At 46.3% G+C, this 71,080-nt stretch overlaps 3 protein-coding genes across 3 annotated transcripts in view; 2 read left to right on the top strand and 1 right to left on the bottom strand.

Moving 5' to 3' along the window:
* Antxrl (ANTXR like) overlaps positions 1-5,038 on the top strand; it is a 22,165-nt gene extending 17,127 nt beyond the window's left edge. Inside the window, exons 16-17 of the mRNA XM_090346739.1 lie at positions 1,916-1,990; positions 4,395-5,038. Coding sequence (XP_090202865.1) covers positions 1,916-1,990; positions 4,395-4,802 — 483 coding nt within the window. The 3' untranslated portion in view covers positions 4,803-5,038. The remainder of the gene's footprint in view (positions 1-1,915; positions 1,991-4,394) is intronic.
* A 9,732-nt stretch (positions 5,039-14,770) lies between these two features.
* Positions 14,771-30,560, top strand: LOC150054386 (annexin A8). Its single transcript, XM_090346738.1, has 12 exons — positions 14,771-14,955; positions 17,395-17,485; positions 18,427-18,521; positions 20,616-20,729; positions 21,325-21,415; positions 22,830-22,909; positions 23,386-23,445; positions 23,981-24,074; positions 24,229-24,324; positions 26,275-26,333; positions 28,135-28,257; positions 29,655-30,560. The coding sequence occupies exons 1-12, from the start codon at positions 14,935-14,937 to the stop codon at positions 29,712-29,714; spliced, it is 984 nt and encodes a 327-aa protein (XP_090202864.1). The 5' UTR covers positions 14,771-14,934; the 3' UTR covers positions 29,715-30,560.
* A 34,433-nt stretch (positions 30,561-64,993) lies between these two features.
* LOC150054385 (neuropeptide Y receptor type 4-like) lies at positions 64,994-66,903 on the bottom strand. The gene has a single exon (XM_090347007.1). The coding sequence runs from the start codon at positions 66,901-66,903 to the stop codon at positions 65,794-65,796; it is 1,110 nt and encodes a 369-aa protein (XP_090203133.1). The 3' UTR covers positions 64,994-65,793.
* Positions 66,904-71,080: the final 4,177 nt, after the last annotated feature.

The following is a 71,080-nucleotide window of genomic DNA, read 5'->3' as shown; positions in this document are numbered from 1 at the left end:
CCCAGTGGTATGGCGGATCCCAGTCTTCGGCTCTTCATGCCCAGTGAAGAACAGGGCTGGCCCAGTGGTCCTGTTTGCTTGTGGAGATAAGACAGACAAGCTACAGAAAAGAGGAAATTCGGGGTTGGGAGTTTGGCTTAGCAGGAGAGTGCTTGCCTGGTTTGTATGAAGACATGGGTTTGATTCCTCAGTACCACATACCCAGAAAAAGCTGGAAGTAGTGTTGTGGCTCAAATGGTAGAGTCCTGGCCTTGAGGAAGCCCAAGAACAGTGCTCAGGCCCTGAGTTCAAGCCCCAGGACTGGAGAGAGAGGGGGGATAGGGGAGGGGAGGGAGAGGAGAGAGAGAGAGGCTGTGTAGAAGTGATTCTGAAAGGGATACAAGAGAAATTCAGCCCACAATCCCTTCCCTTCTTCTAGATCTACCTCGTGAAGGAGAAGCTGGCCAATCAGCAAACCTCAGACCCTAGACAGGGATGGACTAATCCCAAGAGGCCATGGATGAGAAAGAAAGGGCCTTCCCAGTTCTGTCCTCCTCCTTGGTCACAGCTTTGACTGTGACAGACCCATCGCTTCCTCCTGGGAGCTTCTGGTCCTTGGGCTGACACAGCCCTCCCATCACTGTAGGCCACAAAGAGCCAAACCCCAGACTCCAGAGAGGCAGGAAACCATTGTTTCTGGCCTGCTCTGACCACTTACTACCTCTTCTCATCCCCACCCCCCTTATTTTTTTTAGATTTCTTTTTAAAATTATTATTATCTTTAAGTAGTTGTACAAAGGACTTGTCATTTAACAGAGCAGTCTGAATACAATGTATCTTGATTATTGTCACCCATTTCAACATTCTCATCCATCCCTCCCTAACCTACCACTTCGCTCACTCTTCTTAATTTTTAAGATATATATTGAATTATTGTGTGCATGTCCCCTCTTCTCCTCCTCTTCATCTGTTCCCTTCCCCTTCACCCCACCCTACCCCTTTTAAGAAACTGCTTCCTAGTATGTTATTTTGCTGAACTTTGCCTAAGGAATTACACTATTTGAGATCTCCTTGAATCCATCGTAATTCAGTAAATGCATTTGTACACACTTGCATACCACCTAACGTATTTACTTAGGAGTTTGTAAACTAAATCTAGCTTCCACATATAAGGGAAAACATGGATCCTTTATCTCTCTGGGCCTGACTTACTTAACATAATTTTTCCAAGACTTTCCATTTTCTTTACAAATGGTACAATACCATTCCTTCTAATGGATGGGTAAAACCCCATTGTGTACATATATACTACATTTTCTTGATCCATTCATTCGTTGAAGAGCACCTGAGCTGATTCCATACCTTGGCTATGGCGAATAGTGCTGCAATGAACATGGTTGTATTGGTAGCTTTGCTGTATCCTGGCTATATCATCTTTTCCCACCCCTTCTCTGGTGACAGCTGACAGAGCCCATTACAGATGGAACTATAAGGCTGCAGACAAGGCATCACCCTACTAGGCCAGGGCCTTTTCTGTTTCCTCTCTCCCTCTTCTTCTCTCTGCCCTGGTCTCAGACACCTGTCCAAGTAAGACATGAGGCCTCTCACCTCCCTCTCTTAGTGTACCCCCCTCCAAGTGCAGGCCCCTCTGGATCCCTGCTCAGGCCCTGTGCTCAGCTCAGGTCCCTATGGAAGCCTCCACCTGCTGCTTCAGCCTTCTGAATTCTCTAAAGCAGGCCCCAAGCCTTTCCTCCTATCCCCAAAACACTGTGTCATTCCAGATTCCTTCCTTCTCTGAGTGCCGGACACCAGCCTGCCAGGCCCTCCTCTGGAGGTCACAGAGCCCTGGGGAGAAGTGGGTAACTTGGGTAGCCTTGTCTCCTGTGGAGGCTGTGGCCCTACCAGGCTGCTTCCTCATATCCTCTCTGGTTTTCAGGGCACTATGGCTCCCTGCTGCTACATTCCTCCAACCTGCCACCAGCCATTTCCATGTTGTTCACCGAGGATCCAGGTGAGCAGGACACAGGAATATTCCTGATCGGTAGAATGGTTGTTGCTTTGGCCCTTGCTGGGTACTCTGTGGGGCTGGAGCTCAGGGTGTATCCTCTATGAACTGCAAGGAGATGCCCCTGACATGGGGCTCCTGTGCTCAGGAGTCTCCCAGACAGTTGTATGGCACCATGCCCTTCCGTGGCACAACATGGGGGTCAGGAAGACTGGGGACAGGGTTTGAAGGTATTCACTGCCCAGCCCTCACCAGTTTAGCAGATAGTGAAGATCTCCAAGTCTGTGTCACTGCTTAGTGAGTGTGAGAAGAAACTACATTCTTGGAATTGTCATTGCCGGGGTGTCAATACTGATGGCAAATATTTGGTGAGTCCCCTTGTGGGCCAGCTGACAGCCCAAGAACTATCTTGTTTTTAATCCTGCCAGCAACTGCACAGTGGGTTTTATCCTCCTTCCACTTTACTTAGAGGTTGCTGAAGCCCAGAGAGTTTAAGTAATTTGTTCCCTGCCACAAAGCAGTCATTTGTCTTGCCCAGATATCAGCCGTCCATCTTTCACTGCACATCCCTCTTCCTGAGGTTCTTCTCAGGCAGGACTTCAGCCAGAACCAATTGCTGGGCATGGCAAGAAGCAGAAAAACAACAGGATTTACCTGAGAAAATCTCAGATCCTAACTTTGGGGTTGGGATAATAACTCATTACCACCCCCTCCCTGCCACGTACAAATCTCCATGAGATAATCAGGAAATCTAGAAGTGGAGGCAGAACTCCAAAGTCCTATCTGGACAGGCTGTGGATCAAATACCTGTCAATCACCTAGGAAATATCACTTTACTAGGGAATGTTTGAGCCAGTGTGAGAAACAATCAACTGTTGGCTTTGATAGCTGCAATCAGTGGGTGAGGCAGCCTTCAGACACCCCCAAACACATACCCCTTTACCTGGTACCTCCAAACACACACCACTTTACCCACAGACACCAGGTCTCTGCAGCCAGCTAGAGGCCTCTGTTTGTGAAGACCCCTCCCCTGCCTTGCACCCCTGCTCTGGAAGAAGTCTTCCCAAGCAGGTGGTAAACACCAGGCCTTGAGTGATTACATTCCAAAATAAATAGTCAAGAAAAAATAAGTTATAGATAAACATAAAGCATGCTATTCTATTCATAATAGCAACAAAACCTGAATAACAATGAAAAATCACAAAACTTTACTTGTTGCTTAAGGAAATGTTTGAAAATTTAAAAGCCTTAACCACAATCTCAATGGGGAGTGGTTGTGGGGTTGTGGGGATTTGAACTCAGGGCCTGAATGATGTCACTGAGCTTATTGGCTCAAGGCTAGGACTCTTCCACTTGAGTCACAGACCAATGTCATAGGGTGCCAAACTCTACCAAGAACATAAAGTTACTCTTATACCAGCAGATATCTGGTTATCCAGAAAAGACCCTCTGATATTTAAGCTGAAAACAAATTGATAAAAAGAAGTCAGTGAATCCTGGGCATAACCCACTCATGTCTGTAATCTTAGCTTCTCAAGAGGCTGAGATCTAAAGATCATGATTTGAAGCTAGCCCGGGCAGGAAAGCCTGTGAGACTCTTATCTCCAATTAGCCACCAAAAACCAGAAGTGGAGCTATGGTACAGCACTAATCATAAGCAAAAAAGCTAAGGAACAGCTAAGGCCCCGAGTTCAAGCCCTAGGACTGGAGTGAAAATTTGGAAGACTTCTTTATAGGTACAGAAAATGACTAGTGAAAGCATGTTGGGGCAACTTGAACAAGGAGAAGCAGAAAGCAGAAAAGCAAATACTGCCAAACATTGTGTGTGCACGCATGCACGCACATACACACACACAAACACACACACACACACACACACACACACACACACACACAAGAGGACCATATAATTTATTTTGAAACAATAACCCTTTCACACAAGGATTAGTAAGACAGTATCCAAGGATCAATGATAAAGGTAAAGGTAAACTCACTCCCAAGGTAAACAGTTAATGGATTGAAATTCTTGCAGAAGTGTTTGTAATGTAAGAGACCAGAACATGGATGCCTCTTGAGGAGTCTAAGTTGGTGTTATGAAGCTTTGATATTTGTAAAGTCATTCATTTTGGAAACCTTTGTAGTGTGCAAAGATCTTTTTGGATAGTTTCTCTCATCAGGCATATATCCTGAGACCACTTCCTTTGTAAGCACTCAGCTTTATCTATTTTCCTTTGTATTTTTATCAGGATTTGGTCCAAGTGACTCCATTTTGACTATGGTTTGATTTGATTTTCAGGCCATATCTGTCTGACCTGATGGGTCTTGACGCCATGACCCTCAGCCAGACCATGGCAGCCTCCATCTCGATTCCAATGGTATCTTAGTGAACCTCTCTCTCTTCACCCCACAGGGCAGAGGCACCAGCTTTGTCATGAACCCCAGCTGCACACAAGTCCCCTGCCCTACAAGGATCTGCCTCCCATCCAGTCAGGAGTGCTGTTCCATCCCTCAGGTTCCCTGTGCCCCCAGGATCTGTCTTCAATCTAACAGGGATTGTAGCCCCAGGCCAAAGGCAGCCTGCTCTGCAAGGACCTGCTGTCAACTAAGCAGGGAGTGTTTTCCTGTAGCACAGACAGTTTGTCCCCCAAAGATGTGTGCACAACTCAGGCCGTGCCCTCCCTTAAGCAACTACCAAACCAACCATACCAAAACTCCCTCCAAGACTCTGCCACTGCTCTCCCCCCAGGTCCGCAAATCCGGAGAAGTTCCCTATTGCCCCTACCCCTATCGTTCAACTTCTAAAGGATCAAAAACCTAAAATTAAGAAACTTTTTTTGTTTGCTAAATTGGACATATATACTGAATCTGAAGTGATTCTGAGCCCACAAAGTTGAGAGAATGGAAAGATCTACAAGTATGTGTAGAATGTTCCAGAAAATGATACAGAGTGAGGGAAGACACTACGAAAGAAAACGGTACTCATTACATGACTCGTGTGATTACAATCCCTCTGTATATCACCTTGATAATAACAATAAAACAAAATTTTTAAAAATGATACAGGCCAGATAAAGGTGGCTCGTACCTGAAATCCTCACTACTCAGAAGGCTGAGATCTGAAGATCATTATTCAAAGCAAGTCTGAGGTGGAAGGGGGGAAGTCTATGAGATTTTTATCTCCAATTTCCAAAAAGATGGAAATGGATATGACTCAATTAGCAGAACACCAGACTTGAGCAAATAAATAAAGCCAAGCAAAAGCATGAGGCCCTGAGTTCAAGTCTCAATACCAAAAAAAAAGGAGGGGAGTGGGCATATGGGGTAAAGCAAGAACAGTTAATTAAGGAAAAGACTGAGTTAAAAAAAGTTTTGAAAGTACATTCAATTGCATATGTAACATGACTAGACAGATGAGAAAAGTGGAATGGTGGGAAAAGTACATCTGTAATGTCCAGGGAATGTCCTGCATAGGTCATCGGGATAAATGGAGAAAGCCACTATGGATGCCCCAGAGGTGCCAAGGAGAAGATGAGAGGCTGAAGTGCATCACAACTTACTCCCTGCTCTGTGCTGTGGTCAGAGGTGGCAGGAATGCACATTTGCACACGCACACGCACATACACTGTAGATACTGCTTTCCCGAGTCAAAAGCAAACCTGCTGGAGAAATCCAGGAACATGTCCACCACTGAGTGAGAGATTCACATTCCAGAAGGCTGAATTGGGGGAGTCCTACAAGGCAGAGAAGTTGCTGTTTCCTGGGAAACGTCAAGTTCTGGATCTTGAAAGAAGTCCTATATTATGAGACCAGGAAAATCCCATTCAGATTCGGTACACTGGAGTTGATCTCTGACTAACAGTTGGACTGGCTACCTTCCATTTAAACCACATGATTGTGTCTAAACCTGCCAACAACCACCTTTACCACCTCACCCCTCTTCTGGCCTATCGTCTGCCTGATCTCCTGCGAAACTGACAAAACCAGCCCCAGACCTTACAGTCACACACAGTTTGACAGCACTATTCATACAGGCCCCGGGAAGATGTGGGAAGAACGCTCGCTGCTCACTGTCACCTCAAAGTGCTCAGGATAATCTCACCCCTTTGCCCACCTGAAAGCCTCCCCCAGAATCCCCACTTTACCTGCTGCTTTCTGTCCTGGCTGCAGCCAGTCTCCACTGCAGTGGGCCACGCCTTCCACACTGCATGCTTGTGCATGCTTCGCCTTGCTTCTGTCTGACATTTATGTAACTGAACAAATGCTGGGAGATGCAGGCTGGAAGCTGTGTGCAAGCTCCATCTCTGCACATCCATGGACACTGGTGTAAACACACACACACACGCACACACATACACACACACACACACACACACACACGGCACCCATGCTTTGTCTTTACATAAGCATCATGCTGAGGCCTCTCTCCTCTTCCCCTCCCTGGCTAGCTCCCAGGAGGATTGTACATGCCCAAATGGAAGATATCGTTCTCCATGCATAAGCCCTCTTATCACCCTTTGCTCAAATCCCATTCTGGACTCACCTTTCTAATCTCTCAGCCTGCAGGGTTTAGGAGAGAGGGGAGGCCATTCAGGCGAGGCAGAATGTGGGCATAAGTGTGGGGTAAGGGGTTCCCGGGTAAATACGCTAATGGCCCATGGTTTCCTATGTCTTAATAGATGACACTGAGATAAGATGGTCGGACTCATGGGCATCTACCGGAGTGTAGAAATTAGCAGGAAGAGATGCTCAGGGCTCTGATCTCTGGGCTGGGAGATTTGCAATGTGCCCAGATGACCACCCCCAAAGCAGCCAGGTACAAACCCATAGCTCTGGAAAGGGAGAAAGCCTGGGTCAGGAAGGAGTCCAGGAGGATCAGTGAAGCTGGCAGAAAAAAAAAGGTGAGAACAAATGGCCAAGGGTACTGGATATCCCAGAGCCAGGTAAGGAAGAAATCCTGGTGGCAAGTGCTGAAGTGAGCCAGGTCTAAGAAGAGAAGGCATAAAGAATCTGGGCCTCTCCTGTGGCTTCATTATTATACTACTGCTTCCTGGGGTCCCATTGCAGTCACCCATATAACAGAACTTTGGCCAGGCCTTTCTGGAGCAGCCTCAGAGTCACTGGGCCCAAATGTCCATGCTTGAGGCACCCAGGGAGTGGCTGAACTCCTGAGAATTACCATGATGGCTTCCCAGCTTTTGAGACAGCTCTAGGCAATGGCTGCTTGGGCTAGACAAGGTTGACCCCTAGCCTTGCTGGCCTAGCTCCTCACCCACCCAGCTCAGTCCACAGCACCACAAGAAGCAACCAGAAACATTGGGCCCTTGGTTGGAAAATTGGAGTATTTTCCATCACAGGACAATCTTTTTTTTTTTTTGTCAGTCCTGGGCTTGAGCTCAGGGCCTGAGCACTGTCCTTCGACTTTCTCAAGGCTAGAACTCTACCACTTGAGCCTCAGCACCACTTCCGGCTTTTTTCTATGTATGTGGTACCGAGGAATAGAACCCGGGTCTTCATGCATACTAGGCAAGCACTTTAACCACTAGGCCAAACTCCCGGCCCGACAATTCTTATCTATTGTTGTTGTACCCAAAGTTCCCAAGCCCCCGAAAGACCACCAGAGTCCACAACCAATGCAAGCAACAAAGAGCCATTTATTAGCAAGCTCGACCTTGGTCCTCCACGCCTTAGAAGCCAGGGATGCATGGAGTCCCCAAGTACAGAATTAGCACAGCTTTTATAGTACAGAATAAACAAGTTTTAGTTTTCATTCTCACAGCCTCATGTTTTAGTTAACTTTTACATAGAGACATTCCACAATTTCTTATGGTTTCCCACAGAAGTTTAGTCTTAGGTGTCCTTGCTAGCTGTGGGACACAGCTGCAGTCCTAGAGATTACTTTTGGATGTCCTTGCTAAGCTCTCTGAGTAAACATCTGATGGAGCATCTTACAGATCTCCTGAGAAGAAACAGGGGATTTCTCAGAATGGAGGCTGCTTAGAAATAACTTTTTACTGAAGTTCATCAAACTTCAAAATTAATTTGGGCCTCACATTCCTCCCTCTCATTAGTACATAAATGAGTCAATCATGACTCATTACTGATTGTCATTTTTACTGGTTGGTATTGTGATTAAGAACCCTTACCTGGACTCTATTGATCCTCTCCTTTACAAAAGTCACCAATCTGTTTAACACACAAGGCCTAATGGTCACCATGATTAGTAAGGCAATTAGAGGTCCCAGTAGAGTGGAAATTAATGCCAAAGTCCATTTCTCTGGGAATCTGAAAGTCCAAAGTTCTCACACACTGTCTCCACCTAGGAATGATGAATCCAGTAGCTCTTTCCCGCTACCTTCACAGTGGTTGGAGTGCTGGGTATCACAGTGCAAGTTCACTTGCATGCCAGGATGTTAGAAACCAGATGATGAACATGTTCCCAAATCAACTTGTAAGGTCTGTAAGGACTGCATTGAATCATGGTTAATACTGTCAGCTAGTTCAGCTTTCCCAAGTTTTCCTCCAGTGGCTTTCCTCCTGGGGCTGCCTTTACTAATCTTTCTCACTCTTTTCTACTTGATTATAGGCCTCTCACCTCTAGGCTGTTCAGCACTGGATGGAAAATTCCCTTTATCCATTCAGAGTCACCATGATGGCTGCAAAAAGTTACTTATGTGCAATCTCCTTACTTTATTTTTTTTTACTCACATGAAATCATACTATTGATTTCTCTGTAAGAGAGCTGATTTTCTGCCTAAACTTTTTTCTCCCATGACTTTGTTAGGGGACTTCGAACTTAGCACAGATAGAATGTCCCACCACCAAGGGTTTCCAGTCCTCTCAGGAAGCAGCTTCGGAGTGGTGGAATCGGGTGGATGTGTAGCAGCAGCCTTGTCTCTCAGAAGTTCCAGTAGAATGTCACACCTCCTGCTGGGTGGCCTGAAAACTTCTTCTGCACAAACTGGTTAGAGAAGCTTATCCTAAGGCCTGACTTTGGTGAAATCTCCCAATGATTTCCTGGTTGCTTTACTTGAGCACACTTGTTTTTGTTTGCATCCCATTGGTTTTCAAGACAGTATATGGCGAGACCCCAAAATAATTTACCAGGGTGACAACTTTTAGTAACCAGATTTCCTTTGAATGAGGCTAGGATTTTCTAGACAAGTGCAGTTTCCACTCTTGTACATTTATTACCACTGTTACCCATGCCTCTAATTTATCCTCTTTTTTCCAAAAATGACTCGCCCCTTTATCTTAAAAGGGTGAAGATCCATGTTCTGTAACTTCTTCAAGCTGACTCAGGGGCGTTGTTTCTAGGGACCCTAAAAGCTTAGCCTATTTTAACAGGGGTTGCCAGGACTAGATATCAGGAACAATACAACATTTAACAACTACACAAACCTTTTTTTTGGCTACAACAGTGTAGCTTACCCATTTGCAAAGGTATTTTCCTGATTGTCTGAGGAATCTTAGTTTCTGTGACCCTAACAATGCCTAAGTTACCTATATAAGCCTATTTACAGATCAATAGAGATACAGCCTCAGGTCCACAAACTTTTTTCCAGAATTTGTGGCTGGTGTCAATTCAGAATTTGCTCAGGTTGGACTTTGAGCAAACACAGGGGTTCAGGATTGTAAACTACATAATATTACAGATGACTGATAAGTTCCTGCCCAGTTATGGAGTAAATGGACATGGACAGTAGTAAGGCATGCTTACAAACTATTCTATGACCTCCCGGCTCTGATTAATTTTGAATGGCCAAGCACAAGTGACTCTAGGATCTGACACCATCTCTGCCATCCAAGCAGTGGCTTACTGCATCTGGATACTTCATTGCTTTTGTCCCAGGAGTGTCTCTTCACACAGGGATTGGCATTTCACTTGGTTGGTTGCTGGACTTGAACTCAGGGCCTGGACACTGTTCCTCAGCTCTCCAGCTCAAGGCTAGCTCTCTGCAACTTTGAGCTCCAAAGCAACTCTGCCTCACTAGCACTCCACTGCTAGATTAGACACCACAATCTCACAGGGACTTTGCTTTGCCAGGGCTGGCTAAGAACTGCAGTTTTCAGATCAATGAGTCCTACAAAAGGCCACTTTACTCCAATTAAAACAACAAGGTGGTCAACACAGAAATAGTCTCTAAGCATGATCTTACCTGGAACTTGGTAAGGGCCAAAATTACATCTGAGTAAGGATCTGCTGTTCTTCTCCATGGGCCAGCTGGAAATTGCTATAAAGAAACTTACTAGAGCAAACTGAAATAGCAGTTAAGCAATCATTTTGGTAGTCCTAATTTTCCTTTTGTCTCTTTCTTGAAACAAATATTTAGGACAACTTTACTTCCAAATCTCGTTTAGAAACCCATCTTTGTTTTTTTTTTTAATGATATTTGCTTAAACACTTAACACTTTAGCTTTTAATTGCATCTGAAGAACACTTATGGTCTCAAGACATTTCCTTTGCCCCTAGGCCTCCTTTTAGAAGAGGCATTTTTTCTGCAGTTTAGGTTACTGCCTAGCACTCCAATAACAGTTTAAACTCAAATAACACTTTTTCCTTAATGTAAGGATTGCAATCATCCCTGCACCTAAGGTCCAGACTTAGTTTCCTTCTTTCTCTAAAATATATTTAATTGTAAAGTAGCATGAAACCAAATCATAAGAAAATAAACGTTTAAACATTTCTTTTAAAACTTTTTTCCCCAACTTACTACACTTTAGGGGACAGTTTCAGAAATACTAATCACATCACCCATATTTTACTATCAGATTTCCAATGTCAGTCTGCAAGGAAAAAGGACAAAGATAGTCCACTCAGTCCATTTGACCAGGTTTAGATGAACAGCCTTTGGGCCAGCTTATTTTTTCCACCATGCATGGACCCTCCCTGAGGGTCTTTTCCACTGTGGGAACCCAGAGCTGCACCTTTGCCAGTTTACCTCTCACCCCCAAAGATGGCCACTCAGGACCATCCTAAGATTTCCAGGTCTTTCTGTTGGCATTTGATTATCTAAACAGTTTTAAAAGACAGACATTGATAAACAAATTTACATTTAAATTTTTGATACTTATTTCCAAATTTTAACTCAATGAAATAAATTCTAAATTCCCTAATGCCTCAGGGCTAAACAGGATACAATTTTTACAATGTAAACAGCTCTATGCATTACAATACCAGATTTTTAACGCAAATTTCAGAATCTTTAGAACAATCCTTCTAACCAGTTCCTCTTTAAAACAATGCAATAATCCTTTGAGACATTGGAAACATTTAAACTGAATAATTTTATTGACGTTTAGACTTAGATTTACCCAACTGCCTTTGCGTTTCAAGTATAAATTCACCCATTATTTTACACAGCAAGCTGAAAATTTAACGTTGAACATGTTCACTCACACCCATTCATACATACATTCATACTCAAAGATCTTAAAGCACACAAAATTAATATCGGCCATTCATTTGCTGGAAGCTTTAGTGTCAAGAGAGTTTTGTCAATTTCATTCTTGTAGGTGAAAACCAGATTCAAAACAAAACTTTTTACAAGGCAACTTAGTTGAAATTATTAATTGATAGGGAGTCTTCCAGTGCCAAATTTAACCCACCTAGAGCATAACTCTAGTCATTTTTTTAATTTTGACTAGGCCAACTCACACATCAGTTTACAGAACCAAATTCAAACCTGGGGGAACCAAGACTGATGCCTGTGTCCTGCCACCCATTGTCTCCAGATTGTCACTTCAGCCAGGTTGTTAGGAAAAAGGTAACTAGACTAGGCTTGCAGCTGCCTCACCTGCCTCAATGGCAGCTGAGTGGGAGAAGCCATACCAGTTTCGAGACCTACCCCAGTGGGGCTGAAGCTTTTTCAAATGCTTAGTGACAAAGACACAGAAAACAAGAATCCATATTTAGGACTGGTACCAGTTTTGAGAACAAAATCAGACAAGACAAAAAACATTTAACAAAACAAGACAGATAAGCAGAGACCTTTAAGTAACCCCAAATTTTGATGGCATGCCCGCAGCAGTCAGAGTGAGAAAAGACCCCAGGGCCCTGAAAACTCCAAGGAGGCACCTCCCCTGTGGAGACTTCTGTTCTCTGGCAGCTGGCCGGCTAAGGCCAGCTGACCCCGAATGTGAGTCATTTCACAGAGCAAAAAGTAAGAAGTTTATCCTGTAAAGATTCATATGCAAGACAGAACAAAGCAAATGAAAGCCAGGGCCGCTGAAACAAAGTCAATTAGTCACATGATACACACTGAAAGAATAAAGAAGCACTGCACAGTGCAGATGGTCAAGACAACAATGGGGGGCAAAAAGTGTTTTAACCAATGGGGAGATCAAAAGTTCCCTCAGCTGGCCATCCAGCTTCAAAGAGGGCCATTCCTCACTGCAAAGTATAAGCTAATTTACTTTTTTAACTTTCACACTCAAATTAAGTGCCCTTTCCTTCCCAGCTCTCCCAGGTTACTCAGAACAGCATCAGCCTGTTGTAAACCTACCATCTCCAGGATTTTAGCTATTGGTTTTTTCTCTCCAATTAAAAGCAGTTAACGTGACACAAGACACTTAACAAGACAGAACACTGAAACGGACAAATCGCATGCGCGTCCACCAGGCTGTAAACCCAAGGGAGTTGGCATCCCTCCAAAGGGCGGACTCCATGTCCCACTAAGACAGGAACTATCCGACAACGAGACTGTTGCAGCAACGAGTCTGTCCTAAGGATAGCACCCCCCCCCACAAAGGGACGCAGGGGACGTCTCCTGCTGGCCCTGTTGGCTGTCCTATAGCGCGTCCACCAGGACTTCCTGCCAACTAACTCAGAAACCAAACCTGCAGGCAAACACAGAACACAAAACCAAAGGCACCAAACCAGAAATAATGACAATTGTCTCAACTTACCGTGTCTGGCTCTCTGATCAGGCGTCTGAGGGGGCTTGCAAGGGGATTCCCAGCCAATGCACCAAATGTTGTACCTAAAGTTCCCAATCTCCCTGAAAGACCACCAGAGTCCACAACCAATGCAAGCAACAAAGAGCCATTTATTAGCAAACTCTACCTTGATCCTCCACGCCTTAGAAGCCAGGGATGCATGGAGTCCCCGAGTACAGAATTAGCACAGCTTTTACAGTACAGAATAAACAAGTTTTAGTTTTCATTCTCACAGCCTCATGTTTTAGTTAACTTTTACATAGAGACATTTCACAATTTCTTATATTATGGTTTCCCACAGAAGTTTAGTTTTAGGTGTCCCTGCTAGCTGTGGGACACAGCTGTAGTCCTAGAGATTACTTTTGAATGTCCTTGCTAGCTCTCTGAGTAAGCAACTGATGGAGCATTTTACAGTTCTCCTGAGAAGAAACAGTTAAGGGATTTCTCAGACTTAACTTCTGCAGGATGGAGGCTGCTTAGAAATAACTTTTCACCAAACTTCAAAATTAATTTAGGCCTCACATTGGGAAGCTACCCTGAATTTAGGGGAGGGGAGGGGAGCTGGGAACTAGTGGCTCCTGCTTATAATCCTAGCTACTGAGGAGACCGAGCCTTAGAGATCAAAGTTTGAAGCCAGCCATCACAGAAAAGTCCTTGAGACTTTTATCTCCAATTAACCACTAAAAAAGCCAGAGGTGGGGGCTAGGAGTGTGGCCTAGTGGTAGAGAGCTTGCCTAGCGTGCAAGCATTCCTTGATACCACATACACAGGAAAAGCCAGAAGTGGTGCTGTGGTTCATGTGGCAGAGCACTAGCCTTGAGCAAAAATGTCCAAGGACAGTGCCCAGACCCTGAGTTCAAGCCCCAGGACTGCCCCCCACCAAAAAAGCTAGAAATGGAGCTGTAGCTAAATGACAGAACATGGGCCTTGAGAAGAAAAGGTCAGGGATAGAATCTAGGCTTTGAGTTCAATCCCTAGTACTAGTACCAAAAGGAGACAGGAACGAGGGCAGGGAGGGAGGGAGGAAGGGAGGAAAGGAGGGAGGGAGGGAAGGAGGGAGGGAGGGAGGGAGGGAGGGAGGGAGGGAGGGAGGGAGGGAGGGAGGAAGGAGAAAAGCCAAAACACAAAACCCTCTCTCATGGTCCTGGGAACCCAGTAGGGCCTTCCTTGGAAAATATAAGGGGTGGCCTTCTAGGAAGGATATTTACATTGACTGATGGGTAGGACTGACTGGACTAGGGGGTGCTATGAAGACAGCTATTGTAAAGGAACATTCTAAGCAAGTAGTCAAACATCCGAAAATCAAAATTGAACCTCTTCACAGAGAGAGTCCTCCTTCAATTGGCAGCCAGTGTGACCCAGGCCCAGTGTGGGGCATAGATCTTTATATCTGAGAGACCTTAAGGGTCTGAGTCTGTGGCTCACGCCACGTTATTTGGACCAACTATCCACATGCTAGAATCAATTTCCTACTCCAGCTCAGAGCTTGTACCTACGCTCTTGGGCTGTGACAAACTCCACAGGTTATTGCAGAGGGATTCAGATAGCGTGTCCACCATGAATGCAGGCTTCTGTCTCCCCCGTCCTTCCCTGGACTGTTCATTGGGTAGAGACTGGAATTCAGGAAGGGACACATGAATGCTTCTTTTCATAATCCATGTCTAGCAAAACCCTTGCGAAACTACAGCCCTGTTTACTAAGCCCTGTTTTCAAAGGCGCCTCAGAATTTCCAATCTGTGGGAGTGCCACCACCCAAACATTCTGCCTCCAGTGGTGTGATTCCCCAGGGCAGGCCTGGGCAGTACCTGGGTGGGGCCTGGGAGCCACAGGAGGATCCCAGAGCCAAGAAGAACCCAGAGCAAGGGAGAGGAGGGCAGGGGTGAGGCTGGGCGAGCCCTGCTTACACCACCACACCCACCCAGATCAGCAAGTGCAAACAGACTCACTCAGTAGCAGCTAGAGAGCAGCTAGTGTCTCTTCATCTTCCTGGGAAAGACAGCCACGAAGTGAGCAAGATGGCCTGGTGGAAATCTTGGGTAAGTGGAGGCATTCAGAAGGGATGAATTTCTATGCCATGTTGGGTAATGAACACTGGGGAGAGGAGGAGACTGGCTGAGAGAGAATAGAAAGGCAGAATCTGCTGGGCCAAGCCCTGGGAGGCACAGAGAAGAAAGCAGAGATGGGACAAGACTTTCACAAGAAGTCTTGAAATGCCTCAGGGAACTGAAAGGGTGGGAGGTGTTCAAAGGAAGGGCCCTACTGGGGTCCAGCCACTCAAGGAGGGATTTTATGGTGGAACTCTATGTGGCAATGCAATTGTGTCACAGGTAGATCTTGTTTTATTTCATTTTAGCAATTCTATGTTAGCTCTTATATTTTGCTCAACCATATATTGATATAACTATAAAAGTTTTTGGAAGATGCTAAGCAATTCTTTAAAGGAGAAAAATATATTTACTTAAGGAAAGAAGCAATCTTTGTGTGTGTGTGTATGTGTGTGTGTGTGTGTGTGTGTGTGTGTGTGTGTGTGTGTCTTGAACGCGGGGCCTCATGCTCTCACTTGGCTTTTTCCACTCAAGGCTAGCACTCTACCACTGGAACCACACTTTCACTTCTAAAAGCAATTTCATAAAGGTATTTTCCCCAGTTCAAGTATACCCTTTGAGAACCAAATCTTTCTGGGCACAAAGCTGGACCAGATGCAGGATAGAGCTGGGAGTAAAAAGAATGGAAGCACATTATCTTTGAGATGAGGAGGGGCCAGTCCTTAGGCTGAAGGTGTCTTCTGTCCCCTCTTTAGAAAGGCATTCTAAGCCAGGCATCAGTGCCTCACACCTGTAATCCTAGCTCCTCAGGAGGCTGAGATCTGAAGACTGTGATTCAAAACCAGCCAGGACAGGAAAGTCCATGAGACTCTTACCTCCAATTAACTACCAAAAAGCTGAAAATGGTGCTATGGTTCAAAGTAGTAGAGTACTAGCCTTGAGTACAAAAGCTCAGGGACAGCACTTAAGCTCTGTGTTCAAGCCCCAGGACCAGAATCCAAAAAAAAAAAAAGAAAAAGAAAAACATTCCTGGTTGGCTGGACATCTGATAATGGAAGAGAGAGAGCTCCCTTGTGACCATCACAGAATGGTCTGATGTGGAGTTAAACACTCTCAGACTCACCTTTCCGGTGAAAAGTTGTGTGTTTGGATTCATCAGCCTGGAGTTAGCCAAGCAGGAGCCTGAGGCAGACCCTTCAAGAGGCCCTGCAGTAGACACTCTGGAGCTCCACTCCAGAAGTTAACCAGCCTGGTTCTAGTTCGCAGATCATTAAATCTGTTTTTCTAAACTTCAGCTTGGTAAGTGACACCAGCTTCTCATTGCAGTGACATAAGCGCCACCCAAGGAGCTGCTAAGAAGCAGTGGCCCCTGAAAGAGCTAGCTCTTTCAATGACTGAATCCCACAGTCTCCTAAGTATTGACCTGAGGGTAGGAGACAAAGCTCCCTAAAGACTGGCACGCCTGTGGGTGAGGCTGTCTCCAGTGAAGCGTTCCAGAAAATCCCCACATGTGGGAAAGGTGGGGAGCTTAACATCTGAGTCAGGCTATGGGTCAAGTGCCAGAACACCATTTACTAGCTGGGCCTCCAAGCCTCCAACCAATAAAATGCCAGATGTGGAGGTGTGCCTCAAGTACTAAAATGCCAGTCTTGACAAAAACAAGCAAGAGTTTAATGCACTGAATTAAAAGACTTATAAATTTACCGTGGATCAGAATCTGCTATGTTTTTTCAGGTTCTAACTCAAGGCTTAAATGGAAGGGAAGATGGGTAGATGGATGAATCAATGAAAGAAGAGAGGGAGGAAAAGGAGAGAAGGTGGGAAGGAAGGTGGACTAACGGAGAGTCTGTTTACAAGGAAAAAAGAAAAGGAGGAGAGGCAGGGTGGGGCAGGGCAGGGCAAGACAGGCAGGGCAAGGCAAGGATTAATGGATAAACTTAGTGGTTGGGTAGCTGCTGAGTGGAGAATGAACAAACCACTGATTGGATGAGTGGGGGAGTGAGTAAACGGATGGCTGAGGATGATGCAAAAGTTGAAAGAAGAGTTGAATGGAAATCCAGTTTGAAGTCCTTTTCATGTGAGGGATCTCAGAGCTTCCCCTCAGATTAGTTGTCTAAATCCACTTCCCCTACACCCCTTACCAGCCCTTCCCGAAAAGCACACCTGGGAAATGACACTGAGCATCGCCCAAAGCTTCCAGGAAGCATGCCTGGGGCCAGACTGGCCAAACAAGGGTCCAGGTGCTTTGGTTATCTGGTTTGTTCCACATGCTTAGCACATTCCACCTACATCTAACCCCCATGAGCTGTTCCAGCTGTACTAGCCTCTTGGACAAGGGACTGGAGGGACTGGCCATTGACCTGAATGGCCAGGAAGCTGCTCTACCCTCCTGGTTCCTTCTGGCATTGAATAGACCTGGGTTTCTTGCAGGTTGAACAGGAGGGCGTCACAGTAAAGGGCAGCTCCCACTTCAACCCGGACCCAGATGCAGAGACCCTCTACAAAGCTATGAAGGGGATTGGTGAGCAACCATCTGCAGCCTTGCCACTGATGGGCTGTGCCTAAGATTCTGTTCAATACCCTGCAGAGCAGATGTCAGAACACAACCAGTGATGGGAGGGGGGTGTCCTGTTTTACTCTGAGGATGACTTCTTTATATGCACTATCACACAGGCTCAGAGGTGGGTGACTGTTCCTTCTTGGAGTGACGAGTGAGAATAAGAGTGGCCATCTGCCGTGTCCATCTGCTTTGCTCCACCAGTCTGAGCTCTCTCATTTGTACAACAGCCCCTCCTCTACCCCATGAGTTTGGTATGGCTGGCTTGGTACAGGCCCTGGCATAGAGCTATACAAGAATTCTATGGGGCCATATTCAAGCCTATGAGACATCAGCCACATGAGTGGTTTATCCTTCTATGGTGGCTGGCCACACACCCCACTTCCTGCCTGTTTCCAGAGTCTACCCAATGCCACCCACCGCATGACAGAGGGAGAAAAGGATACCCCATGCCAGCCTTTGCATGGCCATTGCTCCCAAGCACAAATCCTGTGAGATCCACCCTGCTAGGATCCACCCCTCAGCTAGATGACAAGACCACAGGAAGGCTCTCAGACCCATTGGTCTGGATTCTTAGTCATGACCTTCTCAGCCATAACCAACACAATGGAGGGCAAGGTGGGGAAACTTAACTGGCCAAATTCCAAAAGGCCCAGGAGCAGCATCCAATTCTTTCCCTGTGAGACTGGATCTAGGTCACACCTAATATCACATGGGTGGCCGGGGGGACAGAAGGCAGATTTGCTAAGCATTTGATTTACACAATGAAAATCATCCAGGCCTTTGGGGATAGTTATCCAGGAGATGCTCTCACTGCTAGGAGAGCAAGCAGCTGTCATCTCCCCTCCCTTGCCCTCTCTGTCCCCTGGAGGTAGAAAGGATATTCGTGTTTTGTTCTCCTGTAGGGACCAACGAGCAGGCCATCATAGACGTGCTCACACGGAGAAGCAATTCCCAGAGGCAGCAGATCGCCAAGTCCTTCAAGGCTCAGTTCGGCAAGGTAAGGAGAAGACTGGGGTCTGCAGCCTGGGGGCAGCTCAACCCTGGACCAGTCCTCTCCAGCCAGCCCATTGGAAAATAAGCATATGAGACATTCCCAAGCTGAACCTATGTATTATTCATCTGTGTGTGTGTGTGTGTGTGTGTGTGTGTACAATCACATACCAGTACTAGTGATTCCATTCACTCATGGCCTATGCTGTGCTCCTTAGCTTTTTTGCTTAAAGCAAGGACTCCACCATTTGCACCATAGCTCCACTTCTAGATCTTCATTGGTTGATTGAAGATAAGAATCTCAAAGACTTTCCTTCCAGGGCTGGCTCTGAACTGTGAACTTCAGAGTTCAGCCTCCTGAGTGGTTGAGATTACCCAAGAAGCCACTGGTGCCCAGCGAAACCATTATTCCTTATTCATTCTGAAGTTCAAGTTTAGCTGACATTTCTGTTTTATCTGGCAGGCCTATTTATAACTTCTGAGCTTGAGAATAGTGCTGACTATCACCCGACCCACTTCCTCTCTGACTTCTCTATCTGCTGGTCTTTATACTTGGTTGTTCCTTAACCTCTGAGCTAAGTTCTATTTCTTGCCTTCTGGCTCTTTCCTATACCCTCTTCAACACAGGCCAGGAGTATATGTATAGGCATATATTCCTCTTATTGGAGCTAATTTTACTTTATCCCTTCTGTCACCAGGAAACTCTATAAACACTTTACTTTCCCTGATACAGAGCCAGACATCTGGAGGTGCTCACAGAACACAAAAAGAAATGCAAGTTGCTAGACGCTAGTACTTTATGCCTGTAATCCCGGCTGCTCAAATGCTGAGATTTGAGGGATCTAAGCCCCCTTGAACAGAAAAGTCCATGAGACTCTTATCTGCAATGAATCACCAAAAAGCCCAAAGTGACTCAAGTAGCAGAGCCCAAAGTCACTCAAGTAGCAGAGCTCTAGCCTTGAGTAAAAAAAAAATCTAAGGGACAATGCTCAGACCCTGAGCTCAAACCCTAATACTAGCATTAAGAGGAGTAGGAGAAAAAGGAGAAGGAAGAAGAGGAGGAGGAAGAAGAAGAGGAAAAAGAAACATTACTCCTATCTCTGGAAGATTAATTACATTCCCTTGGTGGGAAAGAAATCAATGTGTATTTTTATTATCCCTCTTTCTTAATCCTTAGAGCTATTTGTTATTCTCCAAATTCGATACTTGGAGAAACTGATGTCAGAGAAAACTGAGTAAGTTACCCAAGGTCCCACAGCCTATACGCAATAAAGTTGGGATTTAAGTCCAGGCTTACGAAGTGCTTGGTCTGTGTTACTCTCTGCAGATAGCCTCCACGTAGTCTGTTAATTCTTTGGATAAAATCCTTAAAAGAAAAATACTGAAATATAACCTGTCCTTCTTTCCCTTTCTTCTTCTCTCTCTTTTTTCCTTCCTTTCTTCCTCCTACCTTTCCTCCCTTTTCCTTCTTCCTTTCCTCCCTTCCTCCTTTCCTTTCATCCTTTCCTCTTTCCTTCCTTTCTTCTCTTCTTCTATCTTCCTTCCTCCTTCCCATTCTTCATCCTTCCTCCTTTCTTTTCTTCTTCCATCCCTCCCTCTCTCTCCCTTCCTCTTTGCCTTCCTTCCTCCCTTCCTTCTTCCCTCCCTCCATTCCTCCTTTCTTCTCTTCCTCTTTTCCTTTTTTTCCTTTTCCCCCCTTTCATCTCATTCTGCCTTCCTTCCTTTATGTTTTACCTTCCTTGCTTTTCTGATTCTTTCCCCCCTCCCTCCTACTCTTCTCTGAGTGCCTCCCAGCCGAATGGCAAGCCTTCAATGGTGAGCTCAGCAGCAGATAGCCACCCACAGCGCTGTGAGCTTAGAATGTGTCCAGCACTGCTTATGTGCTCAACTGAGTCACACTCCCTTCATACTCCCTAAACAATAGTACAATTTTTGTTTCACGGGTAAGGATGCTGTTGCTTAGAAAGACTGAGCAGCTGGTTTAAGAGACAGTAGCAAGCACATGGCAGAGGCTGTGTGGGAATGCAGCCTGAACTCCCGGGCACTCTTACGGACCTAAAGGTCAGACATCTCATCCCATCTTCCCTTGTTCTTTCCTTAGGACCTCACTGAGACTTTGAAGTCAGAGCTGAGTGGCAAGCTTGAGCGACTCATCGTGGCCCTCATGTACCCACCATATAGATACGAGGCCAAGGAGTTACACGATGCTATGAAGGTAGATGGGTGAGCCATCATGGCTGAGCCCAGTGAGCTGACCACCTGCTACGCACACAGCCATCCAAACCCAGGATGGCTCAGATGTATTATACCAACCTAGCAAGCCTTGGGCCCTGAGTTCAAATCCAAGTACCATCCCTGAAAAGAGAAACATAGAAATTCACCTAACAGTTCCATGTATGACCTCCTAGATCCTCTTGACTCCAGACCAGTCCTCTTGTTTTTGTAGATTAAAAAGGATCTGGAGCTCAGTAGAGTGATTATTTTATTGAAGAGGTATTTTCTATGTGAGTGAGACCAGGCACTTGCATACATTGGGGTAGAGATGGTTAATATCCTCATTTGTAAATAAAAATGCTTAAACTAGACAGGTAACATCTTCCCATCCTCAGAGGAGATCACCCAGCTAAAGAGGGAGAGTTGAAGTAGAGCTTACCTAAGTGGTTTCCTCCAGTAACATCCCCCACCCCCCATACCAGAGGCCCCATTTGAGTCAAGGCCAATGTTTGCTGAGGCTTGAAAAGAGAGAGTGGATAGAGTAGAATTCCATGTACAGGCAGAACACTCCAGCACACAGAGGTTTCTGTCTCCAGGGCTTAGGAACAAAAGAGGGAGTCATCATTGAGATCCTGGCCTCTCGGACCAAACATCAACTACGTGAGATCATGAAGGCCTATGAAGAAGGTAAGGCGCTGTCAAGGTGAAAGGGTACCAAGACCTGAGTTAAAGGCTTGCTTGGGACTGGCATGGGTTTTGTCAGCCAGAGAAGAAGAGTCACACAGTTCACAAGGGAACTGGACCACACTAGAAAGACCCTCCACATGGAAATGCTGAGTGTCAGCTCCTGTGCCTGGCAATGACCTCAGACCCAATTTCAAATATGCAGGCATGTGCCCAACTCGGACGTCTTCCCGTTCAGGGCTCTGGCTGTGCCAGAAGCAGACAGGATGGATCTTTCTTGGCTGTCAAGAGTCTGATCCAAGAGATCCTAGATGGTCATTGGCTAGAGCTTCATTGGGGATCTTTGTTGTTATTGTTTCTTTTTTATTATTTCTGAATATTTTGTTAGGCTATGCCTTCAAGATACTGGGGTGATGCATAGAAATGAACTGGACAAGGACAAGTTTACTTCTGCAGAGGGTGCACCATTAGCTAGAAAATAGAGCAAAGAAACACCCACAGCCTCCAGGCTGCCCCACCCCTTTGATCAGATGGGTTGAGCTCAGATTCACAATCTGAAAAAAAGATGTAGCTTCATTAACAGGACAAGGATGTAATGAAAATTTAGTGAGCTTTGTAACAGGAGGTCTTAATTAAAGTGTAGCAGGAAAAGGATCTAACAAAAATGTAATCAACAAAGACCAAGCTACCTGGCCAAAGAAAGAACTTTTCAGAAAATCAATTCTTACAAGATTGATAGAAAGGAAGCAATCCACGTTGACAGAAAAGACTCACTTTGATTAAAAACTACAAAGACAGCTTTTCTCACAAGTTGTACAAAGAGGTTTCAATTCAACACATCAGATCATGAGCATAAGACATCTTGAACAATGTCACCCCTTCATCATTCACCCCAGGTCTTGCAATTCCACCATCCCCTCAATGTTTATAGCTAGCTAGCTAGCTAGCTAGCTAGCTACATACATACATACATACATACATACATGCATACATACATACATACATGCATACATATGTATGGTGGTATGTAGACCACCATCCAACTGTCCTTCAGAATCCACAAGTTACAAATCGAGCAAAGACAATTAGTTCTCCATGCTGTGAACATGGTTGTAAGTTTGTCTGTTGGTTCCACTGGTAGCCGCTAGCTTGGCTCTCTGGCCTAGCCTATTTCTGTGCCTTGAGTGTCATGTCAATCCTGGTTCTATATGACCACCTAGGGGACGAAGCTCTGACGCCTTGACATTGTATCAAGATCAGGTCTCCATTCTATGGTATCCAAGGAGAAAAGTGTGAGTGTCAAGGAGGTTCAGAAGAAGGAAAGAGACAGAAGACTTGAGTGGAAGGTCTGGAAAACAGGGCCCTTGAGTCAGCCCCTGGATCAGTCCCTTTATTTTCTGGTCCTGTTTCCCTACAGACTATGGGTCCAGCCTGGAGGAAGACATCCAAGCAGACACGACTGGCTATCTAGAGCGTATCCTGGTGTGTCTCTTACAGGTATTACAGCCCAGGCTCCCTGGGGCTCTGTGGCATGAGGATCTCAACAGCTCCACCCCAGGGAGCAGGCCTCAAGTAGATCCAGTGAAACAGGGACTGGGTCATTGAACAACTCATTGGTTTGTGTATATCAGCCATGAATGATAATGAGAAGGCCCTCATTGTAGGCCCCATATCTCTCCTGGCTCAGCCAGATGAAGCACCTGGGAAAGAGGAGATCATCCTGCCACTGAATGGGTCCCTCATGTAGGCCTTGTGCCTGGTTCTTGGCCTCTCCAATCCCAGTGAGGCATCCCTCCCACTCCCAATGTACAGATGAGAAAACTGAGTCTTGAGGAGGATAACTAGCTTGCTCAAAGCCCCATGGCCAAAATTGGCAGCCTTGCCCTGCCTCCCCTTCAAGCCCCACGGTCCTTTCAGTCCCTCATGCTCTGACCCACTGTCCTACCTTACAGAGCTATCTCTTCTGTTTCTAGGGCAGCAGAGATGATATAAGTGGCTTTGTGGACCCAGGACGGGCCCTCCAAGACGCACAGGTGAGTGTGTGCCCTGCCCCTGCCATCTGAACTTGAGGTCTGTCTCCTGAAAGCCTCACCATCCCATCCACCCAGAGGAGACTTTCTTTGACATAGGTCGAGCCTGGCCAAGCCAGCACCCTGCAGACTTCTACTCTATGGTATCTGAGAAAGAAAGGGAGGGTACTGGGAACAGTCAGAGAGAAAGAAGGGAGAGGTGGGGGGAGCTATTATGGCAGGATTCACCTACATTCCTAGGGGAGCTGGATCCAGGGTGACACTTGCATGGGTGTCTGTCTACAAGTGGAGTGCTTGATCCTCAGTACTCCCAAAGGTGAGGGTTAGGGGAGAATTTTCTAAAGTAGTTTGATCCAGGTACAGAACAGAGCTTTTAAGCCAGAGCTATTGGAGGGAAAGGAGCTTAGGACTGTGCGCTGAGAATGTTGGTCTGGCTGAGTAGACAGAGGCTGACTATGTGCCCAGCTCTGGGCCTCTGGGTACTGTTCCTCACTTCCCTGGTCTCCTTCCGCAACTTGCTGTGTTGTTCCAATCCTAGGATCTGTACGCTGCAGGTGAGAAGATCCGAGGAACCGATGAGATGAAGTTCATCACCATCCTGTGCACCCGCAGTGCCACACACCTGATGAGAGGTATGGGGCAGAGCCAGACGAGGCCAGGGAATACTCAGAGTGGGAGAGAAAGCTGGGGAGCCCTGGACTCTGGCCACCAGAAGGGAGGCAGAGGTGGTGCACTGAGGCTCAGACTGTCATCTACATGTCCCCTTAACTGAGTTATCTCTCACAGTATTTGAGGAATATGAGAAAATCGCCAACAAGACCCTTGAGGACAGTATCAAGAGCGAGACCCATGGCTCACTGGAGGAGGCCATGCTCACCGTGGGTAAGAGCCATGAACTTGAACAGGGGAGTTTCCAAAGGCCCAGTCAGGTGGAACTAGGAAAGACACACTTGATCTACAAGGGAACTCCCTCTATCCCCAGACTCTCAGTTTACACCCCTCAGCCCAGGACCCTGGGACATTTCCACCTCTAGAGACCCAGTGTGTCCTGCCAGGATTGTTCTTTGTGCTGCCTGAGTAATCCTCAGGGTTGTGTGTGTATACGTGTGTAGGTGTGAATGACAGAGCGATGAAAGACAATGTATGTGCACAGATGGTTGTTACACATCCTTACAGTGTATGTGTTAGACTATGTGTGTGCACGTGTGTGTTAGAGAAAAGGTGTGGATGTATATATTGTATGAGTAAGTTAGTGTGGGTATAGAGAAAATGTGTGTGTGTGTGTGTGTGTTAGACTGTGTGTAGACATGGATGTGTTAGAGACAATATGTTTATGTCAGTATATTTGAGTGTTAGTGAGTATGAATATACGTTAAACAATGTGTGTGCACGTGCAAATGTTAAGCAAGCAATGTGTTTATGTTTGTGTGGGGGGGTGAGAGAGAGACAGAGACAGAGAGAGACAGAGAGATAGGCAGACAGAGAGAGAGAGATAGGCAGACAGAGAGAGAGAGAGAGAGAGAGAGAGAGAGAGAGAGAGAGAGAGAGAGAGAGAGAGAGAGAGAGAGAGTGAGAGAGAGAGAGAGAAACTATAATGACACCAGGTCCAGGCCCTGGGCCCACGACAGCCGACAGCCATACAGGAAGCATTGGGGTTCCAATGATGCTGTCCTGTACAAAGCTACCTGTCTGAACCTAAGCCAAACACCTAGCCCTTGCTTCCACTACCAGTTGAATAAATGGTGCTCTGGGGTTTGAGTCCCGATGGAGAAGGTGATGGTCTGACCCTGGAGCACTGAGAACCATCCCCACATTGCAGGCCAGGTTTACTTCAGAAGCCCCACTCTAGAGCACATCTGGAGTCCAGAGCTAAGATCTAGTGGACAGTAATTCAGAGTAAGGACTCTACACAGAGACCCAGACAGCGGGGCCTTTCATCTAAGCCCTCAAACCCTGGAGCTGAGATTGGGGTGCTTGTGCATTGTGTTCACCTACAATTCAGGCTGCCTCTGTAGAGATGCTAGCATCTAGGAAACTTCCCACCTTGGGAGACCTGAGTGTCTCATGGAGACAAAATCTAGTCTGTGTTGGAGTATCTGATTACCCTTGCTCAGTGTCTCAAGTCTATCCCTAGATTCTAGACAATAGCATCCTAAAACAGCGAAGATATACAGGGCCTCTCACACTTCCCTTAAAGTCTCCTTACTCTCTGAAGGTTGAGAATAAAGTCCCACATCACCAGAGAGACAGAGCACACTTGCCTTCTCCAGAGCCCAGGCTCTTGCAAAGCTCTAGGTTAAAATGCTACCTCCCCAGGAGGGCACCAGGCCTCTGAAGCACCATTCAGGAAAGGAGCATGCGTGGAAGAACAAGTAGAGGTCCTGTTCAATTGACCAGGTCCCCTGGTGCCTTAGTCTCTAGCACCAAGCTTCTCTTGGGAGTTCAGATGGCCTGTGGCCATCATGTTGTAACCCCTCTGTGCAGCTGGGTGGCAGGATTCAGGGTGCTATTGTCTCCTGGATGAGAGCTCAGAGGCTGTCCTGGGTGGGTCTGAGCAGTCCTCTGATGAGCCTGAGCTGATAGTTACGCATGTCCTAGCTTTCAGTGTGTTGCACATCTTCCTCTTTAGCTTGCCTGCTCAGGATTTTTAGGGCTGAGCTCAGGGCCCCAGGCTCTCTTCCCTGCTCCCACTCACTTGACACAAAGCCTCCATTTTGGAACTGGGCAAGGCACAAAGAAATGTGCCCAGCCTTTCAGACCTGTGATGAAATATAAATAAATAAAGATGTAGACAACTCCTCCAGATATTAACAGAGCTTTCATGTTTACCAGTGAAATGCACACGGAACCTTCACAGTTACTTTGCTGAGAGACTCTACTATGCCATGAAGGTAAAGTTCTGACTACTGTCTCCCTTACATTCAACCCTGTGTCACATCCATTACATAGAGGCCACGACTGCCTTTGATATCCAGGTTCCTCTTGTCCTGACCTCTTCTGCCATCAGAAAGTTTTTAATTCTCAGAGGGAAACTGAGCCTGGGCAGGGAAGCCATACCTTCCAGAAAGGGAATTTAAGCAAGGAGTTATGTGTGTGCCAGTACTGGGGCTCGAACTCAATGCCTTGATACTTTCCCTGAGTTTTTTGTGCCCAAGACTAGTCCTCTACCACTTGAGCTACAGTTCTGCTTCTGGATTGTTGGTGGTTGATTGGACTTTCTTTCTAGGTTAGAACTGTGATCCTCATATCTCAGTCTCCTGAGTAGCTTGGATTACAAGCATGACCCTAGGTGCCCCTGAACTTTTATAATTCTGAGAACCTGTGTGGTAACTTCTAGTGATGAGGAAACCAAGGCTCGGGTTCAAGGTCACTCCGCTGCTAGATGACAGAGCTGCAACTTGAACCCAAGTCCACCCAACTGTGCTTTTCCCAGCACCACGTGGCCTGGGGAAGGAAGGGACAGACTTGCTGAAAATCACATGCAAGGCTATTGCCAGGGATCAAGCCAACCTTGACAATGGCTAATGCAGAGAGTAGCAGCTCCTACCTATGCTCAGGTGCCAACCTCAGATTTCCGGTTGTCTGAAAAGCAGATCTATGTACAAATGCCAGTGCCTGTAGCACTCAGAAGGTAGAAGTTCTGGTGTCTGGAAACAAACTAGAAGATAGAGTTAATGCAGTTTCCTGAGACTAAATTCAGTGCCCACTTTCTTGATGTATGTATGTATGATATTGTTCACATGACCTGAATCAGAACAATACCATCAACCTTAATCCCTCTGGCCATGTCTTCCCCTTGGCTATGAAGCTCCACTGGACACAAGTCCACTGGTCTCCACTGGCTCTCACCTGTCATCCTAGCTACTCAGGAGTCTGAGTTCAAAGCCAGCTAGATAAGGAAAGACATGAGATTCTTTTCTCCAATTAACCAGCAAAAACCCAGAAATAGAGGTGTCACTCGAGTGGTAGAGCTAAAGCCTTGAGTGAAAAAAGTTAAGGGTCGATGCCCATGTCCTGAGTTCAAGCCCTAGCACAGCATCAAAAAAATATCAGGGAAGTGGTATGAAGAGCCAGTGGCTCATGCTTATAATTCTAGCTACTCAGGAGACTGAGATCAGATCTGAGGACCATGGTTTATAGCCAGCCCTGGCAAGCAAAGTCCATGAGACTCTTGTCTCTAACCCCAAAAAGATGGAAGTAGAGCTGCAATTCATGTGGTAGAGCACTAGCCTCGAGCAAAAGAGTTCAGGGACAATGCTCAGGCCTCAAGTTCAGGCTCTAGTACTAGCACACACACACACACACACACACACACACACACACACACACACACACAATCAAAGATTAAAATTTAAAAAAAAGAAGGCAGGAAACTGACTTTGCTGCTTCAAAGAGTTATCTTCTTTCCAGATCAGTACTTTCTGTCCAGAATTTGATATGACAAACCAAATGAGCGTTGCAGTGTGGAGCATTTGGCTTCAATAAGGAAAGAAACAGGGGGACAAGAGGGTACTGAGGGAATGCAAACACTAGGCCACCAAAGCATTCTTTAGCTTCCTCTCTGAAACAGAGATTCGTTCTCCTCCTCCTTCCCTCTACAAAGTTCCAGAACCCATCCATACAGGTTTACTTACTGCCCCAGACAGCTAAGACAGGAGAGATGTGGTGGCTAATTGATGCTGTCTTGTCCAGGGAGCAGGAACACGTGATGGGACGCTGATAAGGAACATTGTTTCCAGGAGTGAGATTGACTTAAATCTTATCAAACGTCAATTCCAGAAGATGTATGGCAAGAGTCTTAGCAGCATGATCGAGGTAAGCCATGATCTCTCCATTGCATTAATTGTCATTAATTCTCTCCAGGTTGTGGTTGTACGAGTAGAACAATCACTCTTCATTGGGGGATTCTAGAACTTTCACCACTTGGACTTTGGCAGTCTACTGAGTCTAGAACATACACACACACACACACACACACACACACACACACACACGCACGCACACATCAGTGGCTCACACCTGTAATCCTAGTTACTCTGGAGACTGAGATCTGAGGACCACAGTTCAAACCCAGTAGGGACACCAAAAAGCTAGAAGTGGAACTGTGGCTCAAACTTGTAGAGGGCTATCCTTGAACACAATGGGATAGTGCCCAGGCCCTGAGTTCAAGCTCTCAGACTGGCCCAAAGAAAAGAGAAAGAGAGAGCGAGAGAGAAGAAAGAAATGAACAGCTCTATTAATGATACAAATTTGATAATACAGACAAGATGACAAGAGAAAAAGGTGAAATTTAAGATGTAATTAAAAATCGACACGATTTCAGGAAACGTTTTTCTAAATGTCAAAGAACAGCTAATTCCCATAAGGATTAACCTGCTTGAGGAGCAAGGTGGAACAAGCCCTACCCTGCCCCTTAGCAGACAGAGTGAGTGTATTTCCCACACTTGAGCCCATGTTCCTCAACTATCTCAAAAGGAAGCATTACAATCTGGCCTTGTGCTTTCCCTCTGGCTGTGTGACAGTCATGTTAGGACCAGCTAATGGCTAAGAAATGGGTCCAGCCATCAATGCTATGGTTCATCTTGCTGGGGGATAAACACTACTGGATCCTCACCTAAGCCAGCTGATAAGTAGGCCACTCGACTTCCCACCGCCATCCACTCCTCACATCTCAGCAACACTTCATAGACCACAGAGCAGGTCCTCTAGAAGTGAAGGGACGGTCGGTAGCTGTCCGTATGGCCCAAAGACACTCTCTCCACCTCACAGAGTGGCTCCAGATTCCCTACTTTCCACCCCAGCTCCTTGACTTGCAATAACAGGTCTTGAAGACAAGTCGGGTCATGCTTAATGTGTGAGTGGCTGACTATGTGACTCTGAGCTACTCAGGAGGCTGAGATCTGAGAATCTCTACTGTTCAAAGCCATCCTGGGTGGAAAAGACATGAAATTCCTATCTCCAATTCACCAGCAACAGTCGAGGAGTGGAGCTGTAGGTCAAGTGATAGAGAGTCAACCTTGAGCTAGAAACCAAGAGGCTCTGAGTTCAAGCCCCAGTAATGACACAAAATGAAAAAGTGCATAGCTGAGCACACATCTGGTTCCAGGTGAGACTCAAGAAGCATAACTCAGCAATTCTAACAACATCTCCTCCTGAAGAGCCAGACCAGGATCACAAACACTCCTTTTGAATCCTGTGCTTTCTTTGCCCAGAGTGACACCAGCGGTGACTACAAGAATGCCCTCCTGAGCCTGGTGGGCAGTGACCCATGAAGGCACCAGATGAAAGAAGCAGCCAAGAAACAACCAGAGTCTCTAGCAGGGCCCTGCTTGTAGGACCTTGGCTGTGGATGGGGTGGGGTTGGGAACTTCAGTAATCTTTTAGTTTTCTAGCTCCCAGTTTCCAGGGCTTTCCAGACAATGCTTTTGACCCACAGCATGAGACCAACCTGGGCTCCTCTTCTCCACCTTTCCCTAGATCACTTCAGGGTGTATATACAATGCCAACCTGAGCATATTTTTAGGACAAATGAATCCATATGAAGGGACCTGCAAGAGGTCAGAGGCCATTTCTCCCACTCCACACAATAACATACTAAGCTTCATTGGTACAGAATCAATTGCCTGAGCATAGGTTAGATTATACAGGTATACCTTAGCCCCACCCCATCTACTGAATCAGGGTCTTCCCTGGGGAAACCAAGGGACATAAGACATATAACATAAGACAACAGGCTTCCTTATTGGCCAACCAATGAGAAGCTCAGGAGAAAGCTTTGGTTTGAGGCACAAGCCTATGAGCAACTCGAAACAGGACCCCTAAGTGCCAGTTGGCGAGTCTATAAGCTCTAACCCACCTCTTTGGAAAACAGTAACAGAGAATTACATTAGACCCAAAGGCACCAGGCCAAAAGACTCAGGCCCAGTCCTTGATCCAGTCAGGGTTCTTTCCTTCCATGATGAAGCATGCCACAAAGGGGAGTGCCTGGCCCTGAGCATAACTTCATGACTTTCACTCTGACCTCATGCCCTTGAGCCTGGATAATGGAAAAGCTGATGGAAGTCTTCTTAAATATGCATTGAATTTTCAGATTTAATAAATGTTTGTACTTTCAAAAAGTGTCAGAATTTATGTGTTTGTGTGTGTGTCTGTGTGTGTGTGTGTGTGTGAGAGAGAGAGAGAGAGAGAGAGCACGCGCACTGACACTAGGACTTGAACTCAAAGCCTCAGCACTATCCCTTTGTTTTTCTGCTCATGGCTGGCATTCAACCACTTGAGCCAAAGCTCAAGAGTTGCCACAGTCTCCCAGTGGACATGGAAGATTCTTTGAGTCAACCAGGAGTAACATGGCCCTATTAAGGAAAAATATCACAAGCCACCCCGTCCTAGGCCAGTCCTGGGCTTGAGCTCAGGGCCTGAGCACTGTCCTTGGACTTTCTCAAGGTTAGAGTGCCACCACTTGAACTACAGCTCCATTTTAGGCTTTTTTTCTATGTATGTGGTACCAAGGAAAGGAACCTGGGTCTTTGTGCATGCTAGGCAAGCACTCTACCACTTGGCCAAACCCCCAGCCCCCAGAGTTGTTTTGATTGGTGTGTTTGTTTCTAGGCTTGGGGTTTGAACTCAGAGTCTGGGTGCTTTCCCTGAGACTTGTTTTTGCTCAAGGCTAGTGCTCTACCACTGGAGCCACAGTTCCACACTTGCTTTCTTTGCTGGTTAATTGGAGCTAAGAGTCTTACCTACTTTCCTGCCTGCGCTGGCTTCCAACTATGATCCTCAGGTCTTAGCCTCCTGATTAGCTAGGAATTCAATCATGAGCCATCAGTGCTCAAGTATTGTTTTTCTTTTTTTTTAAATCCACCATAAACTCTGTACAAACTAGGTAACTATCATCAGCACAACCCCCTCATAAGAATGACTGACATTTGTAGAGCTGGAACAGAGCTCCAAGGCCATCCATCCAGAGCCAGGCCTCCGTCCCTGGCACTGGGGTTGAAGAGTTGGGAAGGTTAACAGTCACATACCAAAATGTCTCCCTTCATCACAAAATACCACAGCTGGGTGGCTTAAATCAGGTGTGGCCTGTTCTGGTGCCTCTATGGAGCTGTGTTCCCGGCTTTCAGACAACTGCCTTCTCCAGGCATCCTCACATGGCCCATCCCCCATGCTCATCCCAGAAGAAAAGAGCTCTCTTCTCCTTCTTCTTCAGAGGCCACTAATCCTGGCTGAGGGCTTCACTCCATGATCCCCTCTAACCTGGACTCCTTCCTGAAAGCCTCATCTCAATGCCCATCTCACAAGGGCTGAGGCTTTCTCCCAGTCCACACCACACCACACAAAAACAGCCCAAGACTTTCATAGAAACCTTCAACAGCTGTGTCAGGCCAGGGCGTGGACCTTGGATACCACCATGGATTCGGTTGTTGTTGTTGTTGGGGTCCTGCCCTGAACTTCCTGTCAGTACTGAGTCAGTGTCTGACTCAGAGTCTGCCTTCTGCCAGAGTAATTGCAGACGAACTTCGAGAACTCCTCTCCTCTGCAAGCCTCTGTCCCCACCAGTGATTCACAGCCCATCCCAAAATAGCCCTCATATGGCCAAATAGAAACCTTGAGAGAAGCTGTCACCAAGGAAACCGGAAATGCCACCTCTAATTTTTGCCCAGTACAGGCATCTGTTTTAGCAGAATAACAAAGCAGTGCAACAGAGTGGATACTTCTGCCCTTAGAAGAGACGCCAGACAGAGCACACACAGAAGGTCCCCTCGGGTTAGAGGGGACACACTTTCCCTCAGGGGTCGGAGTGAGAGTGGTCTCCCTTGAAGGTGACATCAACTATGTGTTCCTATCAGGTGCCTCTCATGGTGGCTGTGGAAGGAAGAGCAGCTGACCAGGACACCAGAAACACACTAAGCACTTCCAGATCTAATTTTCCCCTCCCTGGAAAACGCTTCCAGATTCTCCTAAGCAAACAGTCATATTCCAAACATATTTTTTGCATTGCCTTTTTTTATTTTTGCTTTTATACCTCCTGTTCTTGGTGGATTTTTTTTAAATAATTTGAGGGTCTGCTTAATGGGATTTCAGCAAAGGAGAAACACAGAAGAGTCGTGATATAGATTCTCAGCTTGGCCTAACTCTGGTCAGGCTCCTGAGCTTTCTTCCAGGTGCATCTCTGCACTTCCTTATATAATCTAGTTACAGCAGAAGCTCTGTGACATCCAGTCAAGCAAGAATCCCAGTCATCCATGTCTAATGACCCTCCTCTTTATCCCTGATCACCTGGGCCTACCTCCAAACAAGCAGCCAAAACCCTGTTTTTGTGGTGTTGAGAGGCTAGGACTAGACTACTGGCCTTGATCTGTTTACTGTTTTTCTTTGACTCAAAGTGCTCTCTTCCTAAGAGTGGAATGCCCTTTTCTCCTTTCCCAGAATCCTCTTGGGCAAGGGATAAAGGGAGAGGTGGATTTGTGACCAGCAACTCATATGGTTACTGTAGCTTCGGTACGTAGCGTTATACCTGCTCCCAGGTGGGGGCTGGCCAGGTATCTCAGGGAGGCTTCAGTAGTTCTGGAGAATGATGACTCAGTGCTTATCAGGGAGATGGGACAGGAAAGAACATTCCAGGGGGAGGGAGGAAGACGAAGGCAGAAGGGATCTGGTTTGTACCAGCCACTAGAAGCGTGGTATGTGCTTGCCCTGAGAAGGGGGAGAGTCAGATAGAGCTGGCAGGGTGAGTCAGAGAGGGCTGTGCTGCAGGCTGAGAAGGTCAAAGGGTTCCCGGGACAATGAGGGGGGGCCTTTGCAGAGGAAAGGAAAGGAAGGCTCTTAGCTGAGATCCAGTGACAGCAATATGACAATGGTGAGCCTGTAGCTTGGAGCGCAGTGCTGAACCATTACCATGCTCTGTGAATGCACAACCAGTTCCCACCAGCCTTGCACACTAGCCTTGCACGGGCCTGACTTGATTTCCCAGGGGGAGGCTGGCCTTGGCTGGACTTGGTAAGTCTTTCTAAATAGCAGCATCTATCCCAAGCCACTGGGTCTCTGGCCCCTTAGAAAGGAGCAGAGCCTGTATTCCATAGCTCCTACCCAGACAGCATAAACGTTTGAAATTAGTGGTAAGCCCTAGGCCTGAGCCTGAGTTCCTGGGCCTGAACTTTCCCACTATGTTGGTGACAAAGCTTCCTTCTGGTTTGGAGCTGAAGTGGACACTGATGTCCCATTGGCTTCTAATTACCTGTTCCCTCCTTCCAGCTTATCCCTGGCTTAAGAGTCTAGCCCAGCCTGAGAATTATATCTGTATAATACAATGTGAGGTAGACTCCTGTTCATATTTCTCAGACCCAAGTCTTCTAGGGTCTCAACTGGCTCTGCTTCCCTTGCTCAACCTCACATGCCAGATCCGCTCCAAGGTCATAGCATTGTAGTCATGTTTTCAACTCCTGGACTCAGAAACTCCTATGCTACCAGAAAACTTGGCTGTCTAGACACAGGTTAAGTTGTGACTTTCCCACAATTACCCCAGTCCCGTTCTCAAGAGCTCCTCTGTTAAGTTCCTGCTTCTCTTTCACGTCATCCTTCTCTCTGACTCCCCTTGAAACCATGCAAAACTCATGAAGTGTCCTCCTAGTCTCGATAACCTCCTCTGTACAGGCATCCAAAGACCAGAGCTGCTTGATGGCTGTTTAGAGTTGGTGCCAGGCTGGTTTGGAAACACGCTCTCATGGCACCCTCTAGTGGCTGACATTGTGCAGGAGAAAGGCAACGCAGGGAAAGCTGGGGTGGGGTGAGGAGTAAAGGGAGAATTCTGGCCTTCTTCAGAATCTAGTAGGGGAAGCCTGTGCTTTCTTGTACTCCAAATTTCTTTTTTTATTGTTATTATAAAGGTGATATACAGGGACCAGGCGTTGTGTTAGAGTGCCTGCCTAGCATGCACGAAGCTATGGGTTCAATTCCTCAGTATACATACTCAGAAAAAAAATCCGAAGTGGTACTGTGGCTCAAGTGGTAGAGCGCTAGCCTTGAGAATGCTCAAGGGCAGTGCCCAGGCCCTGAGTTCAAGCCCCAGGACTGGCAAAAAATAATAAAGGTGATGTACAGAGAGGTTACAGTTACCTAAGTCAGGTAAAAAGTAAGTTTCACATTTTCTTTTGTACAATGTCATCCCTTCCCTTGCTCTCTCCCCTTCCCTCCCCACCCTCAAGTTGTATAGTTCATTTTCTACACTGTCCAGTGGGTACCACTGCTGCATTTGTCCACCCTTATTTTATTTCTCCATTTCCGGGCCCCTCTTGCTCTCCCAAAGACAGATAAACAAACAAAAAGAACCAAAAGAAAACAAAAAGAGGGGGAAAAAAGAACAAACTCTTGTTTCCATTTCCTTGCATTCATTAGGAAAAATACTATTTTGTATGATCAGAGACACATAGGCATTTTGCTTTCGTGTTCCTCTCCTAAGATTGTCCTCCTTTGATCTCACTGTGTGTGAATGCCTAGAATACTATATACTTCATTATGTCCTGATATAATTTAGATCTGTCTTTCTCATGGGAGAGGAAACATGCGCGATTTGTCTCTCTGAGCTTGGCTTACCTCACTTGTAGGCTGTTGTAGGTCTGTACACATCCCTGCAATGACATATTATTCTTTCTAGTGGCTGTGTAAAATTCTATTGTGTATAGGTACCCCATATCTTGAATCCACTCATGTATTGTGGGGCATCCAGGCTGTTTCATCTGGGTTATTTGTGAAGAGTACAGCAGTGATCATGGCTGTGCAGGTGTCCTTAACATATCCTGGCTTGTGATGTTCTTAGTAGATACCAGGAGTGGTATGGCTGGGTCATAAAGAAGATCTATGTAATTATTTGAGGAACCTCCAGAGTGTTACACTAGTTTAGGAACCAACAGTGCAATAGGGTTCCTTTTTCCTGACATCCTCCGCCAATGTTTGCTTTTGTTCAAATTCACAATATTGGCCAGTCTAACTGGGATAAGATAGACTCTCACAGTTTTTTGTTTTACTTTCTATTTCCTTTATAGCCAGGTGTACTTAGAAGAAGATAGCTATGGATGTGGTGCTGGGGCGCAAGTGATAGAGTGCTAGCCTTGAGTTAAAGACCTGAGGGATGGCACCCAGGCCCAGAGTTTAAGCCCCATGACCAACCAGAAAAAAAATAGAAAAAAAGGGAAGAAGATAGCCATAATGTTCAAAAAGTAAAAACTTGTTCCCAGAGTTGTTTCATTTTTTTTTTTGCAGGGAAAGGGTGCACACACCACATTTTCAGTCCTGCTTTTTGTTGGTTTGGAGCGTTTCATGAACTTTTCTGCCTAAGTTTTCAGCCTCAGTCCTCTAGATCGCAGCCTCCTGTATAACTAGTATTATATGTGTATCCACCATCAGCACTGGGTGTGTCAATATTATTTTTGCTGTTTCAGAAATGGACTTTCACAAGGACATACTAAATCCACTAGCACAACGATGTTCATTGCAGCACTATTTACCATAGCAAAGATATGGAACCAACCCAGATGCCCCTCAGATGATGAGTGGATCAACAAGATGCAGTATTTATAGACAATGTAATTTTATGCTGCTGTCAGAAAGAACGACATTGCCCCATTTGTAAGGAAAAGGCAAGACTTAGAAAAAAATCATATTAAGTGAAGTAAGCCAGACTCAAAGGAACATAGGCTCAATGGTTTCCCTCATTTGTCATAATCAGTAGAAACCTTGGACTCTCCTAGCAGAGATTTGCAATAGAGCAAAACCTAGATACATAAGGCCATATAGTATGACACTAAATGAAAGGACCTCCAGGATATAGAAACAAAAGCAATATGAGTGATTGTTGTCCTTAATGTACTATGTTATCTCTCATCTCTTTTGCTGTCTCTTGGTTATCTCATATTGTTACAGTATTTTAATTTGTTATCTGATATATTGTATATATGCTTATTTGGTTATTTGAAATCAGATAGGGAAGAGAGGAAAACAAGATGAGGGGTGGGGGTAGGGAGAGGGAAATGGGGACCAAGACAAGAGAAAGGGTATCAATGTATGTGAAGTAATGCACCTTCTATCTGGTGAATATAATGTAACCCTCCTATTAATTACAGTAAAAAATATATTAAAAAAGAAATGGATTTTCAGCTGGATGGTAAAATTTACATGAATATATTTTGTGATGTTAAAATCAGATAAAATACTATGGACATGGTAATGGAAATATAAACATAACTATGTAGATATAAAAACCTATGACTCTATAGACATAATTTTTCATTTTCTAAAATTAATATGTTTCTATGACATACAAACTCTTAGCCTAATTTTGATTAAGTTCTAAATACTAAGTCCCAGTGATTGTAAACAGAATAGATTCCTTTCTTGAACACTCGTTTGTTAAACCTGTCATTTAAAATAGGATGTAAAAATCAACATTAATAAAGAAAAAAATCAGATAAAGTATTTATTCCCTTAAACATGTATCATTTTTGGTAACATTAAAAATCATTTCTTAAAGAAAAAGATACCCGGTGTCTGTGGCTCATGCCCATATAAACCCTGGAATGTTGGGGTTTGAGGGTCACCATTCAAAGTCAGCCGAGGCAAGAAAAGCTGAGAGATTCTTATCTTCAGTTATCTCACAAAAAGCCAGGAGTGGAGCTGTGGCTCAAGTGGAAAACAAAAAAAAAAAAACCTGAATTTAAGCCCAAGAACTGGCACTAAAAAAGGAGAAAGAAGCAGGAAGAAGAAGAAGGAGGAGGAGGAGAAGGAAGAGGAAAGGAAGGAAGGGAGGGAGGGAGAGAGGGAGGGAGGGAGGGAAGAGAAGGAAGAGGAGGAAGAGAAGGAGGAAGGAATAGGAAATCCTATAACACCTGTCTTCTTTTACTTTCCTGAAGTACAGGAGAATTTGCTAGATGAATATACCATTCTTTTCCTCTAAGCCCAATTATAACTTCCAAATCCTTCTAGACCAAGTTTTCAAGGCAACCACCCCCACAACCCCTGCCCCATGTATTGCAAGCATACAACCCAAACAGTACTTAAATAGTTCATAAGATGAGGAAACTGAACTATAAAACAAACATAGATCACCAGGAATTTTTAGACAGAGAATTATCTGAGAAGAGTGTGAACTTCCAGGACTATCAAGAAAATTCTAGTCTTATGACCTGATGCCAAGCTGTGTGGCCCTTAGCTAATAGCACAGTTACAGTTTTTGTATGGATTAAGATGATCACATATACCTAGACTCTGCTTACTGTGTCATTAAAATACATCTGATAGGGCCAGGAGTGTGGCCTAGTGGTAGAGTGCTTACCTAGCATGCACAAATCCCTGTGTTTGATTCCTAGGTACCACATATACAGAAAAAGCTAGAAGTGGTGCTGTGGCTCAATTGGCAGAGCACTAGCCTTGAGAAAGCTCAAGAAAGCTGACATATATATAATATATATAATTATTTTCTAACAGCCTTAATTTCCATTTTTGCTATCGATAAGCAATCCAGGTAGCCTAATATTGAATGGCTTTCTAGGTAAGTGATTGAGGGGCAGGAGCGGAAGAGAGTGGGGGGGGGATGTGGGCGTGGGTGTATGTGTGTGTGTCCCAGTACTGGGCCTCGAACTCAAGACCCACTCTTACCTGGCTTTCTTGCTCAAGGCTGGCATTCTACCACTTGAGTCACAGCTCCACTTCTGGGTTTTTGCTAAGTAATTAAAGAGTCACAGGCTTTTCTGCCCAGACTGGCTTTGAACCATAGTCTTCAGATCTCAGCCTCCTGAATAGCTAAGATTACAAACCTGAGCTACCAACACCTGAAGGGCAGGTGACATTTGGAAATACCCAGGACCTTTAAGACTGAAAACACCTCCCCAAAACATCTGCAGCTGTCCTGCATGCCCCAGCTCCAGGGACCAAGAACACCCTGTCCTCTCAGCCCCCGAGCCTCGGGGGTCAGATAAGGCCCCCAGATCTCCAGTGGGAAATTTGCTCTGCAGAACTCAGGGAGCTTTCAGCTAAGAAACCTGTGGCTGGCTGGGTGCCAGGCAAGCCCCTGGATGGATGAGGAATGATGCAGCTTGGCTCTAATTGAATTCTGGGTTTCAGTGGGGCATGCTGTCACTGCTTACAAATGGGGCCCAGCCTCACAATTGAGTTATCAACTAAGCAGATTCCTGAGGCTCAGAGCATCCTGTCCTCCAGAACATGATTAAAGACTGTGCTGCCAGGAAGATCTCCACAGCTGTGGGCCTGGGGGGAGCACTAAATCAAGAGACAGACAAAGGGGGAAGGGAGAGCGAGAGAGAGAATAACAAGTGTGATCTTAGCCCTTAGAACATTTTTACCAGCCCCACATGTGTAACAAGCCCATATGTGTTTATGTATGTAAGTGTACTCACGTGCTCACATGTGTGGATGCATATATAGCCATATGATAAGGGTGCACAGATGAGAGTTGATTCCCTCTACTTCCCTCCCCTGCCTCAAGTGTATGAAAGATATTCCCTGAGGTTGAGAAAGCAAGAAGGCTAGGTGCTGGTGGTAGCTCATAATGGTAATCCTACTCAGGAGGCTGAGATCTGAAGATTGTGGTTCAAAGACAGCCTGGGCAGGAAAGTTCATGAGATTCTTATCACCAATTAATCAGCAAAATGCCAAAAGTGGAGCATAAGTGATAGCGCACCAAGCCTGGAGTGAAATGGTATGAAAGAAAGAAAGAAGGAAAGAGGGAAGGATGGAAGGAAGGAAGGAAGAAAGGAAGGAAGGAAGGAAGGAAGGAAGGGAAGGAGAGAGGGAGGAAGGAAGGAAGGGAGGACGGGAGGGAGGGAGGGAGGAACAGCTCCCTATACCACCATGTCTATGTAGTTGATTAACAAACTTTTGGAGAACACAAGTGATGCACATGGCTTTTTTTCTTTCTTTTGTTTTTTCAGATTAACTGAAGATAGTCTCACAGCTGGGAGATCTCAGCCCCCTGAATAGCTAGGCTTACAGGTGTGAGCCATCCCTGGTCAAGGATAGCATGCCCGGGACTCAGCAGGGGGTCATGGCAAAGGACACCCTGAGCACAAGCTTCCCAGCCAGCAGCACAGGTCCAATGCAGAACAGAGAAGAGCCCTTCCAAAAGAAAGTGGAATCTGGCCTGCACAGTGGCTCAGGCCTGTAATCCTAGCTACTCAAGAGACTGAGATCTGAGGATCAAGGTTCAAAGCCAGCCCAGGGAACAAAAGGACCTGAGATTCTTATCTCCAGTTAACCTCTGGAAAATGGGAAGTGGGGCTTGGCTCAAGGGTAGGGTGGTAGCCTTGAGCTGAAGAGCTCAGGGACAATGCCCAGGCCTAGTTCAAGCCCCATGAATCACAAAGAAAGAGGAAGAAAGAAGGAAGGAAGGAAGAAAGGAAGGAAGGAAGGAAGGAAGGAAGGAAGGAAGGAAGGAAGGAAGGAAGGAAGGAAGGTAGAAAGAAAAGAAAAGAAAAGAAAAGAAAAGAAAAGAAAAGAAACGAGGAATCTGGGAGCCAGAGGCTCACACCTGTAATCCTAGCTACTCAGGAGGCTGAGATCTGAGGATCCCTGTTAAAGGCCAGCCCAAGCAGAAGAGACTTCTTTCCAATAAGTCACCAAAAAAAAGAAAGAAAAGAAAAGAAAAAGAAAAAAGCCAGAAGTGGCACTGTGGCTCAAGTGGTAGAGTGCTGGCCTTGAGCAAAAGCTCAGGGACAGCACCCACACTCTGAACTGAAGCCCCAGGACCAATACACACACAAAGAAGGAAGGAACCAGGCAGAGACTCAAACTGGCCATGCCAGTACACTACTCTCCCTAAGCTGAGGAAATGTAGAATCAACACAGATTACATAGTTTAAAAGATTTAAAAGTTCCTAACAGACATAATAATGGGAGAACAATAAAATGCTGAATGGAAAGAGAGACATAGCCACAAAAGCCTCTCTCATTTCCATTGGAGAAAGTCAGTAAATTTTCTGTAGATGAGTCAAATATCTGTAAATGTGAATTCATGCTACTTACAGTAAAGAACTATAAATGGGAATGTTTGCAAGAAGTCTCCTCTGGATAGTGAGGCTGGCAAGGAAGCCGTGAGGTTAGCAACTGCTTCCTGTCATCATAAACCTTTCGATTTGTTTGATATGTTCCTGTTTGTTTACAATTCATGGACCAGACACATTGTGAAAAGGAAAGATTTTTAAACATTTGGAGGAATGTCCTGAGGTCTGAATAGGACGTGCCAATCAGACCCATATCAATATGATGTCTATATTTGGAGTCAAGTTTAGGATTCTATCCAGGTACCTGTGGCTCACCCTGTAATCCTAGACACTCAAGAGGCTGAGCTCTGAACAACTGTACTTCAAAGTCAGACCAGACAGAAAAGTTTGCTAGAGTTCATCTCTAAAATAATGAGCAAAAAGCTAGAGGCTCACACCTATAATCTGAGGACTGAGGTTCATTTTAGGTGGGTTGGTTAATTTCCAATTAACCAACAAAAAGACAGAAAAAGAACTGTGGCTCTAGTGGTAAACACTAGCCCTGAGGGGGGAAAAAAACCTCAAGAACAACGCCCAGGCTCTGAGTTCATGCCACAGGACTGGCACAGAATAAAGGTAGAAGCCTGGTTTAACTAGTAGAGTGCCAGCCAATAAAGCTGACTTCAAAACCCACTACAACAAAAGTTTAGCGTTAAAGAACAAAACTTCCAATTGGATTCATCTTTATTAATACTTAAATTATATTTATTTGGGTGGCACTAGTGGTTGAATTTAAGGGATCTACTATTTGAACCATGCTCGCAGCCCTTTTTCCTTTAGTTATTTTTTTCACAGTCTTGAACTTTTGCTCAGGGATGGCCTTGAAATGTTTTCTAGCTACATTTTCCATGTCACTGGAACATGTAACACTAACTTGGCTTGCTTTTTTCTTTTTCTTTTCTTTTTTTTGCCAGTCCCAGGGTTTAAACTCAGGGCCTGGGCACTGTCCTTGGGCTTTCTCAAGGCTACAGCTCTGCCACTTGAGCCACAGCCCCATTCCTGGCTTTTTCTATGTATGTGGTACCAAGGAATTGAACCCAGGTCTTTGTGCATGCTAGGCAAGCACTCTTACCACGATGCCACACTCCTGGTGCCCTGGCTTGCTTTTTAAGATAAAGTTTTGCTGATTTTTTGCCTGGGTTGGCCTCAAACTAGCATCTCTGACTCCCTTTTATCTATCTCTATCTCTGACTTACAAATTACAGGAAGTTACAGGTGTAAGCCCTGTTCTGAATTATATTTTTTAAGAAGGAAACTGCTTTGCTTCTCATTTGTTTCCAATAAAAGGTAGACATTCTAAATCTGTTTGAAAAGAATCTCATATTCAACAATGTTGTCTCATAGAATTCAACACAGAAGATCTGGAATGTTTACATCATGAAGAAATGATCAGTGTTTGGGATGACAGATAAGCTAAACATTTTAATATTTACTCAACACACTTAGCAAAATATCATAACTGGGGCAGACGTCAGTGGCTTGAATCTGTAATCCTAGCTACTTAAGAGGCTGAGATCTGAGGATAGTAGTTCAAATCTAGTCTAGGAAGAAAACTTCATGAGAACCTTACCTCCAATTAACCACTCAAACGTCATAAGTGGTACTGTGGCTCAAACTAGCCTTGAGCACGAAGAGGCTCAGGGACAGTACCCTGGCCCTGAGTTCAAGCCCCATAACTGAAAAAAAATCACTGGGTCCTACAAAGATGACCTTTCACCAATTAGGATTTTTTGTGGGACTGGAACTCTGGGCCTAGGCACTGTCCCTGAGCTCTTCAGCTCAAGGCTGCCACCCTACCCCTGAAATCACAGCACTACTTCCAGTTTTCTGGTGGTTAATTGGAGAGAAGAGTCTCACAGACTTTAGTGCCCAGGCTGGCTTTGAGCCATGATCCTCAGATCTCAGCCTCCTGAGTAGCTAGGATTACAGGTGTGAGCCACCTCGCCCAGCTATTCACCAATCTATTTTTTAAAAATACATAGAAGACACTGATTGCTGGTGGCTCAAACCAGGATCCTAGCTACTTAAGAGGCTAAGATCTGAGGATCAAGGTTCAAAACCCAGCTTGGGCAAGAGAGTCCATGAGAATCTTGTTTCCAAATAGCCATCAAAAAGCTGGGAGTAGAAGTATAGTTTAAGTAGAGCATCAGCCTTGAATGAAAGGCCAAGTAAGAAGGCTTTGAGTTCAAGCCCCAGTACCAGCACAAAAACAAACAAAATTAAAACACAATATAAATTCAAATGGTACAAATATTTTTGAAACTTTAATTTTTTAAAAAAAGGACAAATAGGCATCTCATTATCATTCTCCCTAAGAGACATAAGGTATTTGCTCTATCTGGAAGAATGTCACTGTTTTTCCTGGGATATAACTCATCTGACCCAGTATTGGTCCCAGAGCTGAATTCACCCCAGACTCCATATCTCTACCCTGATAGCCTGTCAGCTCTGCCCTTGCGGGGTGAGAGGAACACTTGGAAACGACTGACCCTTTATTGGGGTGCATGATCTGGGGTTTGAACTCAGGACCTGGGAACTAGCTTTTCCACTCCAGGCTGATCTTCTACCGCTTGAAGCATGCTCCACATCTAGTGTTTTGTTCGTTAATTGTAGATAAGAAGCTCATGGATTTTCCTGCCCACGCTGGTTTTGAACCATGATCCTCAGATCTCAGCTTCCCGAGTAGCTAGCGTTTCCCTTTGTTTCTTGAGAGTCTAGGCTGATGCTCAGGCTTTTAATTCAGATTCTAACCCGTTTTCCCAGAAGTCCTGGTCTAGCCTCCTTGTGCCCTGCTTCCTACTGACGTAAAAGTCCCTACCACCGGGAGCCCCAAGCTGACTTCTATTGTGTCTGTGATGACAGAAACTCCATTTCTCCTGAGTGCTCCTGATTTCCTGCATCTCCAAGTAACTACTCAACACTCACTACCAGACTACAGTCCGTCCACACCACAGTGCGAGATCCAAGATGTAGAAGCCAGTGAAACTGAACTCAAGCCAGGGCTCATGCTGTAATCCTAACTACTCAGGAAGCTTAGATCTAAGGACCATGGTTTGAAGCCAGCTCAAGCAGGCAAGTCTGTGAGACTCTCATCTCCAATGAACCACCAAAAAGCTGGAGGTAGAACTGTGGTGGTTCAAAAGGTAGGGAGCCAGCCTTGATTATAAAAGCTCAGGGACTGGGCCCAGGTCCTGAGTTCAAGCCCCAGGATCAGTGCACACCCACACTCACACACATACATACATGAGTACACAAACACACACACACACAACACACACACAGACACATACACACACACACAAAGTTGACTCAGGAGGTTGAGATCTGAAGATTGTGGTTTGAAGCCATCCCAAGCAGTAGAAAAGGCCATGAGATTCTTACCTCCAATTAACCACTAACAAGCCAGAAGTGGAGCCATGGCTCAAGTGGGAGAGTACTAGCTTTGAGAAAAGAAAAAAAAAAAGAAGAGAAAAAAGATCAGGGACAATGCTTCAGCCCTGTTCAAGTTCAAGTCCCAGGCCCAGGATTCACACACACATACACACACTCACACACACACACACACACACACACACACACACACACACACACAGAGCCCACTCAGCCAGCTGGTCCCAGCATCACTGGGATCCTGAATTGCCTGTGTCCCAGCCCAGCCCTAAGGTTGGCAACCCCCTGACCAGTCATGGAGCTTCCTGACTTCTCCCACATGCCTGGACCCAGTGTTCATAGATAGATCACTCCCAGAGAGCTGCCTGCCCCCTCCTCCAGAGGCCAGAATCATGAATCAAATCACGAAAACATACACTACCCTCCTGGAGGGAGGACCAATCCTGGGTCTGGTCCCTGGCCCAAAAGCAAGCTCTGGCCACCCACCAGCTCCTCCTTCACCTTCTCCTTGCTCTGGGATTCTATTCCTCCTAATTCTTCCATCATGATCACATCTTGCCACTGTACCACTGGGAGAACCATTCCAGAACAAACCCTCTGGTATCATCAGGATCTTCTCCAAAGTCCCTCCCTTTTAGGGGTCACTGAGGACACTGTCAGGGGCCTCTGTCAGTGGCTTCTTGCCCAGCCAAATCCAGATGGTGGATGGGCAGCCTTCCCTCATGCCCTTTGTCCTCCAGTACCATCATCCACTCTCTGAGATCAGGCCCTCACCATCATCACTCTGACCTGGCATCCAGGGTGTGTCCTATGCCTGAACCTGCCAATACCACCAGCTACATCCTCTTCTCATCCAGTCAGCCTTAAAGCAAGCCACTCTCCGTAAATAGAGTCTCCCTGCTCCCTTCTGGCCCCATCCCAAGCTCTCTCCTTAGTGGACTCTCCATGAGGAAGTTCAATCAAAAACTGAATTTCTTTTTTCTTTTTCATGCTGGTACTGGGGCTTGAACTCAGGGCTCTGAAATCTCTTTTAGCTTTTTCATTCAAGGCTGGCACTCTAACATTTGAGTCACATCTTCGCTTTTGGCATTTTGATGGTTATGGGAAAATAAGAGTCTTATCAATTTATCTGCCCCCAGGCTGTCTTTGAACGTCAATCCTCAGGTCACAGGTCTCATCCCCCTGAATAGCTAGGATTACAGGTGTGCGTCATCAGTGCCGAGCTCCAAGAATGTATTTTGAATCCACATTACTCAAGGTTATGACAGGAAATGACATTCATGCCAGACGGCTCAAATGATGAAATGTTCATGAGAATATCCCTTTGGATTCAGGGGCAAGGTAACAAGAACCTGCAGAGATGTTGAGAAACACAGAAATAAGCAACTCTAGGATGTGTTAAAACTCATAGGCCAAAAGGATAAGGAGGAAATCAGGGGTCCCCAAAGCCAGAAAAGTGTGGACATGTAGGACCTTAGGGGATAGCAATCTTGAATGGTGGGAAAGGTACCATGGCCCTACCACACTCTGGTGACATATATCTGCAATCCTAGCTAATCAGGAGGCTGAGATATAAGGAGCACAGTTCAAAGCTAGCCCAGGCAGAAAAGTCTTTAAGACTTTTAGTTCTAATTAGCCAGTAAAATACTGGAAGTGGAGGTATTGCTCAAGTGGGTGAGGGCTACTCTTTAGCATAAAAAAGTCAAGGAAAAGGACACAGCCCTGAGTTCAAGCTGTGATCCTGGCAAAAAAGAGATGAAGAGAGACAGAAACAATCATGACTTCTCTCTGCCTATATTTTTGCTTCCAGTAAGAACTTCCCACTGGCTAATTCCAACCTCTGACCAGCTCTGAAGAAAGCCCCAGAGGCAGCTGAAGAAATCAGGTCCAAATGTCAAATGCTTGGTAGACACTCATAAACAAAAAGAAAGGTACAATTCAGACCACAGGGTGCTGGAAAAATCATTTTCTGTGTTCAACTCCTTCATTTTTCAAATGGGGAAACGGAGGCTGAGGAAAATTGATGATTTACCAAAATCATACAAAGAGTTTGTGACCAGGCTGAGATCAGACCTCTGGTCACCATATCCCCTGTGGCCAGTCACACCAAAAAGCCTATGACTGCAACATTCCCTTTCATGTAGTCTCTTGGAGTGTTTATGCACTAAAAATAATTTTTAAACCATTTTAATCGAGTACATTGCTTTGTATCCCTTCCCCAACAGGAAATATGCCGGCTGGCAGGCATCAGACTCAGCAGCTGGCCTTGAACTCCCTTGACCTTCCCACATCCAGGTCAACCTTTTCCATCCCATGCTCATTGCCAGAGTCCAAGCTGAATGGAGAAAACTAGAAAAAAAAAAAACTTTAATAGCTGCTTCCAGCCATTTCTCTGTAGCCAACAGCTGGATTGACGTTTAGAGCAGATTGGAAAAGTATAATTGAATCCAAAACATAATAAATTGAAGCCAGCTCATGCGATTTATGGCAGTGTCTCTTAGCATCTTTTAATTTCACGTCACATTCATTTGTAGACAATCAGATTAGCAGGCTCATTAGTAGCCAAGGTAGGGAGGATGGAGCCACATTCCGGACAGTAATGAGTTCTCTGCAGAGGGATAATTCAGGAGTCAGTCAGAGGTAGAAGCTGAAAGGACAAAGTGGTCATGGCCTCATTATTAGTGGAAGAAGTAAGAGCTGGGAAGGGAGAAGTGCGGACTCCAGCTTTGGATACTTACAGGGTCACCGTGGCTTTCACCTTTCCAGCCTGAGACTTTTTACCAGGCTAACAACAGCAGCAACTACTTCCGGATGATGGCATATGTGATCAAATGGAAGCCAGGGACGAGTGGCACACATCTGAAATCTTAGATAGGAGGCTGAGATCTGAGGATCAATTTGTCTGCAGGCAGACAAATTTGCGAGACTCTTATCTCCAATTAGCCACCAGATATGTGGCTCAAGGTTCCATTTTGAGTTTAAAAAGCCAAGTAAGCTGGGCACCAGTGGCTCACATCTGTAATCTTTGCTAATCAGGAGGTAGAGATCTGAGGATCACAGCTCATAGTCAAAGGGGGATCCATGTCCATGAGATTCTTATCTCCAATTAACTACCAAAAACCTGGAAATAGAACTGTGGCTCAAGTGGTAGTGTGTTAGCCTTGAATAAAAAAAATCTCAGGGATAGTACCCAGGCCTTGAGTTCAATATCTAGGACTGTCACAATTTTTTTTGCCAGTCTTGGGACCTGAGCACCGTCCTTGGACTTTCTCAAGGCCAGAGCTCTACCACTTGAGCCACCACACCATTTCCAGCTTTTTCTTTTTTTCCATGTATTTTTTATTGTAATTAATAGAAGGGTTACATTATATTCACCAAACAGAAGGTGCATTACTTCATATACATCGATACCCTTTCTCATGTCTTGGTCCTCATTTCCCTCCCCCCAACCCTGCCCCTCATCTTGTTTTCCCCCTTCCCTATCCGATTTCAAATAACCAAATATGCATATATACAATCTATCAGATAACAAGGTGAAATACTCCAGCTTTTTCTATGTGTGTGGTACCAAGGAACTGAACTCAGGTCTTTTGCCTAGCATGAATGCTAGGCAAACACTCTACCACTAAGCCAAACCCCCAGCCCCATGGCACAATTTTTTAAGACCAGCAAGAGATAAGGCACTGGGTTCAGGATCCAGTATCAGCACCTACCATATCCCATGACTCCACACCACTCCTAGGTAAAATGGAAGCCCCAACCTTACCAAGAAAGTACTTTCAGGATGGATGCCAGTGGCTCATGCCTATAATCCTAGCCTAGAATCTCAGAAGGCTGAGATCTGAGGATTAAGGTTTGAAGCCAGCCTTGGTAGATAAATTCAAGTAACACCTTATCTCCAACTAACCAACAAAAAGCTAGAAATAGATGTGTGGTTCAAATGGTAAAGTACCAGCTCTGTGCGAAAAAAAAAAAAAAGCTAAAAGCACAAAATCCTGGGTTCAAGCCCCAGAATCTCCAATAATAATAATAATAATAATAATAATAATAATAATAATAATAAATTTAAAAGCCCATTGTCTGCCATTAGTTCCAACTTCACAGGCCAGATGAGCTTTGCTGGGCCATAGTGAACACCTTCACCTTCCAGATATTCAGAAGCCCCTGGCTCGTTCCCATAGTATATGGGAAGTTGCTATCCTGTTTCAGAGACCTTCCCTCTCCTTCTGACAGAGGTACGTGTGATCATCTCTGTAATAAGGCTATGAGCAACTTAAGGACAAGGTTCCTAGAGCTTAGGATGACCCCAGTATTTTCATTCATCCTTGACACTGTCTAGGAATAGGGATTTTGGTGTATTTTTTTTTTTTTGGTCTGTCATGGAACTTGAACTCTGGGCCTGGGCACTGTCCCTGAGCTCTTCAGGTCAAGGCTACCACCCTACCCCTTGAGCCACAGTACCACCTCTGGTTTTCTAGCATTTAATTGGAAATAAGAGCCTCATGGACTTTAGTGCTTTGAACTATGATCCTCAGATCTCAGTCTCCTGAGTCGTTAGGATTACAGATGGGAACTACCACGCCCAGCTAGGGATTTTTTTTTCTCTGCCTTTTGAAGAATGAGGAGACAGGAAAGTGTTTAAACTGAATATGTTGATTTGAAGTGAAAGGAAAGCTGTGAATGTAAATAGTGAAATTCTTCATCTGGAGAGGGGCCCAAAAAGGAGTTCAATAGCAACCTCAGGGAGGGCAGTGACTAGAGCATGGGGCTCTTCCCATCCCCCCTTCCCTGGCTGTGTGCTGAATGCCTGATGGTCTGTGCATGCACAGCTCTGGCTCTTTTCATTGGCTGAGCAGGCACCCACGGTGTTATGGTGGGAAGAAGAAGCATTTGAGTAGGAACCTGAAGCATTCTGGGAACACCATAATGGGACACCTGTTACCAGTCATGGGTTATGTCTGCCACTTTTTCTCTGTATGGACCTGAACAATTTCCCTTTGTCTCATCCTCCGCTCTGGTCAGGAGGCTGAACCAGCCAATGACTGAAGCGCCTGCAAAGGGCTGCCCAAGGCTGTGCTCAGAAGAGTTTCTGGCCAGGAACAAGAAAGCACAGATGCCCATAACTGCAGGATGTCTGGAAGTAACTCCCTACTATGCCTAAGCACCAGTTCCCTGTCATGCCAGGGCTCTGCCTGGGCTTGGTGGGTGCTGAATTCAGAGTTTCACCGTCAGGCTCTGCCAGGCTAAGCAGCCTGAGCTCCATGGTAGGTATGGTGATCATATGAGTTCCTTCTCTAAACACTCCAGGTAGTTTTCCAAACTGGGCTCCAAGCCTGGGGCAACCATGGGATTCTTTTGTAGAAAAGTTGATCCAAATCCTTCTTCCGGAAATATGGAATGAGATTGCTAATGACTTCAATCTCTGTGGAGTGCTTAAACTGATCATTCCAAGATTTTCTGGCTGATGAATACCAGACAGCAGGAAGAGAGAATGAGGCCAAAGAACAATGAAGCCATAGAAGAAATGAGGAGAAAGAAGAGACCACGAAGTCTCTCCTTCTCATCCCCAGCCTCGACTTCCCTTCTTCATGAGCTCCTGTTTCATACTTCACCCTTGAGTGGCATGGAAATCCATCTTAGATATGACCCTTTTGTGTCTGGCATTGGATGAAGCTCTGCACTTCATCAAGAGATTCCCTGATCAAGGCAAATACCCAGAGACCTCCCAGCAAGCCTGCATGCCACCTGAAGGAGCTCACTTAGGACTTTTCCACAAAGGCCAAGGTTCACTAAGATTGAAGTGGACAGCCACTTGTCCATTGGGGCTGATTCAATCCCTGATGTCAATCAAGCTAGTCAGCGAGGTCCAGCCTTAGCTTTTATCTCTCAGGTCGAGGAAATTTGAAACAACACTCAAATGACTACAGAAAGGCCTCTGGGCTCCTCACCACTGCTCTCGTGTGGCTTGCGCTTCCTCTAGCTCTGTTCCCGGCCTAGTTGCCTAAGCATTTCTTAGAACCCTATTCTCCCATTCAAACACTTTGTCCCTGATCCCATCTCACACCTGACATCATCTCACAAGAAGTTCCTCAGTGTGTGCCTGTCACAGCCCCCCCTCCCATCCTTACTGCCTCTAGGGAGTCTCTGCATGAAGCCCTGCCACAGAGTCCTCACTGTGTGGAGATGAGGTCTTCCTTATTAGGCAAAGCTTTGTGATTTCCCCATCTCTTCCTAACCAGAGTGCTCAGGTGAGTATTGCACATCCATCAACAAGGATGGACAGATGCAACGGGTGTGGGAAAAGGGTCCTATTTCCCACAGGCAGTGTGCCTGCCCAGAGAGCCAGGTCTCACAAGAGTAACCAGATGGCCGGGAGTTTGGCCTAGTGGTTAAAGTGCTTGCCTAGCATGCATGAAGACCCGGGTTCGATTCCTCGGTACCACATACATAGAAAAAAGCCGGAAGTGGTGCTGAGGCTCAAGTGGTAGAGCTCTAGCCTTGAGAAAGTCCAAGGACAGTGCTCAGGCCCTGAGCCCAAGCCCAGGACTGGCAAAAAAAAAAAAAAAAGAGTAACCAGACACAAATGCAGAGCAGAGGGCCACCATTCCAACTGTTCAAAAGAAGCTTCAAGTTCAGGTGCTTAGTAAAATCTATAGGTAAAATAATAGCAAGCCACAAACAAAGCAGAAACTTGATCCTGACTTTCACACTCTTACTTTAATGGGAAAAGTCTCTTCTCTGTACTTTTTGGCTTGAGAAGTAACTTCAGCTCAGAGCCAAGGTGACCATGGCTTCTCCATCTCATCTCCTGTGTGCTAGTGCTAAACACATGTGTTGGAGCTAATGCTTCAAGTCAACTCAACAAGTACATAGTGAGCCATTGAATAGCCTTTCCCACCCAGGTACGGAAGCAGCTTCTTTGTTTTGGCATTGGGGCTCAAATTCAGGACCTCACATTCTTGGTTGGCTTTTTCACTAAAGGCTGGCATTCCATCACTTGAAACACACTTCTAGCTAACTGGAGATAAAAGTCTTGTGGGGGGTTTTTTCTCTGCAAGTGCTACCTTTGAACCTATGATCCTCAGATCTCAGCCTCCTGAGTCACTAGAATCACAGGTATGCACCCAACCAGGGCTCCCAAGTCTTTCATCAATTCCTAATAATTTGTATATTTATACTATTGAGATAAAAGATTGCTTTTTTCTAGAAACAGTGATTTTCCTTTAACAACCTTTTTCGTAAAAGATGCCCAGGTGAAAAGCAAAGGCCTCTGGAGGTAAGTATCGGCCGACCCCCTGTCCGTTTTGTTTTATTTTAAAAATAAATAAATAAATAAGTGCACTGTGGGCCTGAAACAGAGGCCTGGGTGGTCAAGGGACGCCTTGACCCCCCTTCTGAGTTTCTTGTCCATAACAGGGCATACCCGAGAGTACATTCATCTGAGCTCATGTTTTTGTGTTAAGTGTATCTGATTGAGTCCAATTTTCTTGTTATATGTCAATGTCTGATTCTGTTTAAAAGTCTCCGCTTCTCTGTCTTGTTCGTGTTACATAGTTTTCCTTGGGTATTTTTTTTGTTTTGTTTTGTCCAGTTTTGTCTTTAAAGTTGGTACCAGTTCTAAATATGGATCCTTATGGTTTTTCTGCGTGTACTCAAGCACACATCCTTGTTATCTATTTGAATATTTCTGGGAAGATAACAGGGCTCTTACTGATGCCACTGGGCCCTCAGCCTCCCGGAGCCCTCCCCTTTCAACACCTCCAGGACTCCATGCTCGCAGAATAAAGCTAGGGGAATCTGCAGGGACTCCGTAGCCTGGCTTGATCAAGAAATACAGGGAGAAATCCATTCTTAAAGTCCCACTCTTGACTTATGACCCTCCCCTAGGGACACCCCAGGAGCTGCATCATGGAATCAAACCCTGCCTGCCCTTCCTTCTGCCCCCCTTCTCATCCCCTTGAGTTCTGGACTTCCACTAAGCATCTGGAGGGATGAGGAAGGAGAGGCCCTGAGGTTCACCCCTCCACAGAGGAAACCTTTGCTTCACTACACTCACTCCAACCTCTCAGAGATGACTATCATCACATACATGAGGAACCATGCTTAGAGTGCAACCAAGTCATAACCAAGAAGGCAGGACGTGTCCCCAGCTGGCTCTTGACATTGAGTAGATGGAAACAAGTCAGGGGCTTCCTACAGGGATCCTAGTTCCCCATGTGGCCCAATCCTTCTGCACCTGCTTCTTTTTTTTTGCTGGTCCTGGGCTTGAACTTATGGCCTGGGCTCTGTCCCCAAGCTCTTCAGCTCAAGGCTAGTACTCTACTACTTTGAGCCCCAGTGCCACTTCTGGTTTTCCAGTGGCTAATTGGAAATAAAGAGTCTCACAGACTGCCCTGCCTGGGCTGCATTTGAACTATGATCCTCAGATCCCAGCCTCCTGTGTAGCAAGGATTACAGGCGTGAGCTACCAGTGGCCAACTGGGATCTACTTTCTTGAGTATAATTTGACATATTTGGCTTAAGTGAATGCCAATCCTGATACTTTCTAACTTCCTAGGATCTGAAGTCCAAACCCAAAGAAAAACTAGAATCCTCAATTAACATTGAGAAAACCCACTTGAAGCTGTATCATAACTCCCAGAGTTCACCAGATGTTTGCTAATCCCCAAGATGGGCAGAATGGCTGGATATTCATACCAGTCACCAGAATGGACATCTGAGGAAAGGACCCTGAGGCCCAGGACGGATGGTCACAACCCAGGGTCCCCCTAGCTGCCTAACTACCCATGCATGGCTCTCTCTCTGCAGCAACCCTTTGCTTCTTGTCACCTGCATTCTAGCGCCATCTCAGTAACATTGCATCTGGAGTGAGCAGGCCTCTTGGTGATAACAGTCCATTCGGACTGACTCACAGCCTTCCAGCCAGACAGAAGAGAGTTCACACTAACCACAGAACACGTTCATCCTCAGAGATAATAAAGCTGCAAAGGACTGACTAAATGCATTCCTTGGACCTGTAGGAGAGTAATCAGCTGCCACAAAATGTGGCCAGGCAAGTCACCTGTTCCCTCAGGAATCATGCTGTGTCCTGATGTCTGTGTTTCTCATGACATAGCCCTGAAGGAAAGGCTTTGTTTCTTATAGGAATGATTCAAACTAGGCTCTGTGACAGAAGAGTAAGAAGCCAGCTTCTTTTATTTTAGGCTGAGATTGGAACTCAAACTCAGTACCTGCAGCTTTCACTCCTTGGCTAGTGCTCTACCAATGCAGCCATGCCTCTTTTCTTTTCTTTTTTTTCCTAAAATGCCTCTTGAATAGCCTTTCCCACCCAGGTAAGGAAGCAGCTTCTTTGTTTGTTTTGGCATTGGGGCTCAAATTCAGGACCTCACATTCTTGGTTGGCTTTTTCACTAAAGGCTGGCATTCCATCACTTGAAACACACTTCTAGCTAACTGGAGATAAAAGTCTTGTGGGGTTTTTTTTCCCTGCAAATGCTAGCTTTGAACCTATGATCCTCAGATCTCAGCCTCCTGAGTCACTCGGATCACAGGTATGCACCACTGACACTTAGCATGGCTTTTTCTTTTTGTTTGTTTGTAGCTTTTTCAGATCACCAATATAACATCAGCTTATTGTAGAAAACTTTGGATATGTGAAAACAACACAGGGAGCAAATATGTCACCAAAACCCCCATGATCATTGGTTATTCCTTCCTGGTTTTAAAACCTGATGGCTTTCCATGAGGACAGAAATATGCTTATAAAATAGTGGGCCACTTGCTCTGTGCTTTAATATCCAGATTTTTTAAATATTTAACAAGTCATAAACATTTTCTAGCCTAGCCCATTAACCTGTCAGATCATAGATTATTTAGCCTTCTCTCCTGGCTCGACATGTGATTATTTATTTCATTTCATTACACAATAACACATAGAAAAGTCTTGTACAGGAATCTAATGAGCAAATGGAAATCTTCCTTACGAGCTCTGAGCTGCTGGGGGCTGCCTTTCCATCTTGCAGGAGCCCCAGGTGTCGACCCCACTCACTGATAACACACAAGAGCCATTCTCTGCTCTCATTCGTTGAAACAATGCATGTCCCCAGCACATGATAAGTGCCAAAGAAGGTGTCACTTTAGTGATGATCACCCAAGGACAATGACCATAGAAATGACCAAAGCACAGCAGAGGAGACTGGGAAAAACAGAGGGACAGAGCACCTGGCCTCTGAGAAGAAGGCCCATTTGCTTACATCTGAACTGGCCCCACACTTGTTGAATATTCCTAAACATATGGCCAAGTGCCAGCTTACAAAAGGAAGTTTGGATATTTTCACAGTCACGAGGTCTTAGTGAATGAGTCTCTATCTTGCTACATGCAGATTTCTTATATTTCTGTGCCAACAGTTCCACCTAGGGAAAAGGAGAAGCAGGACCAGATAAGACAGAAGCAAAGGGGCTTCTCCCAGCGCACACCAGGACAAGGGACAATGTCTGTTCATCTGCCTGCTCCATTCCATCCCACCCCCTTATCCCATCTCTACTCCTCCCTTCTCCTTCCCCTCCTCCTTATCCTCTTCCCCTCTCCTTCTCCTTCCCCTCTCCCTCTTCCTCCTCCTCCTCTTCCTTTTCCATTTCTTTCTTCTCCTCCTCTTCCTCTTCCTTTTCTTCCTTCTCTTCCTCCTCTTTCTTCTCCCCTTCCTCCTCCTCCTCCTCCCCCTCCCTATCTCTCTGCATCTTTTTCTTCTGTTGAAATTACCTTGCATCATACTATCTTACATTCTTAAGTATAGGTAAACAAGCCTTGTTCTTCTAGACTCTAAAGTCTAGTTTAAATTGGTTTTTTGTTTGTTTTGTTTTCCTGGTTCTCTATGTTGGTCATGGGGCTTGAACTCAGGGCCAGGCACTATCCTTGAGCTTTATCCACTCAAGGCTAGAACTCTGCCACTTTGAGTCACAGCTCCACTTCCAGTTTTCTGGTGGTTCATTGGAGATAAAAGTTTCAGGAAGGGTCGGGAGTTTGGCCTAGTGGTAGAGTGCTTGCCTAGCATACACAAAGACCGGGTTCAATTCCTCAGTACCACATACATAGAAAACCCTGTGATTAGTACTGTGGCTCAAGTGGTAGAGCCCTCGCCTTGAGAAAACCCAAGGCCAATGCCCAGGCCCTAAGTTCAAACCCCAAAACTGGTACCATGCCAGGCGCGGTGGCTCACACCTGTAATCCTACCTACTCAGATCTGAGGATTAAGGTTCAAAGGCATCCCAGGCACAAAAAGAACTGAGACTCATATCTCCAATTAACCTCCAGAAAATGGGAAGTGGGTCCTGGCTCAAGGGATGGAGCTGAAGAGCTCAAGGACAGTACCCAGGCCAAGTTCAAGCCCCATGACCCAGAAGAAAACAGGAACTTTCCTGTTCCAATTGGTTATGAACTCTGAACCTCAGTCTCAACGTGCTGAGTAGCTAGGATTACAGGCATGAGCCACTGGCAGACAGTTAGTTTAAATGCTTTCTTTTTGCAAGTCCTGGGGCTTGAATTCTGGGCACTATCCCTGGGTTCATTTTGCTCAAATCTAGCACTCTACCATTTTGAACCACAGCACCACTTCCAGCTTCTTCTGTGGTTAATTGAAGATAAGAGCCTCATGGACACTTTCCTACCCAGCCTGGCTTCGAACCATGATCCTCAGATCTCAGCCTCCAGTAGCTAAGATTACAGGTGTGAGCCACCAGTGCCCAGCTTAGTTGAAATGCTTTTAAAAGAGAACTCTTTCCCCATATTACAGCCAGTGACTGGTAGGCTTGATCAGCTTGCTCAGCTGCTCTATCATGAAGATGAGGTTGTTGGACTGCTTTTTTCCAATTGGAGGCCCAACTGGATCATCTGCAAGCTTCTCTTTCTATTTGTCTGTTCCTCATGACAGAAACCAGTACACTGTCCTTTCATAGGGCGTTTAGTTCAGGTAAAGGCTGGTGGCACTGGGCTGGTGACTTCCTAGGAGATAAAGCTCAATCCCTGTGTTTGAGGGGTGACAGGTGGCAAGTCTCTTCCTTCTAGCACTCAAACTCCCTGTGTGCCCAGCGCAGATGTGGCACAGTACTTTGGGGGTACAGACAAGAAACAACAGAGCCCAGGAAAGCTTTCGGAGAAGGTAAACTGAGAAGTAGAAAGTACACAGGGATTCGGTGGGCATTAGACTAAACAAAGCATGGCAATAGCAGAGGAGCCAAAAGTGAGAAAGGTGCTGGAATAGAGGAGGATAGAGGAGGAGATGAGAGCACACTGGGAAAGGCCATCTGAATGAGGACCTGGAAAAGCAAAAACTCAGACCTAGTATCTGCACGCAGAAACTCGATGGGGAAGACAGTGGGAACGACCAAAGAAGTGAGTTAGAATGAGATCTATGTTTGGTGTAAATGGGGTCTCACCAGAATGCAAAACAGGACACAGAAATAGGCAAATCCCCCTCCCCATTCCTTACCAAGCAAAAGAATAAGAATGAATCAAATATTCCTAATGAGGCAGTCAGGTGGCGTATGACAGCCCAGCAGGCACACTGGGAGTGGCCCACATTTTGTTTGGACTTGCACTTGAGGTATATAGGAGACGTCCTATGGACATCCACATGGCTGTTAAATGGAGCATAAAGGAGAGGTGAGTTTAGGATCCACGTGCCTGTCTTTGGCAGCTGAAGTCAAGAACGCATGCGCAATTCCTAATTAGAAGTGCATGGTGTAAGACGTGGAAACCAAGCCTGATCCAGCATGAGCCCCGTCAATGGGGGACAGAGGAGCAGCTGGGGTTAGGAAGACTGGCCTACAGATATGTCATGGAAGATGAGAGGAGGAGGGACAAAGACAGAGTAGATTTCTGAGACATGATGTCCAGGAGGCAAGGCTCCAAAGAACAAGCAGCGTGAGGACCCAAACTATCTGACAATAATCATGTGATTTTAGGGAGGGCATTTTGAGCAGCTGAAAGGAAAAGCAGGAGACCGGGGTACTACCCAAGAGCCAGGGGCTCACCCCTAGCTACTTGGGAGGCTGAGAGCTGAGGATCCCAGCTCAAAGCCAGCCTAGGCAGGAAAGTGTATGAGACTCTTATCTCCACGTAACCAGCACAAAAGCCAGAAGCAGAGGTGTGATTGCAGGGTGTGATAGAACACCAGCCTTCATCAAAAAAAAAAAAATACTGAGGACAGTGTCTAGGCCCTGGAGAGGGTGTGGGAGAAGGGAGAAGGAGAGAGGGAAGGAGAGCCAGGAGGACTGGACTCTGAAGGGAAAGCTGGTAAAGTCATGAGAAGAATTATCCTAATGTGAGACTTCAGTGAACTTGTGGTTGCAGAGACAGTCTGTAAAAGAAGAGAAAAGTTAGGGAGCCAGCAGATGAGGAGTCTGTGATGCTTTGAGTTATGGGAGGGAAAACTCTCCCAAGGCGAGGAATCCTCATATGCTTTGAAGACGTCACTTCCTTGGGCATAGATTCTCTGACACTGCCCAGATACAGATAAGTTCAGGAGACACCTGGATAAACTCAGCCTTGACATTCTGATACAGGAGCAGTGTCACACAACCCAGGGCTGAACCCCAGGTCTGACACGCTGTGATGTGATTCACCGCATGTCCCATACTTCTCAGCCTTTTGGACATTTATAATCATTACTTCGTACCGTGTGCTGCGAAGAAGTCAATAATCACTGAAAACAACATGGCTCGTATCTGGCTTCTGATAGTCAATCACACAGCCCTACTGTGGCTAATGCTAATTTCGATGAATAAATTAACTGGCCATGGAATGAATGGCCTGGGTGTGCAGAGTGCAAAATCAAGACTGCTCCTGGAATCTGAGGGAAACTTACAAATGCAGAGGCAACTTACCAGAAAGAGGGCAGTGGAGAATCCATTCAGGACAAGGCAGGGCTCTGCACTGAGAAGGGATAAAGAAGACCAAGGGAGACCAGTGAAGCCATCAAGAGTCACCCAGCTCTAGGACACCCTTCTGTTCTTTTCACTTCTATAATAAACTGCTCTTTGGTTTGTATCCTTTTCTTTTGGGCTCCTAAGTCTTCACTTTCCATCAGTCTACTTCTGCTCTGTCTGGTACTGGCCTACCAGTTCCCAAAATGTCTCCTCTCTCTCTCTCTCTCTCCCCCTCCCTCCCTCCCTCCCTCCCTCCCTCCCTCCCTCCCTCCCGTCCTCCCCCCCCTCCTCTCTCTCTCTCTCTCTCTCTCTCTCTCTCTCTCTCTCTCTCTCTCTCTCTCTCTCGCTCTCTCTCCTCCCCTCCCTCTCTCTCTCTCTCTCTCTCTCTCTCTCTCTCTCTCTCTCTCTCTCTCTCTCTCTCTCTCTCTCTCCTCTCTCTCCCTCTCACCCCCATCATTTCAGTGATTTGAGATTGGATAAGAAGATGGTAACAGACTGAGACTCAAATGAAGAGAACGAGAGTCAAGCAAAATTCTTCAATTCCCTCCTCACGCTAGGTGCACTACTTGTTGGTCCTGCCTCTGCTACAGTCCACGCCGAAGTTGAAGGGCTGTGAAATTATTCTATCTCCCACAAAGATAAAGGAATCATGGGCTCTTAGAAGATTCCCTAAAAGGGAGCCATAGCCCCTGTCTGCCATGCTCAATGACATGACAGATTCCTAAAAGTATTCTGATCCAAACTCTCAATTTGATTACTGCAGGACCTGGTGATTTCTGGCCCTTCTACATGAGGAGATGACACAGAAGACATAAAATGAGAAGCGCTGGGTACTAATGGCTCATACCTGTAATCCTAGCTACTCAGGAGGCCAAGTTCTAAGCCACTCTGGGCAGAAAAAGTCCCTGAGACTCTTACCTCCAATTAATCACCCAAAAGCCAGATGCAGAGCTGTGGCTCAAGTTGTAGGTCACTAGCCTTGAAGGGAAAATAGCAGCTAATTCCTGAGTTTAAGCCTTTAGACTGGTGGAGAGAGAGAGAAGACAAGCGTGGGAATTGGCACTGGACACAGGACCCCCACCCCATAACTTCTGTGTTAGAGACAAAGCTGAGCAATGCATTGTGGGGACAGGACAGGGGACTGTGAGAAGACTAGGGAGGTGCAACCCTTACATCACCCCCACCACCTAAGAACCCTGCACTCATCAGGACTGTGCTTCTGAGTGAGAGCAGCTTCTCCTCAGCAAGTTTGAGCAAAGGGCTGTGGAAATGGCCTGAGGGCCCCAAACTCCTTACATAAACAAGGAAAAACTGTTTGGCAGCCCACACACTGCTGGATGAAACAAGCTTGGTTGGCAGAAACCCACCAAGATAAGCTCAGGAATGAATGTATTCACCCACTCCAGGGGCAGTGCTCAGGACCAAGCTGGGCTGGCAGCGGAGTCTGGAAGAGCAACCCAGGCCCGAGCCCTACAACTGGCAGGATCAGGATCCCGGATGCAGCTGTCATAAGCTGCACAGAATCCTGGTCATCCACCTGGCTCTTCCAGCTCCATTTTCACAGTCAGGAGAAACAGCACCTCTGTGCCACACTTGGTGACATGACAGTGGTCCACTAGGCTTGATTGTCTCCCAGATTCAGCCGAAGGTACTTTTGAATCTCAATCCTCAGCCTCCTGCTTAGCCACAGTTCAGGTGCTCAGTGACCATACACATGGCCAATGGCTGTCTTCTTGGGCAGCTTCAAGACCTGAGTTAGCTAGAATTCATTGGCATGGAAGTCTGGAGGCCAGTTCCTGGCAGTTCCCAGGCTAAGCCCAAAGCCTCTGAACCCTATGACCACACCAGCATGTTTAGAGTGTATCACAAGATTAAGGCAAGGGTGTAAGTGGACGGAACTGAAATGTAAAATGTTTGCCTTTGCCAACGTTATCAGATGTCTTTGGAGATTTGGGCATGTACCTACACCCTAAGAAAATGCACTGGAGCTGGCACCTGTAAAGTATGACAAATATGAACAAGACTTAGCAAGACATGAATATGTACTGGCTTCCAATGGCTCTGATGGCTAAGCTTGCACTTAAGCCATGGGCCAGGCCTAAAATCTCCAGTGATGCTAACCAGGAGCCATGCAAAGGGAATACCACAGCCACATGCCTCTCCGCTCCGTGGCTTGAACAAAGTGCTTACACAAGGACTGCTCTGAGTAGCCAGTAAGTAAGCTATTGATTTCTCCAGCTTCAGATGCCTAGTATATAGTCCACCTCATGGCTGGAGGATGGGAATCTGCAATTCCTTTTCTATCTGTTCCCTGTAGAGTCTACCAATCCAGGTCACCAGAAAAACACTGTGAGGCAGGGGGAGGAGGAAGGGTTTAGCATCCCTATCTGCCACCTCACTCTGGAAGCAGCACCCTTCCAGGTTCCTTCCTATAGCTGTAAAAAATCCACTCTACAGCTTTCCAACACCTCCTGGGCCAGGCTCAGGAGACAGCAATGCAATCAGGCCCCTCCAGTAGCTTCCCAACTTTAGGAAGCCCTACACTTGCCTGTGCTCTCCAGTCTTGTTTTCTGCATTTGCTCCCTCCAGGTACCTTATGCTCCAGGCGAGTGCTCTACCACTTGAGTCATAGATCCATTTCTAGCTGCATTTTTAAGTGGATAAGAAATAGAGATAAGAGTCTCACAGACTTTCCTGCCCAGGCTGGCTTCAAACCATGCTCCTCAGATCTTGGCCTGAGCCATCACTGTCCAGCAATGTTATTAAGCATAGAAAAGTGGCCTCTTTGTGAACCAAGAACAAACTGCCAGGCGCTTCCACAGATAATACCTCCTTTAATTCTCTCAATTTCCCATGAACTCTCTCTGCTCTTTCTGCTGGGATCCCATCTCTTATCATTCTTGCACCACGTGGCAAGAGAGGGCTGCAGTAATCAAGATCTTCACCTTTCTTTCCCCTGGCTGATGAACCCAACATCTGAAGCAAACCTTCCCAGTCAGGCTCCTTCTCATGATGCTCCCAATCAGAACTCAAGGAAGTCATAAAACCAGCTCAGGACTGGCTTCGGGCTATAGTGGTACATGTTTGAAATGAGAATGTCCAAACCACTGGGAAGTGCCTTATAACTCAGGACTCCAGAATTTGTTTTCACCCAGCCCTTTCTTGGACTCCAGGGGCCTAGATGACTATTTGGCCCAAGAGATCCAGGGCAACAATCAATGCTCAGAATGCATCAGGTAAACTGAGACTGTAGCTGAGTGGTAGGCTGCTTACCTACCAGGCACAAGGGGCTGGGTTCAATTCCCAACTCCAAAAGCAAACAAGCAAGATGTGAGTCTCCCATCACTGCAGGTATGTGGGTTGTAGAGGTAGGGTCAGTTATAAAGAAAGGGGAAGCTTTGTTGGGGAAAGTCTACCATTCATATAAACCCCACAAGGGGCAGTAAATGACATTTACAAGGCAGGTACAGGCTGCCAGCCTCACAAAACACATGACCTTGCGAAGGAGATATGGCTAGCCAGGTTTTTACCAGTATGTTGGAGTTCTTTGTTCCGAATTCACACCCTATTTCCAGTCTGGTTACCTTGGCAGTCAAAAAATGGATAACCAAACACCCCATTCACAATTTTATCAATGAAAGAACATATATTTAAGAGAGCTTTGAGCTGGCATCCAATTACACTGATAAACTATTTCAGACTCAAATATTAAGAGTTTCAAGCAAGCAGTCCTATTTAAACATCGGAGAACTTCCAAGTTCATGGTTACACAGCTACATTTCCAAGCACACTCAAGCCTGCAGACCCCAAGTGAAGACCATTTAACCTTGTGTTGGTGGGAGTAGGAGTACCTCTAAAGCCAACAGAAATTCGGGTTGCTCTTCAATAGTGTACAAATTCATGAAGAACCTTGCATCCCTTTTTAGGAAACTCTCTTCTGACAAAATCAGTTCCATAATATTAATTTTTCACTTGGCAAATGTGTGTTGTGTAGCTGCTCTATCCAAGGGAGGGCAATATGTCATAGGGGAGTAAGATGGGTGTCTTGGGCTCTTCCTTTGAGTGGCTCACTGCCTCTGGACTGGTGAATGTGTCTACTTAAACCCCTAAGGGTAGACTCCTCAGCACATAACTGTAGCCATCCGTAGAACCTATTGTTTTAATTGCATTATTTTTAGTCATATCCACCATGTGCCTGACACATAATAAGCCAGCAGTAAACACTTGTTAAAGCCAGGCACTCATAGCTCATGACTGTAATCCTAACTACTCAGGAGGCTAAGATCTGAGGATCACAGATCCTTTGTGATCTAAGGATAAGTCCATTTCTGTCAGCCCAAGCAGAAAGTCTATGAGATTCTTACCTGCAGTTAACCAGCAAAAAGCCAGAAGTGGAAATGTGGGTCAAGTGGTAGAGAGCCAACATTGAGCCAAAAGCTAAAGGGCAGCCCCCAAACCCTGAGCTCCAGCCCTACTACTAGCACACATACAAAAAAAAGCGGGGGGGGGGCATTTGTTGGATGAATGCAGCAGTGAACGATGCTGTTGGATCTGTGTTTTGAAGGAAGGTCAGGACTGAGAGCTATTTAGATGGTGATGAGACATTATACACTGGTAGGGTAGAGGGGTAGCAGTAGGGTCCTATCACACCCCAAGACACCCGCGTGTACACACACACACACACACACACACACACACACACACACGGTGGGTACAGGAGATTAGCCTAGTGGTAGAGTGCTTGCCTAGTAAAAGACCCGAGTTCAGTTTCTCAGTACCACATACATAGAAAAAAGCCAGAAGTGGTGCTGTAGCTCAAGTGGTAAAGCTCTAGCCTTAAGAAAGCCCAAGAACAGTTCTCAGGCCCTGAATTCAAGCCCAGGACTGGCAAAAACAAACAAACAAAATAAAAAGAAAGGAAAAATGATACATACAAATTGACTAAAGTATATCATGCATGGGGGTGGGGGGATGCCAATGGTGTAACTCCTTTGAACAACTAAAGCTTAACAAAATGAATACCATGAAGCGGAAACATATGCAGGGCAGGGGGGGAAGAAGAGGGGAGGGGGGAAGGAAAGAAGGAGATCAAGTACAAGGGGAAACAGATGAGTAGAAAGGAAGAGTGGATGAATGCAGTCATAATATTTGTTGTACATTTGTGACAATGGAGTCAGTTGGGAGAGATGAAGATAACAGTGGAAGGGTGCATAAACTGAGATGGTGAGTTGAAATTCCTTTATACAACTAAACATAATTAAAAAAAGAAAAGAAATAAAGGGCCAGGAGTTTAGCCTAGTGGTAGAGTGCTTGCCTAGCACGCATGAAGACCCAGGTTTGATTCCTCGATACGACATGGATAGAAAAAGGTGGAAGTGATACTGTGGCTCAAGTGGTAGAGCTCTAGCCTTGAAAAAACCCAAGGACAGTGCTCAGGCCCTGAGTTCAAGCCCCAGGACCAGCAAAAAAAAGATAAATAAAAATAAAATTCTTTCTGTCTAAATGAGAAAGTATCTATATGCAGCTATGTGGTAGGTCTAGAAACTCTCAATATTTCCCAAACAGATGATGGTTAAGGATACAATAAAGATCATAAATTGGACATATGCTTCATAGGACAAGAACAATGTGCATTTATTTACCATTGTGCCATAGAGGCTATATGGTATTACCTGAAGTATTTATTTGATAAGTGAATAAAATTTTATAATGTAAACAAAATATTTATTTTAAAAATATAAGTGACAAAGTGCTAGCCTTGAGCAAAAATTTAAAAAAGTGTCTAAGGACAGTGCCTAGACCGTGTTGAGTTCAAGCCCCAGGACTGGCAAAAAAAAATGATAAGAATTATGAAATAGTGTCAACATACACACCTCTGTCCTTTCCAGTTGACCAACAAAAAGCCAAAATTGGAGCTGTGGCTCAAGTGACAGAAAACCAGCCTTGAGCAAAACAGAGACAGCTCTGAGGCCCTGAGTTCAAGTCCCTGGAATGTCACACACTCAAACACACAAAACATGCACACACACACACACACACACACACACACACACAGGATATCCAGCATGATGAAAAACCATTGATAATATAATTTTAAATGAAATAGAGAAGAATACAAAAGGGCATATTGGATATAAACATAGTGATGCAGACTAAATATTTGGCAAGAATTTATTATAACAATAAAAAGGCTTCACAAAACATACAACCACATGCAACTGGGGAGAAAACATATAACCCAAAACTAAGCACACTTTTTCACAATTCTAAATTCAAAGGCATGTGTCCATCTCTGCCTTAGATCCCACAGTGGGAGTTTGTAAATGCTCACCAAGTAACTCCAGGTTCCAGACAACCTAACTCATACAGCAGAGCTATTTCAGGTTTAAAATGCCAACAATTAGCCCAGAGGTTTTGATAATATACAGAGTTAATCCAGCAAATTTGGAAAGGCTGCAAAGATTCTGCCTTGGTTCCAAGATTGCTGCACTTCTGACCATACGTTGGGTAGCAAATGCCTAGGATACCAGTGACCAACCAACCCCACAGACCATCTGGGATCAGAAGTAAGAAATAGCCACCCATGTGAGCTGTGCAAACCTAGAAAGGTGAAGAGGAGGGGCACAAAGTAGGGTGCCTGTGCCTCATGCCTGTAATCCTCAGGAGGCTGAGATCTGAGGATCCTGGTTCAAAGCCAGACCAAGCACGAAAGTCTATGAGACTCTTATCTCCAATGAACCACCAGAAAACTGGAAGTGATGCTGTGGCTCAAGTGGTAGAGCACTAGCCTTGAGCTAAAGAGCTCAGGGACAGACAGCATCCAGGCCCAGAGTTCAAGCCCTACAACCAACCAAAAAAAAAAAAAAAAAAAAGGAGAGGCACAGAAATCACTCAGTAAGACTCCTACTATTGTTCCTTGTTCCTGTTTCTAATACAAAGCATCTTTACCAGATGCCCAGCCTGGTCACTCTGTCATTAGGCATTTTAGCATCATAAAGGAGCTTTGTTCCCAAGTGTCCATGGGAACAGCATCCTGAGCCCTGGTACCCTAGGGTACCTTTCCCTGACTTAACATTCAGTGATGAATAGTTCCTTTACCACTGATTAAAAATGGAAATCTGGAACGATCCCCCCATATCTATCTCTCTCTCTCTATCTCTCCCTCCCTTCTCTCTCTCTTTCTCCTCTCTCTCTCTCTCCCCTCTTTCTCTCTCTCTCTGCCATAGCCTTCCAAAACAACATGGATATAACTCTTTAACCCTGCTGAATTCTGTGTGTGTGTGTGTGTGTGTGTGTGTGTGTGTGTGTGTGTGTGTGTGTGTGTGTGTGTGTGCCAGCCCTGGGGCCTGAATTCAGGGCCTAGGCACTTTCCCTTAGTTTTTATGCTCCGGGCTAACACTTTACTGTTTGAACCATAGCTCCACTTTGACTTAATTGAAAATAAAAATCACACAAACTTTTCTGACCAGGCTAGCTTCAAACCACCATCCTTAGATCTCAGCCTCCTCAGTAGCTAGAATGACAATTATAAGCCATCAGTGTCTGGCTTAAATTCTTACAAAGCACATCCACCTGCATCTCTGTCTCCCCAGGAGCAGGCCTGAAAAATGTCTGGAGTTCTATCTGCATCTGTCCCTTCTCTCACACACTCCTTAGTGGCCTCAAACTCTCACTCTCCAGTGGCTTCCCAGGCCAGGAATCTGTTGCTGAGTTACCAGAATAAACCCTGCCAGCTACAGGTAGCCATCTGCAGCTGTGACACCCAGAAGCTCAACCTCCCCAATCTGGAAATAGAATTCTCCCAGAAGCAAATGGTTTAGATCCTCTGAACATAGGGATGCAAAAAGCATTACCTTGCCAGTCTATCTTCAACCCCAAAAGGCAAAAATGATGAGATCCTACCCTCCCCCTAACACCCACCTATAACATGGCCACTTCACTAAGTGAAAGACCCTGGCAAGGAATGTGGCAAGAAGAAGCCCTAGAAACAGCTAAATGGGCTTAGATCTGCCACTTAGCTTCATGGATCCTTTGGAAACTTCCGTGTGCACTGTGGACAGAGGCACAGGCTCAGACTCCTCCAGAGGAGTGCTATGCTGGCAGGTCAGCACAAAAGCCTTGATCTCTTTCTTGATATTGGTGTTGAGAAAGCCATAAATGAAAGGGTTGACACAGGTAGACGCCATGGCGAGCAGGTGGCACACCATGAAGATAAGGTTACCATGGCACACGGAGATGACCTCCGGGTACCAGTCCTCCAGGGTATTGAATACATGGAAGGGCAGCCAGAGCACTGCAAAGGCAGCCACCATAGCCGCAAGCATCCCATTGACCCGTTTCATCTGTCCCTCTCGTGAGCTGCAGGCGCCCCTTGGAAGCACGCGTCCCTGCCTCCACAGGCACAAGTAGATGCGCAGGTAGCAGACCAGAATGAAGCCCAATGGGATGCAGTACTGAAAAAGCAGCAGGAAGGTGGTGTAGATGACATGGTGTTGGGCCACGGGCCAGGACTCAGTGCACGCTACCTTGTCTGCCAGAAACTCTAAAGCCTTGGGGTGCTCCTCATGGAAGATGCTGTCAAGGATGCTGTAAATAAGGAAAGGAAGGGAAAGGAAGCAGGCTATGAACCAGATTATCACAATCCCCAGGTAGGCCTGAAGGACACTGGGTTTCCAGCCTGTAGGGTTGACTATGAGCTGATGCCTCTCCAGGGCCACAAGGACAAGTGAGAGGATGGAGACTGTCACCGACATACACTGGATGAAGACTGACACCTTGCACAGGGCCTCACCGAAGATCCAATAGTCCATGATGGTGTAGGTAACCGTGAGTGGCTGGCAGATGAGGCACATAAGCAAGTCAGAGAAGGCCAAGTTAGCAATGAGCAGGTTGGTCACGTTGGTTTTGTCTTTCTGCCTCATGGTTACACATATCAAACAGAGGTTTCCCAAAATCCCCATTATGGTCTCAATGCTATAGCAGGTGACAATGAAGGCCAGAAAGTCCATGGAATCCTGGCAGTGGTCAGAGAAGTTGTACAGGATGCTCCACGGGTGGCTTCTGTTTCCACCCCAGGAAACCGGGACATGTGAGGTATTCATGGTGAATGTGAGAAGATCCAGTAGTTCTTGAACTAAGGGATCCAAGTCAGAGATGATGCCTGCAAGGCAAACAAACAGGATTCAGAGTTACACCTCTAGGATGGAATCCATGGAGGAGCAAGGGTCAGGAGATGGTTCTTGGCTATTTTCAGCCCCAGGCAATCTCCTTGGAGAGATGGAGCTCTTACCTAAGGCTTAAGGTAAGAGACCAGCATCTGATAATTGCTACCTGATACAAAGCATTTGTTGTATGCTAAAGATGTGCTCCATGCGTGCATGTACCAGCTAGCTTATTTTGTATGTAAGTGGTTTGAACTCAGGGTCTCATGCTCTCACTTGGTTTTTTCACTCAAGGTTGGCTCTCTAACACTTGAGCCACCAGTTTTTTTGCTGGTTGGTGTGAAAAAGTTTTGCTCGCCTTATATTTTTATTATCTTTAAGTAGTTTTATTTGCTCATTGATTGAATATGAGTCTCCCAGACCTTTTTGGCTGGGCTAGGTCTGAAATGGCGATCCTTAGATCTTAGCCTCCTGAGAAACCGGGATTACAGCATGAGCAAACAGGGCCTTACTAGCTACTTTATTCTGAGACACAGGCATTGCCATTGGACATGGGGGGTCCTAGGCAGAGCCCCACCCTCGTAAAGTGTGGAGGTGGAGCTAGAACTCTGGTTGTTCTAGCTCTGTAGTCCCTAACACTCGTCTTTCCAAACAGAAATGAGTTTTGAAAAGAGGAAAGGAAAGTGGAGCTAGCGTCCCAATGCAAGGGGCACGCTGATGTATGACAGGTGGCAGGGATGGAGATGGGAATCCCAGGCCTCCTGACCAAGCCAAATCTCCTGGCACCAGGGTCATGCTGGAGGGAGCTGGGATGAGACTCATGTGGCTCAGTGGCCGAATGCTCCAGATGCCTCTGCTGATCAGGTAGACAGAGTACCCCGGGTCCACTGGGCTGTCGCCCCAAAGAACCCCATTATGTCCTCCTGCAACCCTTCAGCTCACCTTGGGTGATCCCCTTCAGGGCTGCTGGGCCCCCCACCCCCACTCTAAGAACCTAGGGCCTCAGGTCCTCCAGACACACTCCAGGGGGTGCCAACCGGAGGCAGTGCGGGTCCACTTACAGCTTTTTTTGTAGGGTGGGAGGAGTTCATTGGAGATAAGAGTGTCAGGAGCTTTGAACCGCGATCCTGAGTAGCTAGGATTACCCGCATGAGCCACAGCGGCTCAGGGCGAGAGGCAGAGTTACCAAGCAAGGTCAGCAGAATGTGGACGGGATTTAGTTTCCAGGCAGCTCAGGAGAGAGCAGGGCTTGGCTGTAACCCCACCACACACGCACACACCCCAGGACACGCGCTGCCCCTGCCCCTTCCCAGCCAGTCCGATGGAAGGACAGGAAGGTCTCGTCTTCTGCAATCTCTCCAGAGCGCTGCAGCGTCCCTGTGATCAACACCCAAGCACTTGGTGTGCCCCTTACCTACTCCGATGGCGTCCCGGAGAGGAGGAGGAAGAACCTCAGCCCCGCGCTCCTTCAACCGGGGTCCACGGCGGGACAGGATGCGCCCCAGCCTTTGAGCCCCCGGGCTCCGGGGGTCCTGGCTCCCGGGAGCAGCGCTCGCTTCTTAGAGGACCGGAGTCAGGGTCCCTGCGGTGTCTGTCCCCCGACTACGCTCCCCAGAGGCGAAGGGGGGAGCGCGAGGCGGGCGGCGCAGGCCTCACCTGCTCTTATGGTGGCTGCGCTTTGGCGAGTGGATCGGAGCCGCCCTCCGCGCCCGCCCCCGGGACGCTCCCGCAGCCACGCCCGCCGCAAGCCCCCGAGACCCGGCCCGAGCGGGGCTGCACGCCGGGCTCCGCCACGCCCACCCCAGCCACTCTGGACCCAGCCCGGTCTGAGTCCCTCCCCAGCCCACGCCTGTCTCTCTCTGTCTCTCCGCTTTAGCTCTTCCTCTCCTCTCCCCGGCATCCTCCCCTCTCGCCCCTCTCAACCTCAGTTTCCTCACCCATGAAATGGACACCAGAAGAAGGTGCCTCCTTATAAACTCCCTCCACCAGCAGCCTTAACCACAGACCTCTCTGCACCTACCTGACTCCCCATCTGGCCACACAGAGCCCAACAGGACAGGATTCCTACCCTGGAAGAGAAGCTAGCCAAGGGGCCTGGAAACAAGGAAGTAAATTGTTCCACAGAGTGGCCGGTTAGATCCCTGGCCCAGACTTAGGGCTTGGACAAGAGCAAAACCTCTGGAGTAGAAGCTTTGGGAGAGTGTGCCAGCCAGGGAGTGAGGAGAAGAGGTGGGCTGCCAGGGGTAGGAGCAGAGCCCTGGGTTAAATGAGAATATATCCTTTTCAATTCCTTTGAAACCAATGGACATTACAAATCAGTTGAAATATGTGTCGCAAGGGTTGCTAAATACCATTCTCTCCCCGAGGCACTGTGCTTAGAGTACCTGATGAAGGGCACATATCCACTTTAAGCACCTCCTAAACTCTGGACATTCCCGATAAAACCTTCCATGGCTCCCTGAGGAAATGGCCCCTGGAGTTGGGTCAGTGACCCTTGCTAGATCAACAGCTCTGTTTAGAGTTGTGTAGGCTACAGAAGTTACCTTCTTTAATCATCCTGCTAGCTCAAGGGGTGCTCCTTATCATTGCTTGTCTTCCTGATGGAGCATTAAAGCAGAAAGGAAGCTATAGGTGGAGTCAACAGCCAGATCTCAGATAGGAGTTCGGTTTGCCACCATTCACACTTCCGCTCGCCAGCAGTGGATGTGTAGCCATCTTGTCTTCCTTCAGGCCCGCTCTTTCCTGCTTCACTTTCTGTAAAGATCTGCCCCTCCTTCACAGCCCAGCTTCTGGGTCCTGGCTGCATGACGTGTGCCTGTCACCCTGCAACAGAGGCAGGAGGTGCTGTTGGCTGAAACTTTGCCTCCCCACTCCCTCATCTCTAAGGCATAATTCTTATCTCTATCCTAGAATCCCTGAATAGGCCAATACAGCATCTTCTCACAAAAGAACCAAATGACAGGTTGGGAATGTAGCCTAGTGGTAGAGTGTTCACCTAGCATGCACAAAGCCCTGGGTTTGATTCCAAAGTACCATATACACGGAAAAAAGCCAGAAGTGGTGATGTGGCTCAAATGGCAGAGTGCTAGCCTTAAGCAAAAATTGTTCTAGGACAGTGCCCAGGCCCTGAGTTCAAGCCCCAGGGCTCGCTGAAGAAGAAAAAGAAGAAGAAGAGGAAGAAGAGGAAGAAGAAGAAGAAGAGGAAGAAGAGGAAGAAGAAGAAGGAGGAGGAGGAGGAGGAGGAGGAAGGGAGAGGAGGAAGGGAGAGGAGGAAGGGGAGGAGGGGGAGGAGGGGGAGGAAGGGGAGGAGGGGGAGGGGAGGAGGAAGGGAGAGGAAGAAGGGGAGGAGGGGGAGGAAAGGGGGAGGGGGAGGGGGAGGAGGACAGGGGCGAGGAGGTGGAGGAAGGGGGAGGGGGAGGGGAGGAGGACAGGGAGGAGGAGGGGGAGGAGAGGGAGGAGGAGGGGGAGGGGGAGGGGAGGAGGGGCAAGGAGTAAGGGGAGGAGGATGGGGAGGAGGACAATTATGTTTCCTCTTCCTTCCCCCCCCATTAATTAAAAGGCAAGAAAGTTGCTTGGCACAGGCCTGTAATCCTAACTACTCAAGAGGCTGAGACCTGAAGACCATGGTTCAAAGCCAGACTGGGCAGGAAAGTCCATGAGATTTCTCTCCAATTAACAACTCTTCCTAAAGAAAAGCAGGAAATGGAGCTGTGGCTCAGTGGTAGAACACAGGCTTTGAATAAAAAGCTCAAGGACAGTGCCTAGGCCCTGAATTCAAGCTCCAGGACCAGAACACCCATACACACACACACACACACACACACACACACACACACACACAGAGAGAGAGAGAGAGAGAGAGAGAGAGAGAGAGAGAGAGAGAGAGAGGAAAGTGGTTTAAAATAAACAGAGTAAGTTTCTTGGAAAGCATAAAGGAAAGCTACAAAAGGAAAATAGTGAAACTCTCCATTTAGAGCATTTAGAGAGGGGACCCAAAGAGGAGTCCCTTAGAAGTTGGTTACCATGGTTCGTAGTTCAGTGCTCCTCCCATATCTCCTCCTTCTTGGCTTTGCACTGATTGCTGAATGGATTGTACATGCACCACCTCGGCTCTTTC

Source organism: Megascapheus bottae, chromosome 15 (assembly GCF_031878675.1).
Source record: "Megascapheus bottae isolate mThoBot1 chromosome 15, mThoBot2.hap1, whole genome shotgun sequence".
NCBI lineage: Eukaryota > Metazoa > Chordata > Mammalia > Rodentia > Geomyidae > Megascapheus > Megascapheus bottae.
The sequence above is the reverse complement of the archived record's forward strand: the minus strand, read 5'-3'. Positions and strand labels throughout refer to the sequence as shown.

Bases quoted from the DNA above. Each gene is read 5' to 3' on its own strand.
- LOC150054385 (XM_090347007.1), bottom strand. From the start codon at position 66,903: ATGAATACCTCACATGTCCCGGTTTCCTGGGGTGGAAACAGAAGCCAC.
- LOC150054386 (XM_090346738.1), top strand. From the start codon at position 14,935: ATGGCCTGGTGGAAATCTTGG. The intron at 20,730-21,324 runs GTAGATGGGTGA...TTCTGTCTCCAG, and splicing joins AGTTACACGATGCTATGAAG to GGCTTAGGAACAAAAGAGGG. The intron at 24,075-24,228 runs GTATGGGGCAGA...TATCTCTCACAG, and splicing joins TGCCACACACCTGATGAGAG to TATTTGAGGAATATGAGAAA.